This window comes from Mytilus galloprovincialis, chromosome 11, assembly GCF_965363235.1.
Source record: "Mytilus galloprovincialis chromosome 11, xbMytGall1.hap1.1, whole genome shotgun sequence".
NCBI classification, from domain to species: domain Eukaryota; kingdom Metazoa; phylum Mollusca; class Bivalvia; order Mytilida; family Mytilidae; genus Mytilus; species Mytilus galloprovincialis.
In genome coordinates, this window is record NC_134848.1 from 82025746 (window position 1) to 82097834 (window position 72089).

General features: G+C 31.7%; 2 long non-coding RNA genes across 2 annotated transcripts; both read left to right on the plus strand.

Annotated features, from left to right (window-relative positions):
• Positions 1-21404: 21404 nt before the first annotated feature.
• On the plus strand, positions 21405-24483 carry LOC143051436 (uncharacterized). Its single transcript, XR_012970772.1, has 3 exons — positions 21405-21532; positions 22223-22329; positions 23242-24483. It is a non-coding gene; the product is annotated as an uncharacterized LOC143051436 (long non-coding RNA).
• Positions 24484-26026: 1543 nt separating this feature from the next.
• Positions 26027-28617, plus strand: LOC143051437 (uncharacterized). Its single transcript, XR_012970773.1, has 3 exons — positions 26027-26284; positions 26842-26869; positions 28199-28617. It is a non-coding gene; the product is annotated as an uncharacterized LOC143051437 (long non-coding RNA).
• Positions 28618-72089: the final 43472 nt, after the last annotated feature.

A 72089-nucleotide genomic window follows, 5' to 3' on the forward strand; every position in this document is an offset into this window, starting at 1 on the left:
ATATCTTACTAAAAACTATGTCTTACACGTCGAAAAGATAAAACAAATCAAAAAAGGAAGCAAAGATTTATTTTCATTAAGTATGAACATTGTTTTGTGAATAACGCAAATATAACCTACAAGTTGGCCCCTTTAATCAGTAGCTCAACATAGAACAAATAGACAAAGAAGCGAGTACAGCTGAAGGAAAACAACATGTATAATTTATACATGAAGAATAAGTCATAGGATATGCGTATAATGATTGTCGCGTGCGCAAGAACTACTCATATTTTCCGCTCATAGTTTCCGTGAACCCGTGTACATGAGTTTTGTGTTTCAAAATGGATAAAGTGATGAAAGTGTATCATAAAAGCAAAAAAGAAAGAAAGAGAAGAGATGTTGTTAGTGGTGATTGTGTTGTTTCAAACTTTGGATTAATATCAAATGGGTATTCAGAATCTATTCAGAGACAATATTTCAGTGTGGATTACGAAGAGGATATCATCAGGGCAACCAATTATGGCAAGTTTTATATATATATATTATATTTCGAAATGTAGTCCTCTCCTATAGGTTTTTGTTTCTTCTCGGGTTTTATTTTTACTAGGTGAATGAGAAGAAAAAAAAGAATAGCATATACAGACAGGTTCTTTTTTAACCATATCGAATTTCTTTTAAATATATAACTAATGTGAACAAATGAAGAGATAACAACATGCAATCAGCTATATTATTTTGTTGTAATTCTCAAGAGATTGTTATTGTTTACTCAAACGGTACCACCTAAACACCACCACCTTTTTTTACTTTTTATGTTTTTGTTTTCTTTCTGCAAGGTCGTGTCGCTTTTTTTTCGTTTATTTGTGTATTCTAATTTAATATTTAATTTTGTCTCGAGTTTCTTTTTGATCACTGCGAACAAAGTGCGAATCGCACACACGATCGGTTTGTTTGACAGATAATGCAGAAATGTATTCCTTTATTCTGCTTCCCGTTTTCTTGGGCGTTTATAAGCGAAGTGTTGCAAACAACAACAACTTGTTAATAATCGCCGAAACATGAAAATTATAAGAACTGTTATAGACCCTAGTTCATGAAGGAAGTTCTATATTCGCACTTTGTACACATGTTAAGGTTTATGTTTCTCATGGCCCTTGTAGTGCGGCATGATCTATCAAATTTTACAAGCATTACCTTATTGTTTTTTCTGAATTTTAATTGTAGTTGAAAATGATGTTAGGAGGAATAGGAGCAACACCGGAGGTCAATTTTGATAACCTAAAAACGGACCTGGATAAATCTTTTGAAAAAAGAAAGTCATAAAAGCAACAAGACATAGACTTACAATGAGCATACTCAACTTATTGAGTTAGTGCTAAGAGAGACAACCCAAAAACATGAGAAATAGCTGTGATATAACATGTATAAGTGTTGGTAGTGTTAGAAATCAATTTGAACGTGATTTTTTCCCTTTAGAAACCGATTTCATGAGTGACAAAATTATTGTGTTGGAAGGTGATTTTAATAAAATGGATTTTTTTTATGTTAATTTGTTCTTTGGTTGTATTTTTATTTACATGATGGCCAATCATAATTATTAATTGGGCTAATTAATATTATTTTTTTTCAGTGATTGAACAATCATTCACCTATAAGAATCAGTTATGCTACCTTTAGCTGTCCAATTTTGTTTAAGAAGGAGCAGGGCTATTCTTAAAACTATTGGACAGCTGAAGAAAACATAAAGGGTTTTTACACTTAAATAATAGTCCAATCACTGAAATAAAGAACTGGTAAAACAATAGAATGATGTCACACCAATGTTTTAAAATTAAATCAAAAAGAGGGAATATACCTATTGTTAGAAATGTGTAACTGAATTGCAAAATAAGACAATGTCTTGTCACGTGCATCTTACATATGCTTCTGGTAATGATATTCGTCACATTATAATTCTCATGTTATATAAAACCTAGCATTTGCTGATGGAAGGTAACTGAGAATTTCTTAAACATTTAACTTGTTGGTGCTAACCATTGTTGGATCACAAAATCTTAACTACTTTTATATTACGGACAACTACTGAGGTGTAAGACTTATACACATGCTACAATCAACCGATCTCAAAATAAAAACAGACCATCATACACTAACATGTTAAAATGTTTGCTACTTAAAAAGAATCACAACTAAGATGTTTTGTGACACGACATCGTCTAATATTGCAATTGTATTACATAGCTATGACCATAGGTCTAGAAAACACTGTTAACTGGTATATTGGTACTGATTAAATTGTCTGAATACACTGTGTTTGCCTGATATGTCTTATTACAGAATCAAACTCCTCTCCATATAGCCGAAAACATAGCAGTTGCGGAAATTTTAATTTATAATGGAGCTGATGTTAACAGTAAAGATAGCAATGTAAGTATTCTGTTTGTGAAGATATATGTGTAGGTTGAAAGATATATTCATGGGACGGCGACCATAACTAACACCTCATTACATAATTCGTATAGCTTTTCGTCTACAAAAATAATAAGTTCTCAAAGCAAATTGTTCTTACAAACGCATATAGTTGATGTATTTCCCCCGGTAACATGAATTTGTGTTCTCTCAATCGATTTATGACTTTCGAACATTTGTAAACTTATGTTGCTATTATTTATTTTTCTTCTGTTAACTTCAACTTAAACAAATTATTTACAAGTAAAAGTTTTAGTTAAGCTATCATAGATTTATCAACACAGTTTATTCAATTTTGAGGACACTGCACAAGAAATGATATAAGAAGTAAATAAAGACGTAATTCAAAAAAATCAGAGTTGGGCTGATGCATCCTTAGCCTTTACAGTGAAATATGCATATATCTTTAACGCACCTGAAATTGTTTGAATACACAATGTTCGCATCATATATTTGATAACAGAATCAGACTCCTATCCATGTGGCCAACAATTTAGAAGTTGCTGAATTTTTAATTCAAAATGGAGCCGATGTTAACAGCAGAGGTTTTTCCCCCATTTTGTACCAATACAATAATGTACTACACTGAGTTTAAACAATCTATACAGCTTTTCATATTTGATTTTTACATCTGTGCATGCACTATCAAAAATTTATGTTTAAATTATATCTTCGACTAAAAGGGTGATACAGTATTCATTTATCGGATTTTGACAACAAAACCACAGTGAAAAAAACAAATTTTCATATTCTTCGAGCCTTTTTGGATTACTTACAAAACGTGTTGTCAAAAGATGTGTTCTGCTCTGGTTTCATTGGTCTGAACAGTAAAATATTCATGAATCTAAAACGTTTCAAAATGTTGCCTGTATACACTATGTTTACTTGTTTTATTTCATATTAACAGAATCAAACTCCAATCCATGTGGTCAAAACAACAGAAATGGCTGAAATATTAATTCAGAATGGAGCCGATGTTAACATTAGAGATGGAAAAGTGAGTATATATAACGTAGAAGTTGAACTACGTCTAAGTGATAGATTCATGGTACATGGTTAGCTCACCATATTATATAATGGTGCCTAGGACTGAACCTTATGGTAATCATAAACGCTTCCTAAAACTTGTATTTTACCAATTTTGAACTTAATTTTGGGATAAAAGCTGTTAAATCATTAAGTATATGTTTATTCAGTCATGTTTTGATACGTATCAACTGCAGTTAATTAAGTACTGCTAAGACTATACGATTGAGTTTATTTATTATATGATTCGAGCGTCACTGTTTTAGACTAGTGTTAAATATACATACCGTAATTCAGTAATCAAATAGTGGATATTGTATGATTGTAAAGTTTACAATGTCTGCATTGATATCAATAATTAGTAATTCTAAATTAAATATTGTATCTTACACCTATACAAGTCTAGCAGAAATATATTTTTTTTCAATTATACATGTATGATATTTTCTGCAGAGCTAATAACTGTAAATAGATGTATTCATTTGCATAAATGTTTATTTTTATCTAACATTGCTATCCAACAATAATTGCCTTCTTACATGGCTTGTGTCTACGAAAAACAAAACAATATGTAAAGCGTTAGTCCAACAATAGTTTAAAAAATTAAGCTGGAACTGGACTGAATTGAATTATTTCATGTTTTTAATGTCAGGGCCAATTGTAACCGAATAGTCGGTTAGTTTTTGTATATAATTGCTTAAAGGCATATATTACCATAGCCGTATTTTGCACAACTTTTTAGAATTTCGGATCACCAATGCTCTTCAAATTTGTACTTGTTTGGCTTTATAAATATTTCGATTTGATGGTCACTGATGAGTCTTATGAAGACGAAACGCGCGTCTGGCGTACTTAATTATAATCCGTGTACCTTTGATAACTATTACATTCCACTTCATGTTTAACCTTGTTGGACGGTTGTCTCATTGGCTATAGTAAAACATCTCGGTGTGTGTATACTATATAATATGGTTGATGTTTAGACGATTAATATATAATATCTATATATAATATTGTCAATAGTATAACGTAGATGTTACCAATTTTTGGATTGCAAATTAATCATTACTAAATGTTTTAGTTCTAGTAACCTCCTTTCAATGAGACATTGTTTGTGATATTCGCCTTATTTTATTCGTATGACGTTCACTCTTAAAAGTATTCAACAGTTTTTGGTGTCTAGCTACATATAAAACTATATATATATATATAATGTCTAAAAATAGCAACAATCAACATTTAATCTATTTAGGCGAGGATCAGTTTGTGAAAATAAACTGATACAGTTACTGAATTAAAATGTCTAAGAATATAACTTAAACACGCTAATTAATACATTAAACAGTTCTATTAGATGTTTAATAGAAATACGCACTATTTCGCTTAACAAATTGGCTTCATCAGGCGTGTGCATCTCTCAAGGTGAAATCGGATGCATGACAAAAACATATTTGTGTAGCTTAATCTATACAATAGTTGAGAAAAATGGTAACCTATTGATTGATGTTGCATAAAATATGTTTGTAGCTACAACTACATGAAGTTGAAATAAAAGTTTAACACATTTATAGATGTTCGATTAATTGTATGATTTTTTATAAATTAATTTGTATGATTTCGATATAATTATGGTTTTGATTTGCTTTTAAATCTTTTTTCGTCTTTCTCATTGAGTTCATCAGGTTCAAGAGTTCGTAACTGGTGCATCCAAAATATCTCTTTTTGTTGTCTTCCTTGTGTATCCCAATTTAGATTTTTCTCAATGATTTAAAATGTGACGTTTTCAAAATCATGTCCTGCTCTTAAAAGGTGTCTTGTAATTTGGCAGTTCCTTTCTTTTGTATAAAATGACCGATGGTTATTTAGTCGGATGTTAAATGTTATTCATATGTTGTATTTCTTCTTTGTGACTGTGCTGACGAAATGGGTTTCGATGTTGGCGACTTTGCAGCACTTACAATTGCCCCTTCCACATGGTGTATAACCTCCGACCTCCTGTTTAGATACTTTGGATGTTACTAGAGTATCTTTGAGGTTTTTGGGTCTGCGGTAAGCCATAACGGGAGGTGATGGAAAAATATCTTTTGAGGAAGGATCATTTTCAATAAGACGCCAGTGTTTGTGGACAATTGATGAACTATTTGTCAGGTCAGGATGAAAGCTAACAACAAACGGGATTTTATTTGTCTGGGCCGTCCTTTCTTTGTATTTAAGTAGGTTTGTTCGGTCTTTTTCTTTTTCTTTTTTGGTTTAATTTTGATTCCGATGAATAAATCCGTTTTAACCTGATGGCTTAGCTGTACGAAATGCTCCGGGAGCAGTGTTTCGGGTGACAACTCTTCGGAGAGAGAAATTGGTGTTTATCAGTTTTGTTGGTGTGAAGGTGGGTTGTCATGACTCCGTTTTCTAAATTTATGGTGGTGTCGAGAAACGCAATTTTCTCATTTGAAACCTCAGATGTGAACTTTATCGATTGATGAAAGTTGTTACAGAAATCTAGAAATTCTCGTAGACGTTCTGCTGTTTCGTTCCATTTAATGTCGATGTCATCAATATAACGGAGCCAAGACAAATGCGTTTTGTTTCAATGTACCTTTTGACTTTTTTTGGTCTTTTAAAAAAATTGTTTATGCTGTTTTTAGACCCTTCTACAACGAAATTTGTTTTACATGCACACGTATAACAATTGCGGTGTTTATCCAACGCAATCATAGGTTTGAACGTAGTTTTCAATTTAGACCTGTATATATCTATACATTTTACGTCTGAGTTTGAGGTTTACTTTTTTTTAAATAATTTTGTCTCATTTGTTCCTATTTCTTTTTTTTTGGCATGCATGTATCTAAAGTTAATTTTACTTTTAACCCTCGATGTTCAGCTAACAATACATTTATTCATGTTAGTACAAGGTTGTGTATGATAAATGTTTGTTTGAAAAACAATCACATTTTAGAAAACAATCTTTTGAATTAACCAGACAGTGCTTATAAACGCACCAAACAAATAGCGGCTTTCTTTTAACGATAATGATGATGATATAATTTGAAAGTAAAGTATTGGACAATCACTGAATTCATATTTGTAAATCTATAGGGTAAAACACTGTTGGACTCTTTTGAAGAAACCTACAAAAAGACACATTGGTACATGAAAATGACAAAGGTAAGACCACAAGTCTTGTGAAGTAAGTTTGTTTTAACCTATTCACAGTACAAGTGTATATCTAGAACTAGATATATGGCAATTAATACGTTTTGAGTGACAGGCTTTATGGTTAACTATCGCCTTGTTGCACCAGGTACACAAATATAAATCGTTGTGATGATGTGAATGCTGTGGGATATAACAAACACATTGAACGCCTATGCACATAAAAAGGGGGATTCATAAAAACTGACAAATATAAACGGAATAAATCAACAAAGCGAGTAAAAGGCAACTGTCATATTCTCAGCTTTGTACAGATATTTTCCTACGACAATTGTGGGTGAAACATAGTTTAATAACCAGACAAACCTTCTTCGTGTATGCCAGCTGTTTATAGTTCCGTTTTGGGGTTACTGTGATTATAATTAGGATTCATCATCTATAACTTTGAAAACATTCATCACATACAACACAACAGACTAAAATATTCAAATAAACATACGAAGACGCAAGCAAGAATATATTGTAGTTGAGAGAAAATTTTACAAAGACATCAACAAAAACGTTTTTGTAGGTGATTGTAGATTGACAACGACGCAAATGAAAAAAAAGTATTTGTATTTGACAGTGCATAACGAATAAAGTATATATTTTGTTGATAGAGTACAATTAATAAAAATTAGCAAAATTGAAACAACGCATCCGAATCACACATCAGCAAACATGAACCAGACACACCAAAAGTTAAAACCATAATAGCGGTATGCATACATATCGAGTCACTACAAAACTCATTTGACCTAAACAAACATAAAAACATTTACACACAGAAACATGAAAGGGAAACTGTATAGAAAATATAAGAGAACACGACCACTGAGGCAGTTGGAACTTATCTGTGGTCATCTGTGACACATATATTTACCACAACGATCAATCAACGCCCGTAAAACTGCCGATGCTTTTATTGTTACAATAATACTCCTTTGTTCAATATTTGGTCCTTTTAAGCAGCAATTTTTGATAAAGAAAATCAAAATATGAATAAGATATCAACTGGCAGATACACACTCATGCGCTGCCGGCATATTGCTACATAGAAATGAAATATTTAGAATACGAAGGTTGAAATCTTTCAGTTTAGTCTTTCACCGTATGTTCAGTGGTTGTCGTTTGTGGATGTAGTTTATCTTTGATGCTGTAATACACACTAACTCCTTGTTATAATGTTAAGTATAAAGAATGAATATATATATATGTATAAATTAATGTTTCGTTTGTAGGGTGATTCGCCTTTACATCAAGCAGCAAGCTTAGGAGAACAGAGCGTTGTGAAAACTTTCATAGAACTAGGTGCCAATGTGTCTGCTCAAAATAATGAGGTAAGCCGTTCCAAATCTTATTCTGAAATGCATTTTCATTTGTTTGTATGTTTCATTTCGTTGTTGTAATTGCTACTGGTCGAAGAACCGAGTGAAAGTTCGAAAGTGCTTAGATGAATGTATTTGTAATCTCCAATCTATGCACAGCTTCATTTGTGTATCCTTTGCTCGGATATGTGTCATTTTCTATATCGCGTCATAGACATCTCCCATATATGCCCCTTTCAACATGTCCCTCATGCTGACATCAGCATTATCAAAACGTCAGCCGTGAAACAATTATTGTTGCTAGAAACGGCTATCATAATGTTTACACTTTTTTATTGTTTGTTTACATCGGAGCATACAAGTTTTTAGCGAGAAATTGTGTGCTTTGGTGTACATAGTTCAACAAAAGTTAACTTGGAAAAAAAACTTTCTTTAAAGACGGTTGTTTGTATAACAACCATGCGTCTATTTTTTTCTTTTATTGAAATCGTAAAAAATAATCAAAAAAGTAAACCTTTTTGTATCTAGATGAAATCACTTTTTTCATAAACGCCTTTTCTGGTGTTTCGTGAAAAAAGCAACAAAACCTTGAAGGACAAACGGTAAAATATATTCGAGATATCTAGTCTTTTGATTGTGTATTCTTTTCGTAAGTTGAATTTGATGTGTTTCCAAACCTGATGAGTCAAGCTTATAACAGCTGATTTTTATTTTGTTCAGATGTATGTAATATTTTACCACAATGGTCCCGGGTTACTTGAGCGTTAAGCGCTAAAACCCCAATGCAGTATTTGTGTTCTTGTTCAAAGTTGTATTTGTAAAATTATATTTTATAAAGAGGGTTCAAACTTTATTAAACAAAGGACCACACGTCTGAGGTAAAAGACATTTTTGACGAAGGAACATACATTTGAAACTAGAAAAAGGGGAACATATTTGAGCATTTAAAATAATTTAACAATGGTCATATTCCTGACTTGGTACAGAACATGTTTTAAAGAAAAACATGGTGGGTTGAACCTGGTTTTGTGGCATGCCAAACCTCCCGCTTTAATGGCAATGATAAATATAACATTTAAATGACAACATTACATTACAAGACTACAATACAAATAAATAGGAAAACATATTAGATAAAAGAAAAACATGAATAATAGCTAACAAAAGGCACCAGGTTTAAAATTCAATACGCCAGAAGCGCTCCTCGTCAACACAAGACACACCAGTGACGCCCAGATATAAAAGTTCGAAAACCAATATAGGCCATTGACAATTTGGCGGGAAATAATTATCCCTGGACGTTTCATGTATTTATCATTGAGATCTTTTTTCTTTCAAAAACACTGAAAAAATAACAAGCATTTTATAAGATTTTCAAAGAAAATATTTCAAACTATGTTTGATCCAAAAATGGTCGAAAAAGTAGGGGTTACTTGGCACATTTTTTTAATGGCACTACCTGAATAAAACCAGAGGATTCCGATTATCTGACAAAACTTCAAAAAACATGAACGATCTTCCTTAATTTGGTTGATTCGTTAGAATAGAGTGTTCTTTCTTTTTGATACGACCATTTTGTTTCTATAGGGTGACACGCCTCTTCATCATGCAGTCAAAAATGGAGAATTGGCCACTGTGAAAGATTTGATTCGCCTCGGTGCCAATACCACAGCTACAAATAACGAGGTAATACTGTTCAGATAAATGCAAATCAATGTGTATATTCTTTCCTAGAAATGTATATGGTTCAAGATAACACATCCAAACATGACCTCATGTAAAAGTAGACAGAGTTATAAATTCTACATCGACATAAATAATAAGCATTTTAAGTCACGTTCACAATAGGAGAAAGGTATATTTTCTTCCCTAATTTGTGTCTAAGCTATAAAGTTGAGTTTGATCATGTTGATTTAAAAATGAATATACACAATATATTTTTTTTAATGTTTAAACATAATAAAAAAAACGAATAAGGTCGAAATAAGCTTACACATTAGTTAACTCTGTAAGTATAAATTAAAGCTTTATAAAAAAAAACATCTTGTATATCGCTGTTTTACATATGTGGAATAGAGCTTAAGAGTTTATTTGTACGCTTGTTGTTAATCGGTCTATGAAAGATCTCTCTTACTCGATACAATTATATTGCTGCGAGGACAATGGGAGTAGATGGTATAAGACATTTATAAAACGAATTTTTGAAAAAAAATACGTATTCTTTAATAACAATTGCTGTGTACAACAATAGCAAATTAAAACGTATTAAATATTGTCAAATCATGATATTTCACAAAATCAGGTTTCTATTTCAAACACAAACCCAAACGTTGATGTGCATTTTCACGAGCGTATTTCGGCAGATATAAGTTATACGTCTGCATACAAACCTATAGACAGTTTGTGCTCCGTCGAATAGCTTAAGGATGTTCGCTGCTCAGTTTCAAAATAAATAACTTTTCATAAAACTAGTATGTATTGATAGGGAATAAATTGAGGAATCAAAAAAGCAAAAAAAATATAGGGGTCAATGTGCTTGTTTTCGAGATATTAGCCATTGGAATTTTGGCGGGAAAATGTTTTCTCTTGATTTTTCATAGCTTTATTATTGACCAGTTAGAGTTCTCAAATACTATCAAAAAATAAATAATAATATTTTATAAGACTTCAACAAATGACTTATAATTATACATGTAAAATATTAATGAAAAGAAAAATAGGGGTTCATGGCGAAAAATTTTTAAGGCATTCAAATAGATGAAACCAGAGGATTCCGAAAATCTGACAAAAATTCCAAAACATGACAAGCAGACATCCTTAATCCATGGTAAATTTATATATTTACGAAAGTATTGCTATCCAACGAATAATGTAAAATACACAGTACTCAACATCGACTATAGTCACGTATTGGTGAATAACTGTGTAACTTAGAAGACGTTATTACTTGTTATGTTGATCTTACAGGGTTTGACACCCTTAGACTTTGCAAAGAAAAGAGATAAAGAGTATATCAATGCTAACATATACCATGAGGCACTCCACTGTATAAAGGTATATATCATATACCCTCTTATGATTTACTTGTTGATAAACAATCATCATCTTTTATGTTTTTGATAGAAAGGCTTTGCTTATCTGAGGTATCAAAATATAAGAAACATAATAAACTGTTTTGTGTCAACTATGTTTACAATATGCACAGTAACATAACCATATTGTATGATTGTGTTTCCACTTACCAAATCACTGTAGGTGTTCTTAACTTGTGTATGTCTTCAAAACAATTACTCTAGCGAAAGGATATGGTTTGTTAAGGATTAACTTACAATCTGCTATCAAACAATACGGCTACATCATTTTCTACAAAAGACAAGGTTTAATCGCAACGCGTAACACAGTTTGCAATAAATCATTTTATCTGTACGTGATCATTTTTCTTTTCTTATTTCAAGTTTTATATTTCAATGGCATTATCAAAAGACCTCGGCATCAGTATCAAGAAAAAACATTTCCAGCAGATTTTATGAATAAAAGTCCATTTCATTTTCCTAACAAAGTTACTTCCCCTAAGCTTAAACAAACGACAGATATTCCTATACTCAATACATCAAATTTAGAATTAAAACAGGGAATTTATTACAGACAAAAACAATCGAAGGGCAGATAGCAACAAAAGGCTATCAATGTGTTTTTAACAAGACCAGAAAATCCGGTGACCGTTGCCTTCTTTAGTTGGACTCTAAAAAACAAAAATGTGTTATAATTCAGAGGATAAGAGGATATAGACGTAGCTCCGAATTATATAAATGAATCAAAATAAAACTCAGTTCCATGACCAAGTTATTTTCGTATGTTTGCGTTATATGCGTATATAACAATTAAAAAGGTTAAACAATTTATTGAACATAACGAATAGTAAGCAATAGTGATGATTAAATCATAGACTCTATATATTTCTACAATCAAAGACATGAAAGACTATTCTAGTTTGTTTCTTTACGCAAACATTATAACCTTTTTGATAGTAGCTAATCAATTTCGTATATCGATAGCTTATTAGAATACTCATGTGTTGGTTATTTTTTCAGGAACTACATAAAACATCTGTACAAACAGTTGAACAATCTAAAAACAGAAATACAGATACTAGTAGAAAATCCGTTTTGCCTGATACCGGACAGTCAAAGGATCAGCCGGGTACGTATAGTAATAGCAATCTGTCAACATGTTAAACGTTTGACAAATATGTTCTTATTAACTCTGAATCTCAAATGCATGTTACGTACATTTAAAAAATAAAACCAACTATTTGTTTAAACTACGTTAATACTGGCGTTACCAGATAACTTGCATTACATGTATCAAAATATTGAATGCGTGATACTTATTTGAGAACTATATGCGGTGATTATTAGCATTCGTTTATGCATTTAAATTCTTAATCAGTTGAAATTTATAGCTGATTTCACTATATAACGGTATTGGGAATTTTGTCATTAACAGATGCGTGCAAAATTTAAAAAAAAAAACGGGGTTCATTATAACTTAAAGCCATACATACTTTAATAATGATGCGAAAAGAAATGAGGGGTATACATATACATCATAAAATCCGCTTTTGGGTATAAGACAGCAAGCCAACACACAATCTACCAAAACATGATGTGGCAATGTGTTAAATGTTTTATATTAATCGAAACACAAACAGAATATGCTACCTTAACAATCAAAACAGATAGAAACAAATATATGTCAAGTTTAAAGATACTTTCAAAAGGGATGATAATTTATAAAAAAATAAATTATCGATCAATTACTTAATTTCGGATGTAACACGTGTTCTGGTTGGCTTAAAGTGTAATAATACAATGCTAATTCTTTCAAAAAAAACTCAATAACAAATCATTTTATTGAAATCAACCTGTTGAAAACTGATTATATTATCACGTTTATTTTTCATATACCACTGTTGCCTTTATTTATCAAGTTATCTTGAACATAATTATCATACCTGACTTTTGTACATACCGAATTAGACTATTTACCGGATTTGTAATCTCATAAGCAACACAACGGGTGCCACATGTTAAGCAGGATCTACTTACCCTTTCGGAGCACCTGAGATCACCCCTAGTTTATGGTGGGGGTCGTGTTGCTTATTCTTTAATTTTTTTATGTTGTGTCATGTGAATTATTGTTTGCCTGTTTGTTCTTTTCATTTTTAGCCATGGCATTGTCACTTTATTTTCGATTTCAGCGCTTTACTGTATCTCTGGTATCTTTCGGCCCTTTTTTATAATTATGTATGCAATGCATATGTTTGCATTGTGTTGACAATTTGTTTATGACGAGGGATTCAGGGAAGATTAGTTATAAAGCTAGATGTGTTACCTGTGTTTCTATCTATTCGAAATAACATAAAAAAAAATGTGGTGTACACTTTTACGTAACCAACTACGTGGGTTATTTAGTATGCACCACATTTTTTATATCATTTCTTCATTGACAGAATAATAGTACAGTCATTCCGTAAAATTCGTTAGAAGAAACGTGTCAAATATGAAATAATGTATATATGTTGTAAATTCAATTGAAGATGGCATTCATTTTCTAATCGAATGTCAAGAATTCAACCAATACCTACTGTCAACATATATATTGTTTTTTATGATTTATGACGCGTTCTTAATGAAAATATGGAAGAAATATGCGTCAACGTTGCCTTGTTATATTTAAAATATTTTAGTATCATAAAATAGGACGTTAACAATGGAAGCATCTTCATGTTACCATTAGATACAACAGTAGTGTTCCTTTTCTTTTGTTTAATTGTAATTATTATATGTTACAGTACATTTGTTGTACATGCCATTATGAGTCTATGGTTGGTTCAGTAAAACATTTGTTATAGTATTTCTTATGGTCATGATATGAGAAATGCAGTATTTTACACTATTTTATCGCTTTTATTTGTTGTATACCACAGTTCATATGAATGACACAGAACACATTTTCTTATTTTGATATTGTCTTGATTGTTTACTAGATCAGATAAGAGTACATTATGATACTAGACTGTTTTTGGCAGAAAAGTGAAAGAATTAGTTTACAAAATATGTTAAAATATAATACGATCTTAAAATTCATGCCTAATTTTGAATTCATAGAGAGTACCAATATAATCACAACATCTAAATTTCACTCTTTCAAATTTATCACAGGCACCACCATAAAACAGTGATTTAACATGGTTGACCATTTTTACATATCATGGTCACACAGTGTCCTAATCTAATTTTAAGCCATAAAATAATAAAACGCACTTAACATTCTCCTGTAGATTGTTTGTGTGTTTTATTTCTAAAATGACTCTGGCTATATGTTTGATTATTGTTATTGCTTAATTTGTTATCCTTTTTCGATATGTACGTAATGTTCCCATATTTGATAAATATCACAACTCATACAGATAATTGAAAGTAATTTTATTTGTAAATGTATTCATACGTTCAAGACTAAACTGTTGACAGAATAAATTCAACACTTTCAACATTTCTTCAATCAGAATCAATATTTTCATTTAAAAAAAAAAATTTTTTTTATTAATACTATATGATTTGTCGGTCATTGTGAAACAAACAGGTACAAAAACTACTTATTGACCTACATATGTTTGTTATTACTTCATTTCAATTGTGAATATATACTGGAGGTACATACTCATCATGCTAAAATTGATAACGTTAGGAATGGATTATATACATCGGAGATTTCAGCTTGAGTGATTTACCTTATAAACAGGCGAATATTGTTAACGTAAAAATGGCATCAGTATCAGTTTGATTTTATTCAACAGGGTCGTTGCTAATTAGTTGCGTATCTTAACAATATCTTAAATTGACGTGCATTTTCATAAATGAATCTGCTAGAAAATTTTAGGTTGAAATGAATTGCAATACATGAAACAGTTTTCAATATTTGTCAAACTTATTCATCTAGTATCTGTTCAACAGGGTTAATACCTTTTTGGCCAATCAATTTAAATGCAAGTCACTGTTGAGTGGTCGTTGAGAAATGCTTTAAGATATTGTGGCATTGTAAATAATATAAATCTGTCCTTAAAAACAAAAGCTAGGTTTAAATTTCCGTTTAGCAGTAATTGCTGTTCATTCAAATCCAATTTTTCACATTTGATTACAAAACACCGACATTATGTTGTTTCTTCTTAGATGTTATCATGTTTTATTTTAGACAACGCATTGTTACACGTATAGAATCAAATTCATATCTTTTATGAAAAAAATGCATTTACTTTTTCAGAACCTGTTGCCGAATTTCCATGGATAGGTAACCCTAGCGAGTTCAAGGTCATATTATCTAAAGGAATGTATCAGTCTTTTGACAACAGGGTGTTTTTGGCAGGTGCCTGCAACTGTGGAAAAAGCACTTTAGCTAGCGTTCTAATTGGTGATGACATACCCCAAACTTGGAAATCTACAGATGGTTTAGTTGTGTATTTTGGTAGAAACGGTATTCACTTGAAGACTGAGGAAATGGTTCCTTTAAAAGATGGTATATTACATATTTTTGTAAACAATGGCATTCACAAATAGCTTAACTAAAAGTGCAATAAATAAAAAAAAAAAAAAAAAACGATGTCTACTCTATTCAAAAATCATAACTAAAAAAGACAATCATACTATTTAAAACTTAAAAAACTATTCTTCAATCCAGCAGCTTTTTGTACTTCGTCAGAAAAAGTTCACCATCAATGATTTTGAGTATTTTCTAATGTCAAAACTCTATCCCGTATATAGATGAAAAGCAAGCTTAATAATGTTATTTTAACATTTCATGTTTGTCAATGCCGTTCCTTTTTTTAAATCTATGAAGCATGTGATAGGAGTTCTGGCCACTTTGATTGAATCTTCATTACCAGTGTTTTCATTGTATTTCTACTGTATACTGTGTGTATTGATGTGCTTTTGTTTGTTTTACATTGGCTAGAAGAATAGGGGAAGAGTTGAGATCTCACAAAACATAAATACCAATTGAATCCGTGATTAAAATTTTATGCTATTCATCTTTGTAAACAGAATATTAGTTTAGAGAAAAAAAATTGTCATAAAAATTTAATCTGGGAATACTATGTAGTGAAAATTGTTAAATGTCAGTTATTCGTATAAAGGGACAAGTGATTACAGAATTTAAATCAATAAATGTACAGAATATTAAACGATTGCGAAAAAGAATTGATGTTATCTTCATTGTGGTCATATTTTTTTTTCTCAATATGATTGAATCTCAGCCATATATAATACCGTATAATACCCCTAGCATGGCTATGCTGTACTATTATCGCCTGTTAGTTATATATTTATACAATATGATACCTCTATCATATCTGTACTTCGCCCTTACTTATTGTCTGGCATATATAATACCATAGGATACATATAACATGTCTATACTGCACCCTTATGTTTTTTCAATCATATATTATACTTTATGATACCTCTATCATATCTATACTAAAAGACTTTTATTCAGTTTGTGAGTTAATCGCCCCGGTTTATACATCAATAACCTCTAGAAAAAATGTGTTTAATCCCTATAATTCTTCAGCCAAACATTTGTGATATTTAATAAACAGTTTTGTTGTTGATGGCTACTAAATATATTTACCATCAAAAGCACAATGGCAAGTCGTAACTTAGGAGTACACCGCCATCTTGACTTTCTTAAAAACCATAAATGTCCGATAAATACAACGGCATCTTAAATGAAATAACACCTACCTCAAAAAATTTATTTTAATTAAATGTTATCCGAATTTGAAGCGTACACGTAACGAAATAATCTTTCTATTGAAAATTTCTATTTGTTGACGTCGTGTTTTGCCATGACGTAAATTCGCCAAATCTTTCATGAAATTTCGCGGAATTTTATTAAATTTTCATTTTTATAAATTTTCAAATCTTTAGTACATTTAATGTATTTCATTGTTTGTTATATTTGCACTAGAATAGTCACAACTGTTATGCAATTGTTTTTAAATCTACAGTTGATGAAAATCCCCGGATCACTGCAAGCTTGTGTATCGCGCATGAATAGATTAAAAAAGTAGTTTTGAAAACATGGTTTATCGAAGTGTAGACTTAGAGAAAAATTATAATTGACCAATCCAATTCAAGAATTTACAGATATGCAAATCATATAAGAATTATTATGCTATAATCTACTGTCAGCCATATCTGTTATCGTATGATACCTCTATCATATTTTTATTGCACCCTTATCTCCTTTCAGTTCTAAAGAAAAACATATACTACCTCTAACCTAAAATTGAGAATGGAAATGAGGAATGTGTCAAACAGACAACAACCTGATCATAGATCAGACAACAGCCGAAATCAACCAATATCTATTCTGCAATCAAATCGACTTTTACAGTATACCCTTATCTACTTTTATTCATGTATGAATCATGTGAAATAAAATATACCCGTATCTCGTCTCATTCATATACAAGAATATAATGTTCATCTAGAATGTCTAGGATATACCATTCTGTTCTATCATTCATATATAGCGTCACTTTGTTCCCATATCATGTTCCCTTATCTCCTTTCATTTATAGACAGTATCTTAATATAGACAGTTTTCTCGTATATGCTTTCATTAATATTAATTACTGTAAGGTTTTCTCTATAGTATACGACTATCTCTTGTCATTCATAAATGATACCATAAGATCTAAAGAATACCATTACACCTGTCATTCATATATACTATGTTAAGTACCTCTATATAATACCCTTATATGCTTCAGTGCTTCTAACTTCCTCCCTTATTACTATCAAAGAACTGGTTATTAACTTTTGTAATAAAGCCTATGAAAATAATGGTATTAATCATTTTTGGAGTGTTAAAAATTCTTTAGAGGTTTTAGATAAAATACAAGCTTTCAATGGTCCTTACAATTCTGTTGACAGTTATGATTTTTCTACTCTGTGCACTACACTTCCACACAATCTTATAAAGAAAAAGTTTTTGTATTTGATAAAATGGTCTTTCGAAAAATCTCATTGTAATTTTATTTGCTGTAACTGGTTTAAGGCCTTTTTCTGTACCGAAAAAGGAAAGTATGCTAGATACACTTACTGGAAATGTGAGGATATGATCGAAGCTTTAAACTTTCTGCTAGATAACATTTATAGATATAGGAAGATGTGGTGTGAGTTCCAATGAGACAACTATCCATCCAAGTAACAATTTAAAAAGTAAACCATTATAGGTTAAAGTACGGTCTTCAACACGGAGCCTTGACTCACACCGAACAACAAGATATAAAGGGCCCCAAAATTACTAGTGTAAAACCATTCAAACGGGAAAACCAACGGTCTAATCTATATAAACAAAACGATGTACGTTTCGGCGATAAAGTGTATCGTCAGGTAGTAGGTATTCCTATGGACACCAACTGTGCCCCTTTAATAGCAGATTTATTTCTATATTGCTATGAAACGCAGTTTATGACCAAACTCAGTAAAGACCCATCATTGTTATATTTGGTTGATACATTCAAAAATACCTACCGTTATCTGGATATTTTTTCATTGAATAATCCAGAGTTCTCTAAATATACTTCAGAAATTCACCCAAACGAACTTACTTTTAACTAAATCTAACATTAACAGCAGCAGTTATCCTTTTCTAGATTTAGACATTTCAATTTCAAACGGGAAACTTCACACTAAAATTTATGACAAAAGAGACGATTTTTCATTTCCTATTGTTAATTTTCCTTTTTAAGACGGCGATGTGCCTTTGGCTCCATCATACGGTGTTTATATATCGCAACTCGTTCGGTTTGCCCGTGTGAGTTCTGATGTCATAGATTTTAACGAACGTAATCAATGCATCACTGGTAAATTGTTGTGTCAGGGATTTCGATACCATAAATTACTTAAAACTTTTACTAAATTCTTTCATAGATACAAAGATTTGATTAGTAAATTTGGCTATACCTGTAGAAAGCTTATTAAAAATGGTATTTCACATCCTAAATGTTATGGTAATATTGTACTTAAAGCGAGGAAATCATTATGTGATCCTTGTTAACTCATCGAACCTTTAAACACACTTATAAGTAAGGGTTATCGTACCAATATTGTAATTAGATCTCTGAATAAAGTTCACATTGGCATAATAATGATTTTGTCATTAGCAAATAAAAACATAACTGAATTTCATTATCTTTTGAGGCGAGATGTATAGAGACACAGACACATTAATTTTTATTTATATAGAAGTCGCTCTTCACTATCCTACTACCTGTCGATACATTTATTTTTGGCATTGCACAAGTCATGTCTTCTTTGACTATTAATGACGTTAAAATACTAAATCCCTGGGATGTGTTTTATTTGATTTTAGTCTCTGATGCATGATTTTTTATTATTAATTGGTTTTGGCTTTTAACTAGCTGTCAGTGGTCGGTAACTGCGAGTACTCTCAAATCGTATTTTCTTGTTAATTCGACCTGTTGATACTGTTTATAATGCTTTTTTGTTATTTTTTTATTTATATGGATCTTGTCTGTACACTAGCATGACTAGCTTTGATTATTTGTAATATCTTCAATTTTTCACTTATTCTTACAACATTTGTATAAACTTCAAGATTATAATTATTTTTTTAAAACCGTTTTTTTTTCTTAAGTGAATATTGATTGGTTAAATATTTCTCAGTCATGTCCTGCTATGGCTTTGTTTGAATTTGTTTGTTAGCTTTTTGATCATGAATGTTTGTCTTTAATATTTAATTAACTGTGCATTTGTATTCAGATATCGCAGATCAAATTTATTCGTTCATTGTGTAATCATACGTTTTTCGATTGAGTTAAGTCTGCCAATTGATATTTTATCGTGTGTTTTTCTATGTTGTGATGTTATGCCATTGTTTCAGAAAAAGAGAGTAGGTTTGGATCCATTAAATGCATTGTGATTCTTCGTTACATTTGTTGTTTTTATAGTGATATTAACATGATAACACAATATTGACTGCTGTACCCCTATTTTTGACATTTTTACTCTTTAAGTATGTTTGTTTTGTTCATACATCGTTGACAATGTAATGGAATTTGATGCGACTGTCATACAAGTGAGAGGTTTAGCTAGCTATAAACCCAGGTTCAATCCACCATTTTCTACATTAGAAAATGCCTGTACCAAGTCAGGAATATGACAGTTGTTATCCATTCGTTTGATGTGTTTGTACTTTTGATTTTGCCTTTTGATTTTGGATTTTCCTTTTTGAATTTTCCTCGGAGTTCGGTATTTTTGTGTTTTTACTTTTTAAAACGTTTAATCCCGCTGCAAATGTTTGCACCTGTCCCAAGTCAGGAATCTGATGTACAGTAGTTGTCGTTTGTTTATGTAATATATACGTGTTTCTCGTTTTGTTTATATAGATTAGACCGTTGGTTTTCTCGTTTGAATGGTTTTACACTAGTAATTTTGGGGCCCTTTATAGCTTGTTGTTCGGTGTGAGCCAAGACTCAATGTTGAAGGCCGTACTTTAACTTATAATGGTTTACTTTTTAAATTGTTATTTGGATGGAGAGTTGTCTCATTGGCACTCACACCACATCTTCCTATATCTATTGCATTCAAATATATATAACTGTTATAGTATACGCTTTTTTCCATTCATTCCCATATAATATCATCAGGTATCTATATGGTATATCCTTATAACTTGTCTATCATATATAATAAGATACTTCTAAATAAAGAGGAAATTGTATCATACATTGCTGATTCCAAATCATAGATATCAATAAATGTGTAATTGAGAACAACCTTCTTTGGAAAAAATCACATAACTATATCCGAAAATAGCTTAAATTTACAACTACAGACACATTTTTCAGATTCGTTTCTCTGAAATGCTTTGTTTTATATGTAAAACACATTAATTATTTTCTGATATAGGTTCAGGGGGTCATGCTGTTTTTTCAAGAATTTTACGTGGGCAACCAAATGTTCTACAGACCAAAAGTCAATCGTCAGTTAAAACGTCTAAATCTGTGGTACGAAATTTTGTTAAAAAAATCAAACAGGCGGTGAGAAGAATCAGATCGGAAGCGGTCAAGGAGGTAGAAATAGAAACCCTGCAAGTTCCTGACAAGTCAGTCACTCATTCGGTCACTTCAGGTCCAGCAAAAGTGACAAAACAAATTGTTCATACTGTCGAAGAATGTAGAGTGGTTGAACATGATGATCAACCAGATGTTTCCAAATTAGACCATTATACGGTTCGAGACGACATCTTAGAAGAAGTAAGAAAAGGTCAATACATTATCGAGATTGCCCCTTCTGATCTAGTAGACTTCGGTGGACAACGGTCATATGATATGACCCATCAATTATTTATTCAACATCGAGGTTCGTTCATCATTATGTTTAATGGAAGATATGATCTGAAGACACCACTAATGGAATACCCCCAAGGTGATGTCACCTCGGAATGTGAGTACTGTCTTAGTAAACAATGAACACTTGTAAAGGGAACAAAACAAATCATTTCATATACATATCACTTACATGTCTGACAACTGTAAAATATAAATTGATGCACAAGTATTAAGCTGACGATGCGGTTTGAACTTTGCTCATTGTTAAAGGCCGTACGGTGACCTATAATTGTTAAATTCTGTGCGATGTGATCACTTGTGGAGATTTTTCTAATTGGCAATTGTATCACATGTTCTTTCTTATATATATAAAGCTTTCTATACGGTTCGATTTTTTTCTAATTGTTGAAAGCCGTACGTGATAGTTCACATCCTTATTCAAGCTGTCGCATTGTTATTCATGCAACATTTCCTGGTTAACATCTAAACCGAAATTTGGTGATATATGTAGGGAATACAATTTACTATGTGAGGTCCTAATGTAAAACGATAGCTTATGATATATCTAATATAGATGAACATGCTCTACTATGATTATCTACTAGTACTAGCTAGTATTACGAGAAATAAAACCGTTGCATTTCTGTTTCCTTCCATAAACCACCAATAAACTATACTGTTCAAGAATGAGTAAAAAACGATGTCAAAATGATTGTATAAATAACACAGAGATCACGCATTAGCATGCATTCGTCTGCTTTTTGTTTTCTATATAAAATATATTGTTTACAAATGTCTTTTACAGCATTGATAATACATTGGATCAACTCAATTCTAACATACTGTCCAGAAGGTGGTGATATAATGCCAATGGTTCTCTTTGCAGCAACACACAGTGATTTCTTCACTTCAGTATGTCAGTTTATTATTCTGGTTATCTCTTCTTTTATTTTCATATTCAACTTTCTATTAGAAATATGCATTATCTCAGCGCTAACCTGATGATAAAATATACAAAAGGGACAAACACCCCCAATGACAAAAATAACAGACAACGTTATGGCTAAAAACGTAAACAACCAATGGGAAAAGACAAGTACACAAAACACAACAAAGACACTAAAGACTAAATAAGTCGACAAGCTGTATTATATATATACCAAATACTTTAAATCAATTGGAAATTAAAAATAAAAGTAAGCGATAAACTGTATTTGCCAATCTAATTGCAAAACAGTACAATCAATCATTAAAGCAGTTCAAGTGTGCATGTTATATTCTGCTATTCTAATGATTACATTCCCAATTATTATTTTTCTCATCAAAATTGTATGTTGAACCATTTGACAGTTGAATGTTTGCTCGACTTTTTGGATATATTTGTGCGATAATTATCACGTAGATGTACCTCTAGTCGTAACCGCAAACGCGACCTTTTTTCGTCAGTTATAACTGAATTAGAAATTTCACAATCGTCAACAATACAAGCCATAAGACAGGTACCAATCATATGATGTATGCATAGTTAATTGGTTCATCATATGTTTTAATTAAGGTTATTGGGGCTTATTTGATTGTTGTTTAAGTTTAATAGCTGTAACGGAAAATACAAAATACGTATCTTACAAAAAAATATATATATATAGCTATGGTACTTTTGATTGATGTTTGACAGTTGACCCTATTATATATTCAACTTTTGTAAATTCAGTTGGTATTTTTGGTCATAGAGATATTTTATTGAAGCGTATAATAATTGAAAGAAATAATAGTATTATGATATTCATCATGAGTGAGGGTTCCTTTTTCTTTTATTGTGTTAAGGAAGAAGCTCGAATACGGAAAATATATTTTACAAGAGAAATTGCTAACCTGTTCCGAGAGCACGAACAAAGAAAACACATGTTCTTCGATACAGTATACTTCATCAATGGTACCAATATCAATGATCCAGAGATCAAGGCTTTGACTCAGCAACTGGTCCAATTTGCAATGCAACAATCGACATGGGGACAAAACAAACCAATGGCATGGGTGCCATTAGAATTACAAATAGATAATATGAGATCCCAGAATATCAATATCATTACTAGAAATCAACTCGAGTACATTAATCGGCTAAATGAAGATCTGGCTCTAACAGAAGGGCAACTAGAAGATTTCCTTCGGAACCAGCATACAATTGGTAAAGTGATGTACTACAAACAACCTTGCCTGGAAGGGTTTGTTATCATACATACACCAGCACTGGTCAACATTATGAGGTCATTCATCACGGATGAGATGTTCTGGCCAGACAATGCAGAACTCAAAGATATTCTTCAGAACCTAATTATTACCGGGATTATATACAAGAGTAATCTATGGAAACTTTGGAGACAAGACAGCTTCAATCAGTATTTGCCGACCGATGAACTGAAAGCTTTTGTTACAAAGCTACTTATCCACCTAGATATCCTAATCCAGCCGAAAGGCTACAACTTGGCCTCTGGAGATGAGAGATTCCTCGTTCCATGCATGGTGAACAAAAGTCCTCCCTCTGACTTCTTCTCACGTGGAACCAGCGATTCTAACACAATCGTATTAACATACGATCTAGCAATAACATCTATTCCATCTGCACTTGCTTTTAAGGTTATCGGTGCTGCATCAAATAACTGGCTTTTGAAAGAGGAAGATGATAAACAATGTCTCTTTCACAAAGCTGCGATATTTATGGTGGATGACGACAATGAAATAAGAATGTGTCTAGAAGACAATCGCGTAATGGTAAAACTGGTAAATCGAAAATCGTTACAGTTCCTTTCACCTGACATAGCTGCAAGCGTACAAGAATGTCTAACTAAGACACTTGAGTCGTCAATAGCCTTCTACTATAGAAGTAGTGGAAAACAGATCAATCAAAAGGAAGTTTCAAATAAGATCACGATTGCAGTAGGAGTTGTATGTAACAACTCAGTATGTCTTCTTAATCTTAACGACGCTTCACATGGTGTCGAATGGACATGCACAGCTGGCAATGGGATTCATAAGAAGAAATATCCAATGTACTGGTTCTTTGATCGGGTAAGTTATCAACACAAATCGACATCATTAGAGAATATGCCTACCAACAATTGCAACTATTCAGAGTACAGGTATCTATACTGTGTGTCCCTATCTATTAAAAGAAAATCGAGTAATTTGTCTTTTGTGCTTGACCATTGAGATGTCTCGTTTGTTTTTTTTCTAATTAACGTATCATAGATATTAATAAAAAAATACATATCTTTTCCTGTCAAGTGTAGGTTGTTCTGTTTTAGGGTTTTATGTAGAAAACATTTTGTTGCAAGGGGATGAACATCATTCTCTCTGTTAAGGTTAATGTAGTTGAGTATTTTGTTGTCGGCTTTTGTTGTGAACATTATTATGTTCAGGATTATGAAGTTAACATGTTTGTTTTGGGTTTTTATTGTGCACGTTATTATGGTAATATTCATCAAAGGTACAAGCCTTATAATTAAATACGCTAGACGAGCGTGACGCTCAGATCAATATAATTATAAAGCCAAACACCAAACAAGTTATACCAAAACGGCTACGGTAATCTATGCATTGAATACGAAAGTCCTTAGTATTTCGACATATTCATACTTTTGCAAACGGTAATTAAATAGAAATGACCATATAAATGAAGTTTAGGTCAACACCGAAGTGCTGACTACTGTGTTAGTGTAAGGTGTGTCTAGTTAAAATGTTTGAGGTGATATTGTGGATTACTGTAGTACGTTATTATGTTGAGGATTATTTAGTTAACATGTTTGTTTGGGGCTTTTGTTGACGTACGAATTAAATATAACAACATCTTAAAGGAAGAAGACATATGACTACAAATAAGATCTGAATGTGTTGCCCGTGAAATGATCATATTCCGATTTGTCTACTTTATGCCTGCTATATATCTTTTTTTCACATATATCTTTTACAGAAACAAAAAGAATGTCACCAAAGGTGTACAGGTGAGTAGTGGCATTATGTTCTTTTTTGAATATATCGAATACAAGTAGATAAAGTTTTTTTTCGCAATTTCGTTCAATTGGTGGTTTAAGTTTGGGAAAATATCAACACCTGTTATCAAAATATGTACAGTGTGTCAAACAGTCGAACAGTTGATAACAAAGTAAATCCACAAAAAAACTTAATTATAAAAGGAAAGACCCTAATCAAATTGCAAACTCAAAAGCTCAAACACAAGTACTTTGTTGGCTCTATAACTGCTTTGATCTGAGTTTCACTGATGAGTCTTATGTAGATGAAACGAACGTCTGGCGTCTCAAATTATAATCCTGGTACCTTGATCTGTCATATTCTGGTTTCAAAGCTAATTAATCCGATCAAATTTCATATTGACAACGATGCATGAACAAAACAAACAGATACAATGGGTAAAAATGTAAATACATAGAGGTACAGCAGTTAAGATTGTGTTTTCATCTTAATCACCTTAAAAACAAACTAATGTAACAACGAAGCACATAAAGGCATACATCAAATTTAACATCCTCGTATTGCTTTTTGATAACATAACATGTCAATGTTTATTATAGGTCTAGGCACAACAGATTTGAAAACAATTCCAAGCAACATGCATCTCATTAGATTAGCTTCAAAGTTTGAAATTTCTTTATTTGGTGAATTCATTATTCACCTTGGATTGGAAACACAGGAATATCGCAATATACAACACCAGTATGAGGCTAATGGAGTGCATAGCGTTATGTTCATGGCAATGGTAAAATGTATGAAAGCTAAACTGAAACGCCCATCGTTGAAACCCATTAGAGATGCTCTGATAGCAGTTGACTTGAATCATCATTTCCTATGCCAGGTAATGTATTATATATAAACGCTCCAACCAAGTGATTATATATGTATCATGTCTTCGTTGACATAAACAAATATGTTTTTTCCATTTGTAGTGACCTGTTTGACAACACTTAAACAATTGAGTAAAAGAAAACACTTATTTGCGTCCCCTTTGTTCTATCACATATACACAAGAGATGTATGGTCTGATTGTTGATAACAATTACAGAATTCAACAATGCAATATGTAAATTCAAAGTATACATGTGATTCATACAAAGTTTAACATTCACGGTTTTAGATATCTTTTGTTTGACATTGCGCAATATCATGTTTTTATGAGTGTTATTGAGAGTTTGACAAGAAACCCATAGATAATGAATATCTTCTGATCTATATCTAAGGTACAAAAACATGATTGCGTACATGTTCCTATATGATCGTGAACTTTCTTTCGGTAACATCTAGTACTCTTATCAATTTACTGTTTGTATAATATTGTGTTAATACGTAATGCATTTGTATTTCTTTTTCATAACTCAGATGATATGTTTTACATAGTATTAACATTTATTGTAGATATTTAGGGAAGACACTAGCCTGAATGGTATGTTTGTTGTAGAATGATAGTCATGTTTGATTATTAAGTCAGTGTCCACATATAAAAAAAGAAGATGTGGTATGATTGCCAATGAGACAACTATCCACAAAAGACCAAAATGACACATACATTAACAATTATAGGTCACCGTACGGCCTTCAACAATGAGCAGAGCCCATACCGCATATAGTCAGCTATAAAAGGCCCCGGTAAGATAATGTAAAACAATTATGCCTGTTTTCTATAGTAACATTTATTCTACCCTGTTTGACGTTTTTGTAAGCCTATCAGATACTTTCTAGCATTTTTTTAGTATGTGTACAGCACAATGTTAAAATACAGACTACTTTACTTATACCAATGAAAATCACAGAATTGATGCTTTTATAAAGATACTAGTTCTAGATTAAAAGTCATTTTATTCCAGGTGCTCAAAACAACGTTTAGTTATTTGAATTCTTAGAAATCTATTAGATAAAATATGATAACGAAAAAGTATTGATGATGCATGTTCAAGGTGAATTAACATAAATATGACTGCATGTGTAGAACAACTTTGAACGTATGATCAATACATTCACAGATTAATCCTCCGTCCAGTCTACTGAATCTTATTTACGATTACGGAATGTATAAATTGAATGAAGGATACATGTAGCTATTAAGAAAAAATCAGGAAATATTCATTTTGTGTCGTAAACGTTTTCATTATTTTCTGTTTTTATTAGATTTGTCGGTAAGCTTAACACACTGAAGATTTTAAGTTAGTTGCATGTTTGATACATTGCTGTATTATTCTTCAGAAATAACAAAATGTGGCTTTTTGTTAGAATTTGATTGTCTTCTTTGAAAAAATCCATATAAACATTTCTGTTTGTGTGACGCACGTGTATAATACGTTTGTGGTGTCCTGTTGTTCTGTCGTTAATACATGGGAGGTGTCTGTTCTCATTCTAAGTATTACATGTTATGAAGTTTTCATTTTAGCGTAATTGTTAACATTGCATATAAGCAGAAGGTTTTGGCACGCCATAAAACCAGGTTCAATCCACAAATATGTTTTTCTTAAAAATTTTGAACCAAATCAGGAATATGGCAGTTAATGTCAAAAAGTCCGTTTCTTTGTATGTTTGAGTTTGTTTTTGTAACAGTTCAGTGTTTCCGTTGTTCTGTTGATTCCTCTTATAGTTGGTGTGTGTCCCTCGGTTATGATGAATGACTACTGAACAGAGTATACTATATACTTTTATTTGTATGTTAGAATTTAAAAAAAATCACAAAAATTAAATGAACAACAACATATCAAAGGAAAAGCATGTTTTGGTTTACTTTTAGATGTGTCTGAAAGCCGTCTGCAAAACCCTGTAGACGATGATGTTTTGACAGAGCTCCCAAAACATATTGGCAATTGTGTAATACACCTTGGAATAGAGTTAGGACTTACTGTAGAAGATATAGAAGCATCCATGTATAATTACCCAAAAGATATGTACAGCCAAATTGCATCCGTATTAAGCATATGGAAAACTTCAAGTAAAACTCCGACAGTTTTTGCTCTTATGAAGGCACTGCAGCATGTGAAATCTGGTGGGCTATCTTTTATATGTCAAAGGTACAACGTATGTGCTCAGGACTAAGTCATTACCAGACTAACTGGAGTTACAAAGACCTATATTCTGTCATGTTTGTAATACTAATATGAATAGTACAAAATATATTATATTTTCAAGTTAAGCTTATATTTCATCATTGAACAATCTGGGCTTGTGAATTCGCTTCAATTAGGTTTCGACCATGTAGCCCATCGCATGTTTAAGTATGTTTGCATCAGTATTTTTTAAATGTTTTGGAATATTGACTGCTAAGGATAGGAGTTTATAAAAAAAACTTTATTTTCAGTTTGTAGAATCATTGCTAGACACCTTACTTGTATACTATTTATTATCTTTCATTATAAATGCTTTAATAGATAGTTGTAACTTTCTTTTCAATATAAGAATCATCATTTTCTAAATAGTAAATCAAATTCACCCACATCATGCAGTTTAAGTGATACATACTGTGTCTACGTTTGTTTTGAAAACAAAAACAACATTAAGATTAATATCTAAAAATACCCCCCCCCCCCCCCCCCTTTAAAACATTTGTACCGTTTGGCAATGAGCCTTTACACACTCTCGCCGTTTGTATACAACCGAAACTTATCAATGTAGGTGTTAGATCTAAAATTCAGTGGTGGATCCAGAATTGTTCATAAGGAGGAGGGGGCACTGACTGCATGAGAGGGGACCTGATCCATTCGTTCTTAATTGATTCCATATAAAATCAAATATTATTTTTTTCCATTGATCGGAGGCGAGCACCTACAAAACCCTCTAAATCCGCCTCTGAAATCAACACGTGTATTACTATTATTGTTATTGATCAAATGCAGATTTGTACAGATAGATACTCATGCTTGTTCTTGTTCAACTCTAATAGGTACGACTTTTGTTTTAATTTGTGTTTTCTTTTTGTTAGTTCCGTGTCCATGAATTTAAAACATGTAAGGTAAATTTCACTAAGATACGAAAACAACAAACAAAGCCCATAAAAGCAAATCTAAATATAAGTTTGTAAAAAAAAAAGGCAGCTTAATGTGGCACATATCAAACAATGAAATAAGAGAGAACAACATCTGTAATTAATATGTTGGTCTTATTATATGGTTACCTATAGCTGTATGCTGTAGATTGGCATAGAACAGCTATTTGCATATTTTGTTTTCATTCGTTTGCACTGATATAAAAAAAAAGAACATGGAGTATGATTTCCAATGATACAACTATGTTGATATGTTCATTTCCTTATATGTTAACAAGTAATTTTTATTCATAGCATCACAATACATTTGCTTATTTGGTTGCCTTACTTATCTAATGCGATTTATTTGAATGATGTCCAGTGGTTTTTTTTATACTTTGATGTTTTATTAGTTTTATAATGTTTTGCTTTTGCTTAGGCTTAGTTATACTGTTTCTGAAAATAAAAGATTGCATACAATCATACGATGCTGTGTTTTATTCTTTTTTGTTTAATGGACCTTTTATACCAATTGGACAAATTTATCTTATGATTAATATTTGGATTTATCTAATGAAAGCTACAGTTTACAGTTTTGTTTGCAACTTAAACTTAAAAGATGTTTAAAAAATTATTCGGAATCTCAGGAAAACTACCAAACATAATTGTTTATGAGATTTTGAACAATTGATACCAAATAAATTACAGTAGACCTTAATATCGTTTAAGACAGAGAGGTTACACTTTTAAAACGTACGTAATCGTTTATCTTCTTTAGTCTAAAATAATTTAGAAACTGTATTGTCTAGTCCAAAAAGACGATCTTTCGTGGTATTTTGACACATTGTGTAAACGGGGAAATCTGATAAGATATATCTTGATTCTTATTTAGATAAATGTATGACTGTTGTGGATATTCGAATATCACAATTCAAAAATAATTCAGAAATTAATTATTGCGTACACAATACATATATGAAGATGTGGTGTGAGTGCTAATGAGACAACCCTCCACCCAAATAACAATTTATAAAAGTAAACCATTATAGGTCAATGTACGGCCTTCAACACGGAGCCTTGGCTCACACCGAACAAAAAGGTGTAAAGGGCCCCAAAATTACTAGTGTGAAACCATTTTAAAAAACGGGAAAACTAACGGTCTAATCTATATAAAAAAATGCAAAACAATAAACGCGTATAATTTACATAATCAAACGACAACTACGATACTGTACATCAAATTCCTGCCTGTGGACAGGTGCAAATATTTGCCAAATACGCCAATTTCTAGAATAATAAGTAAACTGCAAGAACTTTCAAAGCTGTGTGTGTTCGTACCGACTAACAAAGCAGCCAACAATGTGGTGGTTGTATGCCATAAATACTCCATGGACGTTCTTTAGAATGACTCTTTAGATTCACCCACATTCAAGTTAGTGCGCTGCACAAAAAGTCATACAGTAAACAAACATATCATAACCACAATTCTAAACAAGGCTTTTACTATGTGTTGAATGACAAACCTATAAAAACCACCAATAAAATATCGTTTCAATTCGGCCTCTAGTAAGTTTTTCACGACTTAACTTACAGTGCTTTTAACTGAATCATTAATCATTATCAAATAACTTGTCTTTGATTTTTTTAGATAAATGCCGAGTTTCTGGTGGTCTATTTGATTCTGTGGACAGTTTTGACTGTTCTTCTCTTAACTCTACACTTATACACAATCGTATCAAACACAAGTTTTTCCTTCTAATGAAAGGGTCGTTTGGTTAATATAGATGCAAATATGTTTACTGCAATTCATTTAAAGCATTTTCTCTAATAGTCAAACACATTGCAAAAACAAACAAATTTCGTGGAATTGGAATAATAACGTTTGTTTAAATAACTAATAAAGAATCAGCAAAAATATATCGGCGTGTTATGCCTTAAAATGAAATACAAATTTGCTAATAACTGTTGTGTAAATTAGATAGCAACAAAGGTTATATATGATATCTTTTTACGGTTGTCATATTCCTGAATTGGTACAGTCAGTTCCATATGTAGAAAATGGTGGATAAAATCTTGTTTTATAGTGCTTAACCTCTTATTTGTTTGACATCGCATCAAATTGCATATATTTACAACGATTCTTGAACAAAACGGACATAATAGTTAAAATCATCAAAATATGGGTATAGCCGTCAACACTGTGTCATAATCTCAAAACAAACATATATATGTTAGACTCAGATCGACGTCCGGCCTCTAATAGACGTTTGTTCCTCAAATCCACGGCCGTTTCTCAAATCGACGTGTAAATCTGACGTAACATTCTCAAATCGACGTCCAATATTTTGATACTCTAATCGACGTCCAATGTGACGGCATTTTTTTCTTCTTCAAAACTACGCCCGATTGAGTGTAGTCGTCTTTAATCGATGTAAAAGATCAATAATTGATAAATTACTAGACTTAATTGTTTACACGTATACATGTACATGTTGTGTAGGGTTGAAACATATATACATACTTTCACTATAGATTTGTTTAACCCAAAATAGATTTCATGCATATTATTAAAGTTTATCTTGATAAAAAAATAATCGAATCTATCTACATAGAAGTGTGTTATTCTTATTCATGTTAATAAATAGCATGCATGTAAGTAGGTGTAAAGGAGAAAGCAACCTAACGACAAAAAACAAACAAAAAACAAAAAAACAAACAAACGAAGTCTAGAGGGCAATTTTCAATCTTCAACAAAAGACCAAAAAAAGAAGTACAGCCAATCGTTATAAGTGTATTATAATTTGGACTCTTGATATTTTGCAACAAACTGAGTTTTACACCTTTAGAGAAACATATACGCATGACATTGACATCATGTTTTATGTTGTGTTGTTACACAACTGTTCTAGGTTGAGTGATCACACACATGTTTAACCCCGTCATATTATTTATGTGCATACAGTCTGGTGGTTGTTGTGTTCAATGTCTGTTATATTGGTTTTCGGATTTTTTTTTTATAAATAAGACCGTTTATTTTCTAATTTAAATTGTTTACATTATTCATGTCATACCACATCTCCCTATTTTCAGGTAATCTCTAAAATTAAAACAAATATGATATCACAACCTGTTTACATATTTAGTCTAGTATGTTATAAACATTAGAAAAAAACATGTATGTCCTATTTGTCACACATAAGTTGTTTAAAGGTCTAAACATTTCGGATACCGTCGGTTCTGGTCAATTTTGTATTATTTTTTTAAAACGAACGTTGATTAGAGAAGCTAGAAATTGGACGTCGGTCAGATAAAATCAAATTGGACACCGATTTGGAAAGATACAATGTAATTCATTGTGACGTCAGATTTGGACGTCAAGTTGAGGAACGGACGTCGATAAGAGACTGGACGTCGATCTGAGTCTTACATATTTAACAAAGAAGAACAAGAAGCATCAAACAACTTTAACAACCACAGTCATTGCTTACTTATATATATATTTTAAATCAAGCCATTATGGATTGAATATTTGAATGTCTGTGACTGCATTTACATTAAATTTTAGTGTAGATTTGCGTGTTTAAAGTCAGAAAATGTAAATGTCACACAGGAAGAAATAAAACATTATTTTGTCGTTCAAATTATTTTCAAAGTTATAATTCAACATAGGGAATGGTGGTATATTGTGTTAAAAATTAAAATTCATCCCCAATTCTTTGACCATTAGAATGTTGGCACTAAATTAATCAGTACACTCTGCGTGTAGACTGCCTGAGTCAGAATCCTCTTCAAAACTTGAATAACTGAAACACAGCTATTTTTTTTATATTTATGCTTAGTATATTATGGTCTGTTGTTATACTTTTAGCTGGGGTGTAGACTTTATGTGTTCCAGGCTGAAATGGAGTGCGTCCAACACCGGATACAGTGGATAATCTAACATCCCGTCCATCTGCCCACTGATTGTGTTTGGATTTTCCTTGCCTCTGAACCGATTGATTTCAATAATTTCATTTTTTTCTTTTTCTCATGTTTATTTTATTCACATCTACAATGTTTTCAAGTACTTTATTGGCGCTTTGTTGTAGACTGGATGCTGCTGGTACCTGCATATTACCACTCATAATGATTTTGCGCATTCTGGATCAAGCTATTGGTGTCTGCCTCAGGCCTACATGTACAGCTGTATCTAGTTTTGAATGTTTTCTGCATGTTTTTCCTGATCTAACTGTCTAAAAGGCTATACTTATCGAATATATAGCTGCATCTCGCACAAATCAAAGTTTGACGAGAAGAGAGTCATCTTTTTTTTTTTGTTTCTCTAAATCACAGGACAATTTACCTTTTTTTTTTTAACTATTGTTAACTTCATTTGGTAATTTCTCTTAAGAACCTCAACCAATTTCTTCAAAACTTGGTGATTCTTCCTAATATAAGGTCAGTGTTAAACAGGTACTTTTATGTCATGATTTGAGTCAATTTTATTCTTTCTATAGGTTACAAGATCGTAATTATTTGTTTTCCATTTAACCAGCAAATTTTTTACCCCAAGATGGTTCTCAGAAAAAAAACAATTTGAAGCTCCTGATTGGATGATGCAAGTAGGAATTATTTTTTATTTGAAAGCTTATCCATTTAGGTTTGAAAATTGGTGAAATTGCAATTCATAATTTACAATGTGAAGAAGATAGATTTCGTTTATTAACTGAGCTTAGCAAACCTTCTCTTTATCCTGAATCTGGACATACAGGTTACAGAACAGCAAACTTTGAAAAGGACTTGACTGATCAGAATGGTTCAGAGCAAAGTAATCAAGTAACTATAACACCAAAGAAAGAACTGATGTGTGAGTATACTCCAAGCTATTAACAACTAATAAAACAAATAAAACAAAATGAAAACAAAAAGCTTTTTTTATTCATTTCAGAATGGAATACTGTTACTAATATTCATCTTATTGTCTTTGATTTCATCCCTTGTCGGGCCAGAAATGATGCTGTTCAAAGTTTAAATGTAATTGTTCTGAGCACAACAGTACGTGAATTTTTCAATTGTGTTTTTCAATCACATTTAATATTGTCTGTTTTTTCGTATTGCATACTAAACCGACAGAGCTTTTTCTGATATTATCAGAACTTTATGGCATTCAAGAAAAATGGTACTGTATAATACACTTATACAATATGAAAAAAAACAATAATAATTTGTATTCGTTCGTAAAAAATTGACATCTAAATATCTATTGTTTAATTTAATAGTTGAGTTATTGTATCATATACGGTATCATATCTAAGAAGTTGGACTCTGGGATAACTATCGCGAGAAATAATTAATGACGTCTACTAAGAGTTGCAAAACGTAACAGTTCGATAGTAAAAAAATAATCTTACAGTACTAATTTTCAAATCTGTTCGAAACATTGCTGAAATCAACCTATATGATATGATTTAAATTTTATAAATTTCAGGTATGAAAAAATGCAGTTCTTCATATAATTATATTTATAAGAGACACAACTGTTTAAACATTAATTGATCGGCATTATTTTTTAATTCGTCCAAGACTTTGCTAATATAAATATATGAAACAAGTTTCATCAAATTATGGCAAGAATTGAACATTTGTGAAAGCTTTCAATGCAATGTCTAATATAACTAATGTTCCAAGGGGCATAACTCCCTGTAAAACACATTATCGGCACTGATTTTCTAACTAACCCAGACTGTTACTAAAAAACTATGATATTAGATTCATAAAAAAATCCGGCATGTATTGTAAAGGCACAGACGGACGGACGGAATGACGGAAGGACGGACACTTGATGTTTCAATTGACCCCGCAATGTGTTACGCAGGGTACCGAAATATATAAATGTACGATGTCCTGTTTAAGCCCACCACATTTGGTCAAAAGGCTTTTTTCCTCTTCAGTCAATTAGTTAATTGTGTTACTTTAATTTTTCCCAATCGCCTTCAAACAAACTATGAATATTAAGGTGCAACAAAGATGTATTAATTTGGATCTAAACCATGACCAATATTTAGACTCATAACTGAACCATGACAATCGCTTAACCAAGCCATACCAATTTGGATATTTTGGTTATCCTGCATTTCATTTACAATGTATCTGTTCAGTTGAAAAGAACTGAGGCAATCGTTTTGTAAAGAAACATAAATTATCCGTGACCAACTAAACCAAATGATGACAACATCACTGTACTAAACGCTCCTCGATATGACGACCTTAATACCCGTGATATTGGAATGTCCTGAGTGTGTATTTAATGAGCCCCATTCTGGCTAAATAACATTCAAAGATTGAACAGAAACTTTCAGCAGGTCATTCTTTTCTTCACGTGGTTGTATATTCTGATGCAAGGAATGAAGCCGCTGGTGCTTATTCGATAGATATTAACTCTTATATTTTTCATCAAATTTGGAAATTACAAGAGTCCTTACAGAGTTGTACAAGGAGAACACTTCAAGCTTGTAATTTATAATATTTATAATGTATTTCATTTCACTAATTGCTGTATCAAAAATATTTATGATGGATTACTTATAATGAAAAATAAGTAAAGAAGTCAGCTTAGTATGAGTTTAAATAATGAATGTATTAAGATTGTAACACTGTATTTTCACGACTTTGCTAAAGTTCGCTGATCTCGAGTTTGTTGTTTATGGAAGAGGAAAATGGTGTCTCTTCTCTCAGAATTATTGTATAAATGTAAGCGGAATACTGTAAGTAACGGTAAAACTTAATTGTTTAACATTTTTTTTTTAATTAATTTAAAGTCTCAACATAGTGAGACAAATAAGTAAAGGACAAAATACTCACAAAGCACACAAACTAATAATTTAACAGTTTAGACAATATAATATAATTGTAAAAGGGTGATTATATAACTAACATATAAATGAAATGAAAGAAAATATGCAGCAAAACAAGATCAACAGTCGGCAAAATTTCTACAGAAAAACAACTTATCGAGCGGACCCCAATGGCTGAGGAATCGAGCGGACCCCAATGGCTGCGCCCATGAACAAAAGTTGTAGCAGTTCATTTCGAGATATTTTAGATATTACGGAGATGTAGAGTCTTTAAAAGTGGTACAGATGATTTCGTTTCAATTAATTGACATAACTATATACAACAATATAATGTCTCGTCAATATTAGGCAATATTAGCCCATATCCATGCACCGCTGGCGCAGATGAGCTGGGCACAACGAAGCCGTTACGAGTAATGAAGTAATTTTTAACTTTTCTATATTATTACAATAAACAAAGACAAAATATATATACAGTCACTGGCATCACCTAGGGTTTTCTTTAAACACACAACCAGAGTGGTATTATAACGATACAATTCTCAATAAAAAAGAAAACTACACCATACACGTACGTGCTGAGTGTACTGTAGTGCAGTACGAGTAGTCAGATAAAACTATAAAATTGTACTTTTATAATCCAACATGGCATCACAAGAACAATTTGATGATTTGAAGACCCTTATTATGGGAATAGATAAGAAAGGTACTGTCTTTTCTACACAGCTGAATAAAGTTGAACGTAACTTGACAAGTATGATAAACGAGGTGAAGGCTGATGTAAATGTGCTCAATGTTAAGTACGAAACCTCCCATAAAGAGCTGAACACTCTTCGTAATGATTTCACAGAGCTCGAAAGAGGTGTTCAAGGTATGGATGCACAGATTCAATTCATAGAGAATGATAAACTTGAAAAACAAAAAATGGAGTTACAAAAGCAAATTGATGACCTTTAAGAGCAAGCTGTTTTACTAGAAAAACATGATAGAAAGTATAACATACTGATATACGGTATAAATGACACCAAAAAAGATGAGAATGTGTATGCTATAACAAGAAAACTCTTCAGTGAAGACATGCATATTGATGAAAGAAAAGCTAATGCTATACCCATCGCAAATGCACATGGAAAGGGCCAAAGCCTATCATTGTTCGTTTCCTGCATTTTGGGGATAAGCAACTCATCATGTCCAACGCGCACAACTTAAAAGGGAAAAAAATACGCATACTTGATGATCTGCCAATTTCAATGAAGGAGGAGAGATTTTTACTTTCGCATAATGCATACAAAATAAGAAAAAGGGACAAATTACAAACAAGAATTCGAGCAAAGGGGGCCCACATGACATTACGAGACTCGTAAAGATAGTTCAGAAGAATGGTTTACATGGGGATAATTATTGTACTGCAGTTTTATATACTTGTATATCGAGGGTTCAGAGCAAAAAAGTTCTATCTGTATTTTTCATCATTTTTCAGTTTTATATGCAGAAATAAGTGAAATTATACTATTTATCATCTGTAAAAATATTGTAGTTATATAGTAAATAATAAGATTGAAAAAATAATATGTTCAAAGGTTTTATCTACAAATGTCAAGTTTGATTTGTGCAAAAAGGTTTTATCTACATTGACATAAATGCAAAAAGGTTCTATCTGCCAGATAGTACCATTTTGCTCTACAAATAATACAGATAATTAAGATAAACATACTGTGATATTTTATGACATGAGATTATATTTCATGTCACTGCTTGTGTTTTATTTTGATAATCTTATCTGTGGAATGTGAACCAGTTTCAGCATCTACACACATAATTACGCCAGTAAACACATGTTAGAAGACAAAAGAATAAATATAATTCACAAGTAAGTTTGATTCTCAGCATTATATCAAAGTTATATGAATATGTATAAATATGTATACATTTTCAATTTAATAATATATATGTAAAATATAATATGCATATGATATTTCATTGATTAATATTATAATAATTAACGGGAATAATATTGTAATAGGTAATGAGGGTCTTCATGGGGTAGTCTATTTTTAATAACCTAAATTCATTTATGTTACTGTAAAGATTACACATTGAAGATTTCAGTATTATGAAAAACAGACTAAAAGCTTACAAGTATCTAAAATGTATAATTTATTAAGAGGGTCTTTAGAAAAACATGGGTATATAACTATAATAACATTGATCATAAATTGGAAAGGCAATGATATCTAAAAAGCTTTTATGATGAATATATTGAAGCAGTAGATGCTTGCTATCAGCATCCTATTTATGATGGAATCATTATCCCGCACTTACAAGATTGCTATTTAGCATTTGAAAACAAAGCATACAGATATTTTCGTCTAAATCATAACATTTTTATTTACAAATAAATACAATTAAACATGGATATAACTTCTAAGTTGCATAACATGTATGAGATAAATATTGATTTGAAATTTTTAAATTATTTCAGATGGATTCTAACATAGATTGGTCAGACTGGTCAGATACAGATCTGAAAACAATTTCAGAGACCATTGATCAAGAAACAGTAGAAATAGAAACTCCACCAACAACTGAAAACAGCACTGACATACATGACACGATTGTAATATCGATGTCCACTACTTCAGCAGCTGATACTGCAGTCTGTAACAAGAAGAAACCATCAACAGTCTGTGATACATCATCCGAGGAGTCGGATCCAGACGACAGTATACCTTTGATTAATGTAACAAAAAATAAGCAGCGACTAGAGAAACAAGCTTATAACGCCATTCTGAAAATACGTAAACAAAGTTTGTCTACTGGTTCAAATTTAAAGAATAAGAAACAGAGAACAAAAGACGACCCAGATGATAATATTCTATTGATTAAAGTTACAAAAACCATTTCCATGAAGTTGAAAAATAATGCAGTTAAACGATTGTCAACAGGTTCAAATTTATTAAGATCAAGCCAGTTGAAGAAAAAGGGAAGTTTGACCAACGAAAACAGCCATATCAATTCTCATAGTAAAATTAATTACTCGTTTAGAGAGAGAAAAGAGAATACACAACGATGTCTTGAATATACAGATATAACTGATGATTCAGGAGATGATGATACATATAAGCCAACTAAGGAAGATATATACTCTTCTTCCTCTATTTCTGATGCCGAGTCTATTCAGAACATAAAAATAATTAGGAAACAAAGAAAAAGGAATTACCGTTATAAAGACTGGAAAAGAAAAGGTAAAACATTAAAGCATATTCAGTCAAAGAAACGGAAGATTGTACCTGTGGTGAAGAATAAAAAGAACAGATCTGGACCTTGGACATTACAGGACAAACAGCCAATTACAAGTAATAGTCAATCTCCTAGGGTTTCAAGTGTTATCAAAAGAAGCAGAAAAATAGAGGAAAACAGACGAGTGGTGGTGCAATATCATACTATCAGACTGAACAATCTTTTGTTAAGTAACAACTTGAAGAGGGTACCAATAGCAGCTGATGGGAATTGCTTCTTGAAAGCAGTTTTACATGGATTACAAGAAGATAATTCTGAATTAAATATTGAAAAGATGCGGAAAGATTTAGTTGAACACCTTCAACATGCGAGAGCACATTACAACATTTTTTTAAGTTTTGATGAACAATTATCAGAAGAAGAGAAGACAAAACGTTATGATGACAATCTGCATGATCTCAGTAATAATGGCCACTGGAATTTAGCAGATATGATGCCTTTAGCATTATCAAACATCTACAGACACCCAATACGTGTCAATTCAAGTAAAGTTTCAAATTCTGTGTATGAGATTTTGCCAGATCTTGGCGAGTCAAGTACATCAACAGATTTTATTTAAGTACCACTTTTCTCAATAACTGGCCAGGAAGGAGCATTATGATGCAGTTGAAATGATGGAAACACCAAATTCAACAGCAAATGAAAACTTAAATAAAACACCAACAAGAGAAAACATAAGTTCATCAGTTTCCAAGAGAAGAAGTATTATCACTCCTAGAAAAAGGGCAAACTATAGAAGTCCTGTAAAGAAGCAACTTTTCCGAAAGATGAAAAGCAATCCACAAGCCTTGAAAAAAATTTAAAAAAAGCGTAACAGAGTACATGGTTTACCTTACATTGGTAGAACAGGGAAACAGCAAGTTCAAAAGACCGTAAAGTATCGTGATTGTTCTAAATGCAAATTTCGTTGCTCCAATCAAATTTCAAAAGAAGCTGTGTATAAAATATTTTCGACTTACTACCAAATGGGTTCCTATGAAAAACAACGGGCTTTTCTTTGTCAACATGTAGACCAAGAAAAGACAAAAAGAACTACAACAAATAGGAAAGAGAACTCAAATTCCTATCATCTTACAGTTAATGAAAAAAGGGAAAGAATCTGCAAAACCTTCTTTCTCGGAGCTTTAGACATCAGCCACAAAACTGTACAGTATGCATTGAAAAAGAAACAACATGGAGTATTTGTCGGTGTAGATAATCGTGGAAAAACTCCATATGTAAACAAAGCTCCAGAGATTGACAGACATTATATAAGGGAACATATCAAGTCCTTCCCAACTATACTATTCTAAGATAAAAACTGGTTACTATATATATAAAATGTCATATATAATATATAATACTATTGAGTATATAAATTAACTAAGAATATAAGAAGATATAAATTTAATAATGAATTCTAGAAAACATTATATATATTTCATTGAAACAAGAATGTGTATTGTGTAGATTTCTATTTATAGGTTTTAGATTAATAGTTCATGTAGGAAGTATAGAAAGAAAAAAAAGTTGTTGCTTTTTTATTTGGCTTACATTTTATTTTAAATTTTGCTTCTTTATTTTTGCTCTATTTTGTTTGACTAGTTTTATTTGATACATTAGCTTTTTTCTTAGCTTTTATTGTTATATTGAATAAATGCATGCATGCTTTAGCTTACATATAGCTATTATATGTTATAATTTGATTTTTTTTGTTTTTTTGCTTCTTTCGTTCCGCATTTTGTGTTCAGTTGTTTACATATTACAGAAAATGCATGCTTTAGTCTGTTTCAATGCGTATGCATTTATAAGATCATCTTAAGAAGTGTGTATTTAAAGATTTGGAGGATGTGCGGGGTGCTTTTTTATATGTTAAGACTCTACATTTCTTAAAAATAAACATTAAGATTGAAATAAAACATGTACATTTTGTACCTTCAATACTCAAAAGGGGATAGAAATTTATACCTTAAGGTGAGCTTTAAAAATGAATATTTAGTTTTTGATCTCAATTATAGTTAATTAACAAATTGTGTATGCTTATTGAAATCCAAAGAGGAAAAGTGACACCTCACATGTTGTAGTGATGTGATATAAACATATAAGACAAACTTGACCAGATCAGATAGGGAAGCATAGAAACAATGGACATTTTATGGTTTTGAGGTGCTTCTTGTGTGATCTCTTCTCTTTTGTCTAAACAATTATGTTTAAACCTAATTTATTAATTGTAAGTTTGTAAGAAATCGTGTTTAAATATTGAGATGTAGTACATATTATTATGTAGATCAGTACAAAACTTAGTCTGGCCTAATTTTGATCCAAAACAAATTGAGTTATCTCCCCTAGAACACAGATAAAGCTACAGGTGTAATACCACCAAATCATGGTACGTCACATCCGGTTGTATACGAAAGTAGGTCTAAAAAAATATTCCCTTGAATTTGACCGTAGTAGGTAATTAATCCTACATTTTATTGCAGTAAAACTATTTCTGTATCATAAACATACGTCTTGGGAAGTTCAAAACACCATTATTTTTTATTTGTGATTTCTATAGAAAATGTTGTAATCTTAAGGTTACATGGTGACTAAACTTTGTACACAGATAGAATAAGGGGAGAAATTTGATTGGTTAACTTCCAATGATAGTTATTTTCTTATATGCAATGAAATGTTATGTGAAACTTTTTCTATAGAACTGGACAGGATGAAACTTTACTCATGCCAAGTATTTCTTTATTTGAAACAAAGATAAATTCTGCACAATTTTTTGAAAAGTGCAAAATTAACAAAGACTGATAGGGGAAAATCAATGGTGGTATTACACCTAATATGGGAAGCTGTACATGCACCTGTGGCCTTGTGAGTAATCTCATGTGTTAAAATTTCTTGCTATTTAAGTGAAATAATACAAAAAATGAAATATTCTGAGTGGATCGAGTCTCCAAAACACATTTTATGAGAAAATTGTCTTGAAATAGGACTGTACCATGAATATTCAGTTGACAGAACAAGCCATACTAAGTGCATATATTTATTTTTTTGGAGGGGATGGGCTTTTTCTCCTTATTTCTTATATTTTGTTGTGATATAACATTTTCCAATGAATATATAGTTATAAGTAGATGAAATTATTTTTAATGTTGTAATGACAAATTATTCACTAAAAGAGAAGCTTTTTATGTCCCTTTTTGGAACACGGCTTAAATTTAATTTTTACGTAAGGACTTATTGAAACCTCCATGGAGACAGTAAACTTTTAACTGGATTGTTCATTCTGCTAAAATACTTCATTAATTCATTTCTTATAACATTTCTACCATAAATGAGTTAAAGTTACCCCAATATTTTTATTTATTGGCCTGAAAAGTTGAAATTTTGAGGAAATGAGAGGTATAAATTGACCCAAAGAGACCTTACAAAGAAGACAAAGAGGTTTATTAGTGGTATTTTATCTTCCTAAAATCATCTTGTGTATCATTTTCAACTGTTTGTAGTCAGATACGATAGATATTTGATCATTTATTGGTCCACACTCTATTCTATCTTGATGCGGCTTGGTTTGGATTTGTCGAAGAAATTTTGCTTGAATCGCTGTAGATATCGTCTTTCAATATACTAGATTTTTCTCAAACTATTGATCCGATTATGACAAAACTTGACAGATATGCTTGAAATAACCAGTATTACAAAGGGAAAAAGTCACATTCGGTTTTTGAATTTTCCTCGGAGTTCGGTATTTTTGTGTTTTTACTTTTTATTGAACAAAAAGGTCTTCTTTATGTGTAATACCACCAAATCATGGTACGTCACATCCGGTTGCATACAAAAGTAGGTCTAAAAAAATATTCCCTTGAATTTGACCGTAGTAGGTAATTAATCCTAAATTTTATTGCAGTAAAACTATTTCTGTATCATAAACCTACGTCTTGGGAATTTCAAAACACCATTATTTTTTATTTGTGATTTCTATAGAAAATGTTGTAATCTTAAGGTTACATGGTGACTAAACCTTGTACACAGATAGAATAAGGGGAGAAATTTGATTGGTTAACTTCCAATGATGTTTATTTTCTTATATGCAATGAAATGTTATGTGAAACTTTTTCTGTAGAACTGGACAGGATGAAACTTTACTCATGCCAAGTATTTCTTTATTTGAAACAAAGATAAATTCTGCACAATTTTTTGAAAAGTGCAAAATTAACAAAGACTAATAGGGGAAAATCAATGGTGGTATTACACCTAATATGGGAAGCTGTACATGCACCTGTGGCCTTGTGAGTAATCTCATGTGTTAACATTTCTTGCTATTTAAGTGAAATAATACAAAAAATGAAATATTCTGAGTGGATTGAGTCTCCAAAACACATTTTATGAGAAAATTGTCTTGAAATAGGACTGTATCATGAATATTCATTCGACAGAACAAGCCATACTAAGTGCATATATTTATTTTTTTGGAGGGGATGGGCTTTTTCTCCTTGTTTCTTATATTTTGTTGTGATATAACATTTTCCAATGAATATATAGTTATAAGTAGATGAAATTATTTTTAATGTTGTAATGCCAAGTTATTCACTAAAAGAGAAGCTTTTTATGTCCCTTTTTGGAACACGGCTTAAATTTAATTTTTACGTAAGGACTTATTGAAACCTCCATGGAGACAGTAAACTTTTAACTGGATTGTTCATTCTGCTAAAATACTTCATTTACTCATTTCTTATAACATTTCTACCATAAATCAGTTAAAGTTACCCCAATATTTTTATTTATTGGCCTGAAAAGTTGAAATTTTGAGGAAATGAGAGGTATAAATTGACCCAAAGAGACCTTACAAAGAAGATAAAGAGGTTTATTAGTGGTATTTTATCTTACTAAAATCATCTTGTGTATCATTTTCAACTGTTTGTAGTCAGATAAGATAGATATTTGATCATTTATTGGTCCACACTCTATTCTATCTTGATGCGGCTTGGTTTGGATTTGTCGAAGAAATTTTGCTCGAATCGCTGTAGATATCGTCTTTCAATATACTAGATTTTTCTCAAACTATTGATCCGATTATGACAAAACTTGACAGAAATGCTTGAAATAACCGGTATTACAAAGGGAAAAAGTCACATTCAGTTTATTGAACAAAAAGGTCTTCTTTATGTGTAATACCACCAAATCATGGTACGTCACATCCGGTTGCATACGAAAGTAGGTCTAAAAAAATATTCCCTTGCATTTGACCGTAGTAGGTAATTAATTCTACATTTTATTGCAGTAAAACTATTTCTGTATCATAAACATACGTCTTGGGAATTTCAAAACACCATTTTTTTTTTATTTGTTATAGAAAATGTTGTAATCTTGAGGTTACATGGTGACAAAACCTTGTACACAGATAGAATAAGGGGAGAAATTTGATTGGTTAACTTCCAATGATGGTTATTTTCTTATATGCAATGAAATGTGATGTGAAACTTTTTCTATAGAACTGGATAGGATGAAACTTTACTCATGCCAAGTATTTTTTAATTTGAAACAAAGATACATTCTGCACAATTTTTTTGAAAAGTGCAAAATTAACAAAGACTAATAGGGGAAAATCAAAGGTGGTATTACACCTACATTAAGATTAGAAATATCTTAGTTTCATATTATATATTTTAAATGGGTTTCTTTTTCTTTTTTTTTTGTTTATTTTATGTATATATTTTTTACAAAACATGGATTTCTGGTATTTGGCATATATATGAATATTTTTTTCAGGAAGTGAAATATTATGAAATCAGTCCTGATGTCTCGCATGAACTACTTTTTTCTTTGTTTTTACAAATATCATACTTCGCAGTTGAAGAACAAATATTATGATGGAAGGAAAATACATTAAAATAATGTCCTATAACTGTCAAGGACTTCGCATGAAGGAAAAACGGGGAGATATTTTTGATTATCTTAATTCAAAAGACTTAAATATATATTGTCTCCAGGATACACACTTTATAGAACAAGATGAAGTTTTGATAACAAACCAATGGAAAGGCCATTGTGTTTTCAATTCATTTGCTTCAAACAAAAGAGGAGTTGCTATACTTTTTAAAAATAATTTTGACTATAAAATACACAAAGTTAAAAAAGATGGAGATGGCAATCTGGTGGGATTGGATCTTAATATCGAAGACAAAAGATTTACTCTGATAAATGTTAATGGTCCGAATATTGATACTCCCTGCTTCTATGACAAATTAACAGAAGCTATAGAAATCAGCTCTGTATTATTTGTGGGGACTTTAATCTTGTTCAACATTTCAACCTTGATACCCATAACTATATAAATATAACCAATCCAAGATCTAGAGAGAAAATTTTAGAAATTAAAGAATATAAGAATATTGTTGACCCATTCAGAGAAATATACCCTGATGTTAAAAGGTTTACATGGAGAAGGAAAACCCCCTTTAAACAATCTAGATTAGATTTCTTTTTGATTTCTGAAAGCCTTATAGATGACATTTGTGAAGTAAACATTGGTAATAGCTACAGGTCAGATCATTCACCAGTGATTTTAACTTTAAAAATAAATGAATTTATAAAAGGCAGAGGCCTCTGGAAATTTAATAACTCTCTGCTTCAAGATCCTGAATATGTAAAACTAATAAAACATCAAATTACTAACACAGTCGAGCAATATAAAATTTCAGTGCATAGAGGGGATGCTTTACATTGTATTGATAATTTAGAAATTGATTTTTCAATTAATGATCAATTATTGCCGGAGACCCTTCTTCTTGAGATTAGAGGTAAGACTATTTCTTATTCAACATTTATAAAAAGAGAACGGACAAAACAGGAAATCAAACTGACTGAGGAGATACAAAATTTAGAAAATGAGGTAAGTATAGAGGACACTCTTGATGAAATAGAAGCCAAAAAATGTCAACTTAGAATTTTGAGACAGAACAAGGTTAAAAGGTCAATATGTTAGGTCAAGAACCCAATGGATTAAAGAAGGAGAGAGGCCAAAACATTTCTTTTGTAATTGAGAAACACAAAACTTTGTCAATAAAACTATTAAAAAACTAGTTACTGAGGAAAATACTGTAGTAGAAAATCAAAAAGAAATCTTAAAACAATCAAACATATTTTATGAGAAACTTTACAAAAGACAGGAATGTCTTAAAAAAGTAAACCTATCAAGGGAATTACCATCTTTGACATATGAATTAAATGATATTGAAAAAGAATCATTAGAAGGTAACATTTCCTTTGCTGAATTAACACAAGCTTTGGAAAGGATGAAAAATAATAAAAGTCCTAGGTCAGATGGTTTTACTGCAGAATTTTTCAAAGTATTTTGGATAGACATTGGAAAGTTTGTTTTGAGGTCAATAAATTATTCTTATCAGATAGGGGAAATGTCTGTCACACAGAGGCAGGGAGTTATCACATGTATTCCTAAAGAAGCAAAACAGTTCTTAAAAAATTGACGTCCAATTACACTTTTGAATTCAACATACAAACTAGCTTCTATTTGTATTGCTGAGAGGATAAAGTCAGTTCTAAACAGAATTATTGATTCTTATCAAACAGGCTTTATCCCGGGTATATTTTTTTTGGGAGAACTGTAGACTTATATATGATATTTTACAATTTACAGAAGAAAATGATATCCCTGGTATATTATTACTCATTGATTTTGAGAAGGCCTTTGACTCTATATCATGGGCCTTTCTTTTTGAAACATTGAAGTATTTAATTTTGGAGACTCTATTATGAACTGGATAAAAACATTTTATAATGATATTACATCTACTGTCACCCAGAACTGCTGTCTGTCAGACTTTTTCGGTGTGTAGAGAGGCTGTAGACAGGGTGATCCTTTATCTCCTGTGCTGAAATATTAGGCATTTTGGTAAGAGGTAGTGATGAGATAAAGGGTATTACGATAGACGATTCAGAGTATATCTTGTCTCAATATGCAGACGACACATCACTGATTTTAGATGGGCCGCCTTCCTCGCTGGATGCATCTCTCCGTATATTACAGTTCTATGCTGAGATATCAGGACTGAAAATTAACTTAGACAAAACAAACGTTATGTGGATAGGTAGTAAAAAACATAGTCAAGACAAAATATGTGTAAAGTGGGGACTGAAATGGGGTTTCAGTACCTTCAAATTATTGGGTATCACCTTCTGTGTTGATTTAGATAGAATGTTAAATCTTAATTATGCTCCTCGAATACAAGAAATAAAAAAAATCCTACAAAAATGGTCAAAACAGTCACTCACCCCATTTGGTAAAATAACAATTATAAAGTCATTAATTCTATCAAAATTTAATCATCTGTTCCTGTCTGTCCCAGGACCAGATGATAATATGCTAAGTCAACTTAAAAGTAAAATTTATTCATTCATTTGGGAAGATAAGCCTGACAAGATCAAGCGGGACCTTCTATGTCAGGAATACTTCCGAGGGGGCCTAAAAATTATTAATTTGAGAAATTTTATACAAGGTTTAAAACTAACTTGGGTTAGAAGATTATTAAAGTCAAAATCTAAGTGGATTCAATTATTTACCTCCACCCAAAATATAAGTTTTACAGAGTTGGCTTATTTTGGAATTACTAAAAAATCAAAAAACAAATTTTGGGATGAAGTTTTTCATGCCTGGAAAACTATGTCAAAACTCAGACATCCATTTTATTTTGAGGAAGTCATTTCTACATCTATATGGCATAACGAACATATCAAAATTGATAATGTCAGCGTTTACTATAAAAATTGGGCAAACCATGGGGAATGGACTGTAAATGACCTGTTAGATGAACATGGAAATATATTAACATATCAAAATTTTGAAATAATGTATAATTTTAAACCCGTTTCTTCAGTTTTATGGACTTATATTAGCACTAAAAAAGTGGCTACAAGATATTGGAATCAACACTGAAAGAAAAAAAAACATCAGGCTATTATACCTTTTAATATTAATATTTTCTTCAAGTCCGAAAAGGGCTCAAAGGACATGTTTACTATTTTAAATCAAGGAATCTTACCTACAGATTTTGTAGCAGAAAGAAAATGGGAAGTTATTCTTAACAAAGTTGTAAAAAATTGGAAAAAAATACACTTGTGAGTTACCAACATGACCAAGATTTCAAACAACACTAGGTTATGTTGGTTCCAATATAGAATTATTCATTATATTTTAGGGACAAATGCTTAACGTTTTAAAATGAAGCTTGTTAGTTGTAATTTGTGTACATTTTGCAAGGAAGAGCCTGAAACTATAGAACATTTACTTTGGGGTTGTCATATTGTAGCCGACATTTGGCACAATCTAAATTCATGGATTTTCGATAAGGTTCTTGTCGAAATTCCACTTAATTTAAAAATTGTCATTTTTGGCCTCTATGAGAATTGTAAATTGAACTTTATTAAAAATAAAGTTATCTTACTGACGAAGTACTTTATTTACAGATGTAAGATGCAAGATATAAAACCTAATATAAAAGGTCTTCAAAACTACATAAAAGAAAACTTGATTTTAGAGAAACATATTTCTTCAAAATACTTAAGTGTGGAAGAATACAACTTGTACTGGAACCCCTGGGCTAATGTCATTAATTAAATTTAACATGTATGTATATGAACATTTGAAATTATCTGTATACTGTTATACCATACCATATGTATGCTCATATATATTTCCTGCACTACTATTACTTTATTAATGATAATGTTATTACTATACTTAATCCATAGATTTCTAAGTGTTAGTTCATAGAATGCTTATAATGCTTTTTTCTATTTCATTTGCTGGCTGATTATGCCACAATATAAATATATATGTTAATACTTGTAGATTCATGAAGAAAAATAATAAATTATAAAAAAAAAGAAAAACAACTATTTGTCATCTAATAAAATATATGCTAAGAAAAATCAGTGCGAACAGACCTTCTAGGGTTAACAATAAGTAGAGCAAACGGGTCCTAAGGCGAACGAAAATCTGGGTAAATGAGCCTGTATTCGTATTGGACATATAACAGAATCTTTGGTTAAATCTAGAAAAATGGATTCATAATTTGTTCCGAAAGTCGTAAAATCGTAAGTAGAAAATCACTTATGTTCTATATTATTTACACAACACAACTTTTGTTTTTACTAATTTAACTTAACGGTTTGTACAAATATTTCCGTTTGTGAAGTATAAGTGTTTCCTGTGTAGTAACGTGACTTCGTGAGAAAAATAATGGCCGACTAAATTATAGGCGTTATTAAATTGGATAGTGAAGCAAACTACGGTAGTTATGTTTATTCATTTCTTTTCGCATAATATATTTTTGTTTGATATACTGATTGTCTTCAAGCATGTTTACATGAAAATCTATGCTAATAACATTGATAACACCTTCATTGTACCATTTCTAGCATATTATGTTGGTTTAAAGTGTTCATTTCGTTGTGGTGGTATATTTTTCATGCGTAAATGTTTTAAGATAATGTATCTGTCTTCGTTCAGGTGTACATGAAACATTTGTTTACGCATTTAAGTTCGGTTATATGTCTTGTTCTGTTACTATAGTATCTGTTCACTATATAATCGTATTCTCAACAACTTTTAAATCCCATTTCCTTATAGGTTCCTATAATAGACATTATTTTTTTAGATTAAAGAAAACAAACAGGTCCATCGAATGACTCAAAAAAATCGAAGTAGTATACTAGTTACGCCGATACTAGTAACAGTTGTTTTGCATGTAATATACTTCCATTGTTAATGTATCTCCAGGTAGGACAACAAATTATAAAAGCATACGTGATATGTTATATCATATATTGCATATTTGCCGATTAAAGATCTTCTATCAAAGACTGCATGATTGACGGTGTAAGATATTGATTGAATGGTATCAACTTCAATTTAAAAAAAGTGGTTATTCATTTCAGTAAAAAGATCCTGTATACAATGTAGACATGTTTAGTATCAATATGAACGCAAGTTTAACCCCGATACATTTCATGTTTGCCTACTCAAAGCCAGCTGAAGCCTTTAATTCAGTGTGTGTTTGTGTGTGTCATATTTGATTTTCGTTTATTGTTTTGTTTTTTATTCTGGCCTTCAGTTTTCCCACTATCACTGCTTTTTCATTTGTAATTGCGGGGAATTTTATAGCTAACTATGTGGTATTGGTTTTTCACATTTGCACTTTGGTAGAAAGTTTTGTTGTCATTGATAAGCATACAACATATTATTATTGTTACAGTAGGACAACCGGATGTGCCTTTTAGGCCAAAATGTGATTCGGCGGCGCTCAGTAGTCCTACGCCGAAAATTGGACTATTTTGCGTCGGCCGACGTCAACTGGAAAATGGCGCGCTTTTGTGTATTTTGTTTTATTCGTTTGCGGTACTTTTACCGACGATAAATACTGTCGTTTGTAAGCCTATTTTTATGAGAAAATATATAAGTTTACATATTATTATTTTCATTTTTGAACATTGAAATATAGGGAAATCTTATTTTTTTGTATCTGAACATAGAATTTCGGGTTTTGATTTTCGGCACTGTATCATCAAATGGCTATGTAAAAAATGGGAACAAAAAAATACCTATCCTTTGATTTGCTAGAAATTTTTACATCCTATTCGCGTGCGCTTTTGGCATCGAAATTCGTAAGAAACACGGGTGTCCAAGTCAGGGCAAAAAATTGTTCCCATTTAAATGTAGGGGTCTTCATTTTTTATAGGTTTCTCCTTGCATAGTCGCTAGATTTGGAAATTGGAAAGTTTTCTGTTTTTAAAGTAAATATTCATTCAAATGTCATGAAGAGGTGAATCGTTAGGTATGAAATCCATTTAAAAATAATGATATGTGTCACCTAATTTGTAAAATAATAGATATTTTTCGAACTGGAAGAAGGCGCCGTCTTCGTCTATTTTTCTATTACGTCTATTGAAATGCTATAATCATGAGGTGTTTCTAAAAAACCTCCGCTTCAATTTTTGTAATACTTTCATATAATAATCTTTGGTACAAAATGCATGTGTTATGAAAAAATTAGGCACTTCTATCGAGTAGAAATGGAGAACGGTCATCTTTATTATGTATGGCCCCATTATGGGGGCGTGGTCCTCCCTCGACCTTGTTTCTGAAGTACACGATCGTAAATCATCTCTCTTAAATAATTATCCACTAAATATTATTGAAACATAACAAATATATTTTAAAATATCAATAAATTTAATCTGATTGTGATTTTTGTATGTAGAATTGCCGGAATCGACCTCAACCGAAGTTGAATCAGTGTCTAGATGAACGTTGTCAATTTCCGGCGCCGAAAACGTCAACGTGAAATGTCATTAAAAGTTCGATTCTTTTCTTCTTAGTAGCAATTTTGTTCATCTTAATGTCAAGGAAGTCATGCAATATGTTACCAACGTTTTACCAAAGCAGGCCAAACTTAATACACTAGAGTTTTAGGTCTACATCATCATGGGACTGATTTGTTGACATCGTACTTACAACTAAGTTGATCATCATTCATTTCGATAATATTGTTACCGCTAGTTTTAAATGAACATTCCATCTGATTACTTCATAGAAAAGCTAACAACATTTCTCTCGTTAATATATTTATCTTTATGTGTTTTGTTTGGTTTCCTTTTCTTAAAAAAAGGGGGAGGGGCGTTGACAAGGGGTGTGCTCTTTTTTTTTTTGTCAACGGCATGTGTCATTTTTAGGGACTCGTGGTTCTCCATCTCTGCAGTTGCAGTTCAGGTTCAAACTCAACATTACCGTTAACACTTAGTTAAATTCAATGTGCATTTTCTATAGGCATTTATAACATGACTATAAAAGTATTATATCTATGGCTATGCATAGGAGACCAGGGGTGACCATTTGCTGTTCTGAGGCAGCAACCATTTAATTTTCGGGGGGGGGGGGCTATGGATTTTTTTGGAACATGGTTTGTTTTCAGTTTTTGGAGATAAATAATTTGTTTTTGAATCTGAGAAAAAAATGTTTGTTTCACCCTCAGCTGCCACTATATGTAATGCTAAATTTGAAAGAAAAAAAATGTTTTCGACTTGTCGCCAAAAAAATAGATGGTCTTTCCCCAAAGGCGAAAAAGAAAGTTTGTCCAGAAAAAAAGAATCCATAGCTCCCTCCCCGAATAAATCAAATGGTTGCTGCCTAAGAAGGTGATGGGAATTTGAAGGGAATCCTTGCCCATTCACAATAGTACTTGCTCGTCTTGTTCTTTTTTAATTTGTTATCTTGTTTAATGTAAATTATTTGAATTAAGTACATGTATCATATGTAAAAGTTTGACTATTTTGTGCATAAACTGCATACACCATTATTTTGGAGATAATAGGATTTTTTTTCTGGATTGTCTTATTTATTTGCATTCATTCAATGCTTCACATGCCTTTATATCTTAATATAAGTATATTTTCACTATTGGAGTATTGCATACAGATGCAGAATATTCTTTTTTTTGTCAGTCTTGTGTCATGTTCTTATGGGTCTCTTATACATGTAGCTTACAAAATGTTTTTTGGTTCTAATAAATGTTGGAGGCTGTCAGAGATCTTTATTAACCTTTTTCGACATTTGATATCTGGGGGAAAGTTGTGTCATTCAATGGCAATCATATCCCAACGTCTTATTTTCATAATAGAACTGTAATCAAGCCTTAAGCAGGCAAACTGAAAAGGAACACTACTGCACTACACTGTAGTACCTCTAATAAACAACTACATGTACTTAAAAAAAAACAATTCCATATAAAAAAAATCCATGAAATATTTCCAAATTTCAATGTAGCTAGCAATAAAGGATATTTTTTTCGTACGTTGCACATGTATTTTTTCCTTTCAGTGACTAAGGCTATTTTGTACGGTTGTCTTTTTCCTAACTGGTGATAGGATATACATGTAGGTACAATGTATGCAGTGTTTATACTGGTCCCCACCCTATAATTGAAAGGAATAAACTAATTAAATTCTTTCTCTGAAACTGAACAACATGGCAAAAGTGAGTTAAATCAATATTTTATAAGCATAATAGTGGTTCTGCTTATGTTTTCTGTTGGGTTGTCTCTTTGACATTTTCCCCATTTCCATTCTCAATTTTATAGATTATTTAATTTGTGATAAATATCAAAAAGTGAGCTAATTTTATATAATTTAGCCTTGTGATACAATTTCTTGAAAAAGTATCAAAGCAGCAAAATTGAGTTCTACAACATATGGGTCAATATCGAATATACCAGGGAAAATGTCCAATTATTCTGGAATGGCAAAACTTGAATTCGCTAAAATGTAAGTGGGCTTTCTTTAAAATACACTCATGCAAAATAAGGTCTGTAAGTGGGAAACGCTTGGGGTCAGATCATATGGGGAAGATATATTTGGTTGTCAGAACTTAAAGAAGTATAAAATATCAATTATGTAACTGTGGTTTTGCTTTGTAAAAAAATTTCATGGAAACAATGAGTCAAATATCTGAATTTTTTAATAAATATTGTTACATCTCACTTATGCAAATTTTAATGTTGATGAGTTTCAAATATTTAAAAATCCTCTTGTTACTACACTTTGAGCCCATAATCTGTTTTAAGTTTCATTTATTCAATCCTGCATTAGTTCAAAATGTCTGCTAATAATCACTTGAACCACCTGGATTACCATTTTGGTCATGAATCTATGTCTCATAACAAATTTCATATAAATTGCGGATTCTAGTTATCAATATTTCTATCTCCAGAGAAATTTTTCTTCTAACAGGATGTGATGTGTACTGAAATGAGAAAACATTTTGTTATTAAATTAAGTTTGTTAATTCAGTTAAAACTTAATGAAGAATGGTAATTATAATAATAATACATGTGTATTTGTATTTCATTGTGTTATTTCCATCTATGACCCCAATACCATCTGCACATTCAATGTGACAAGTCATTCTCTTATCTAAAAACAATGTTTGGATTTATTAAAACACTTAATTTGCATGGATATGATGCACATCATGTAAGAGTTAATTCCCTTATATTGTTCTTTTATCATAAATTAAATTTAAATGACTGTTCCCTTCATTCTTGAAATTAGGTTTTAAATCAAAATGAAACTACAAATGTATCTTAGATTCTTGACATTTATACAGCTTGGATAACAGAATGAAAAATCGTTAAAGTATTAAAAGTACTTGGCTTTAAAGTCTGTGTGTGATTCTTTGACCTATATATCTTTATACAACTTTCATGTTTGACTGTAATAGTTTGCATACCATGTCTATTATGTTTTTGTTTCATATTTGTGGGATTGAAATCATAGTGCATTGTAAATAACCTACTGTTTTTCCCTAAACAGACACTTTTGAATTACTTACAATTTGTTAAGGCATTTTAATGTAATCTAGTCCTATTTATTTTTTTCTATTTTCAAAATCATTCTGCTTTCAACATTACTGGTCGTTGACATTCCATTTGTTTACTGTTTTTTTCTTGTTGTATTTATATCATACATTTACATGAAAAATGTCCTCAGTCTGTTTTAAATTTTTGATGCATGGTGAATATTTTTCTCCATCCTGTAAATATAAAGCAAATGAACATGCAATTACTATTATTAAAATCAATTAAATATTAAATTATTCAAATCAAAATTATTAAACTTTGCTTTGTTATTATCAGCACATATACCAAATGATAATAAATGTATGCCTCCAGCATTTTTGCTCAATACATATAAAAGTGTAAAGAAAATATTTCAAAGTCTTGATTTTTTTTTAGGTTAAACATCTTAACATGGAGCAAATTTATTTTTAAAATTAACTTTTAGTTATCATTTTTATATTAAATTATATTATCTGATTATAATAATAGTGTAAATAAATTTCATAATATTTACAATGCCAGCTAAAATTTTATACATGTACATTTTGGGGGCATTCACAACCCAGTTTTTCTCAATTTAAATCCTGGAACCACCATTGTCATGACTGTATCGACATGTTTTATTTGAAAAAAAAATGGTTCAGATATAGGGAATCTCAGAAGCATGACTTGAGTCCCCTGCCCCCTTTAGGTCAGTTATGTTAATGCATGTGTAACCTCTTAAATGGGTGATTGGTTAATTTCAATGTGTAAATTTCTTTAAGAATTTCAGAGATATATTTTATATCATGGGAAAGAAGAGCTTGGATAGAGAACCCCCATTGTTAGTACAAATAATTATGACGCCTTGCAGTAGGAATGTGTTCCAGAACAAAATAAAAACAGCCTTGTCAGACGTCATAATTATTTGGACTACCCCATTGGCATTGTCAGAAACAAGTGCCCTTTTAGTTTGTATTTATGTTCATAAAAGATTTCATACTTAATACTTAGACCAGGTATAAAATAGCCAACAGTTAAAGTGAATTTGTCTTAGAACATGGAATTTGGGTTGAATTTGAGACGTTCAGCAAGATACATGTAGCCTCAGTACCAAACACCCCCCTTTTCAGAGAACATACATTTGGCATAACACATGCTCATCCGTGCTTTAAAATTTGAACCATTTTGTTCCTGATTTGCAGTTACGGGTTAACAATGTTCTATTATCTTCGCACAAAGTGATAGGTTACCTATTTCTAGGGAGATCGTGAAGAACACTTTACCATTTTGAAAACGATTGTTGACTAATTCTGTTGGTATAATATTTCCGGAGACAAGGGCGGATACCCATGACCGAAATCCGAATGTAATACACCTTTGATTGGTGTAAATAGTGGATTTAATATATGAAAAGGAAATGATGAAAACTGGGATTTCAATTTTCATGTGTTCATATATGATTTTACACTTTTTTGCCGTTTAAATCATTTGATGGGATACGACCTCTTTGAAAGAAAAAATGACTGATATATCTCATAATAAACCTTTACCTTTGCTGTTGTGTGGCATACAGTTTAAGCATCCAAGAATGTCTTAAATGCAACTTTCCAGCGTGGAATGCCAAATCCAACGTCAAATAATGGCCGCCATTACGTGTTGACAACGTCGACTAGTGAACATTAGACCGTTGGTTTTCCCGTTTGAATGGTTTTACACTAGTAATTTTGGGGCCCTTTATAGCTTGTTGTTCGGTGTGAGCTAAGGCTCCGTGTTGAAGGCCGTACTTTAACCTATAATGGTTTACTTTTTAAATTGTTATTTGTATGGAGAGTTGTCTCATTGGCACTCACACCACATCTTCCTATATCTACGTATCACTGAGCGCCGAAATCCTTACTCAGACGCTTCCGGTTGTCCTACTGTTATGGTGTACAAAGGTTGTATCTATCACATTGATGATAATTATAAATGTATATTGAAAGACTTTCTCCGTTTTTTATCTTTTACTACATTTTTTTATTTCTTTGTTATTACATTGAACAATGAAAGTCTATTTTGTATTCAACACATTTTTGTGAAGTTGGTACAATGCATGTTTATACCTTAATAGATCTGAAAAGTCCATTTAAGTTGAAACCACTTTTCAGTGCAAATTTAAATTAGGATAACTTCAAAATAGTAGCAATTGTTTACATTTGTTTCATCTTTATACCATGTCAACTTTGAATTGACTATGCAATTTCATTTTTTTTCAATATGCTGTAATAACAGATTCGGACATTAAGAAAATTACACTGAGCAATCAAAAATAAACTGAAAAAGGATGAAAACAAGAACGGCAAACAGATTTACAACAGTTCACAAGACACAACATAGAACATTTTAAAATGACTAAAAAGCACAAACAAATTATGACATATCAGTTGCAAAACGAGTTTGTATTTACTACAATTGCAACATATTTCCGTCTTTTGTAAAACATATATATTCAATAACGGTGAAACAACTCGTGATGGCGCCCCTAAAATAAATCGATTCAACACATTTTTGTGAATGTCAGTACAATCCATGTTGTAACGCACAGTTCATGTCCAAACACACATGACTGTTATTTTGATTTGCACTTCGAATTTCATGCATTTCCCTTGTCCCATTTTGTATAAAAGACGGACAAAAGATACCAGAGGGGCAGTCAAACTCAAAAATCGAAAATAAACTGACAATGTCAAGGGTAAAAATGAAAAGGACAAACAGACAAACAATAGTACACATGACACAACATAGAAAACTAAAGAATAAACGACACAAACCCCACCAAAACTAGGCGTCAAGCAAACCGCACTTGATTTATACTGCTTACGGAAATAAATTTTCTCGATTCATTTTGCAGGTACCTGATTGTCCAATCGATGACAACTGGTCTACATTCATTGCACGCAAACAAATTAATTCTGATGTCATAGTACAAAACGTTTATCGATTAAGTTTCAAAAGTATATGAATTAGAGAAGATTTTTGAAGGAACGGATTTGTATTTCGATAAGAATTTTGTTCATAAAAAGAATAAGCATTTTTATAAAAAAAAAAATAAAGAGAGGGGGAAGAGGGAGGGGTTTGGGGCTAGATTGTTATTTATGGACAATGGATGATGTACAAATATAAATTGCTTGTCGTATCATGAGAACTGTGAAATTTGAAGCTTTGACTAGTTAATTTGTTCAGTTTTCTATTTCAGTTTTGTAATGGTATAGAATGATACGGTTATAAATGTGGACGTCTGAAATAGTTAATAAAAATAAGGTGAATTTCGAAAAGTCAACCCAAACGATCCTATACATGTGTCTAGAGGGGGGTGTACTTCATTACTTAATTGATATGGATGTCACTGTTTTCTTACCTCACCCTGTTTTTACTTTTTAAGATATATATACCTTTCCATATATTGCGTAGGAAACAAAGTTACCTTTCCCCATAGTGATTTGGTTTCATGTGGTTTTATGTAAAAGAGGAATACTTAGGTGCCAAAAGAGAAACATTGGTTAATAAAGATACAGTGGGATCACCAAAGAACTTATGGTAACTATATTGTCCTTATCATATATATCTGATATTTTTTCATAACTTCTTATTTATTTTAAGCTAAAAAAAAAGGTGAACTATTCCAAACGCATGTCCTAACACCTTGTACATAGAAGTGCCCCCCCCCCCCCCATATCCATCCCCAACCCCTATCTGAAACATAACTACTGTAATTGAAATATATCGACATTTGAAAAGACCCTTTTATGCATGTGTCTTTATCCATCTTTTTTATATATCAATATTGCTTTTCCCCTTACCTTTTCCCCTTAACATTTACTTTGGAGTTAGTTACTTTTTACAATTTGCATCTCACATTGCCTTTCTATTGCAAAATATTTTAAATGAAATCTTGTAAAATAGAAAACAAATTGCAGTTGCCATGGGCACCGATGTGTTGCTAGCGAGAAACAACAGTGAATTTGGCAAACATGTGCATTTAATTATGTTATATTTAAATAGTGTACAAGTGTTACGTTCACTACATGCAAATTAAACAGGTTTAATTTCAAATATAGATACATTAAAGCTGTTTAATAATCATACTTTGATGAGTTTAACTCCGCCATTATATTGGTTGCTAGGCAACAGAATAAACACTACAGCTCCTAGTCCTTTAGTCGGGATCACTACTGTCATATGTGAGAAATCTGAGAAGGGTTCGATAACCGGTGTGATATAGTTTGCGAATTAACGTTTTGTGAAACGGATTAAGAAGCACGTTATTTACAATAATTTATCAAATATTGAAAATAAATGTATTAAAAATGTGATAAACATGATAAATGTTAATTATCTCATCTCAGTACTTTGTTTCTGACGTGATGTTGGTTAGGTTTTGCATGAATCAAATGAATATTCGGCCTCTTTAGAATATTTGTTTGTATGTTGTGCTGTTAAACAATGTTTCACATTCTGTATCCTTCCTTGTCAGGTCACAGGCATGTAATTTTAGGGTTTTCGTCTATTGCTATATATCATGCTATTTTTTTTCTCGTTGTCTATAAAGAACGCAGGCCTAATGTTTTGTAGAGTGAATTGTTTAACATGGTGTTACTGCTGGGCAGTGTTACTGGTCGTTGAAGGCATTACGTTGACCTATATTGTCTACGTCAGTTAAACTCTGATAGATTATTGACAACTTTACCACATCTTCTTGTGTTCATTTACGTGTAATCAATATAAAATGTCATTCCTCTGACACATCACGATAACGTTTAATTTAATAACAAAGTATTAGCTCCTGAATGATAGAAAATAAAATTGTTCTCTATTCAAACATTTTAAACCGTTAAATAAGAAACATGATTCAGTTAAATGGTAGTAGTGGCACCGAACACAAAAATACTTCTTGTAGAAAAAAACCACATACATCGATTAACATGATTTAATCAACCTGAGGTAAAAATTTTAGAAGATTTTTTTTATATTTTTGACATCGCCATGGCTTAAAAAGAAAAAAAAGACTGTTACATAAGTAATACAAGTACACTAGATGCAAACCAAAAGACTAAGACAAGTAGCCATTTTCAACTAGTCGTTTCAAAAACAACAATCAACTATCACATCGTGTGTCTAAACAAACATTTCAAGGTGTTTATAAACACTGACCTAGATTTTCAACCGTGTATATATACGCATAACAAGTGTAACAGTTAATTCTATGAAACATGTATTCCATTCAGTGTTTACGTTACTGCAACGTGCAGTGTCGCAGAACAATCAGTGTATCTAGAGGTACCAATACAACAATCAGTAGGCCAAATAATTTGATTGTCATTATTTATTACCTTTTTTATTGAATTCATTATGTTTTGCCTGATTGAGTTAAATCATAAAAAATGATTTAATTTTACCTTTTTTTTGTTAGTAATATTTCGATTTGCTATGGATTTCTTTTTTAACAGTATTTTTTTTTTCTATCAAACGTCCGGATACGACATTTTGTATGTATCAAAGTTGATTGTCAGAAACTGGCCACAAACTAAAAGAACTGACATTTGTTCCAACAAGTGATGTTAAATGTGTCCATATTCATGCATTACGTTTTTCATTTATAATCAGACACGTAATTTATCTTTTCTATCTTAAAATTGATTTCAATTTTTGTATCATACATTTTTTTTTATTTTTTTTTATTTTTCATTTCAGGTCCAGCGGATGTATGATAAGCATGAGCTATTCGGAATGGGTAACATTTAGTAATCTACAATCTGTTTTAAAAGAGGGACGAAAGACACCAAAGGGACAGTCAAACTCGTAAATCTAAAACAAACTGACAACGCCATGGCTAAAAATGAAAAAGACAAACAGAAAAACAATAGTACACATGACACAACATATAAAACTAAAGAATAAACAACACGAACCCCACCAAAAACTAGGGGTGATCTCAGGTGCTCCGGAAGGGTAAGCAGATCCTGCTCCACATGCGGCACCCGTCGTGTTGCTTATGTGATTACAAATCCGGTAAATAGTCTAATTCGGTAGGTCAAATTCATGAAAGGGGATTGTAGTTACGACGTAAGTAACATGTCTTTTAAACTGCTGAACATATAGTTAATTTTGAAATAATATAATGTCATACATCGATTGATTTGTCTGTAATGTTCAATAATTAGTTTGGACCTACAATTGTTCATTTTATAAGGCAGGTGATGTTATGAATTATCAATATACTGAACATTTGTAGGATAAAAGCAATGAACTTCAAGATTTCTATAGCTCATAATAAATGTGTTAACACATTGATTTAATATGTTTATTCTTATTGGAATTATAATAAAGTTACAATTCCCGTTTTTTTTTTAATAAATACCTGTATTTCGATATTGTAAGGTAAATATGCAAAGTTATGGGTATATTATATTGATTGAAATAAGTATTAAATTCCAAAACTTATCTGTCTCAGAATATTGTGCCAATATGGCATATTTTAAAAGTTTCACCCCTTACCAGCTGTGAAAAATCAATCAGATTGATGGATAGATTGAATAATATTCTCCACAGTAGTTCCGTGAAATTTATTGATCTATTACACACTGAAGCGTCTCATAAGTATTTTCAAACTTTTTATATCCATCTTTACAACAAATCATTCCAAGAACTCTTCTGTCCTTAAATGAATTTGTCACCATCAACGAGCACCATCATGACATCTTGTGCACTTAATTTAAGAAATCACATCAACTACAAAAGGAAAAAGGAGTATGTCCAGTAAGACCCCTTGTTATGCCCCAACATATTTCAGTTATACAAAAGTAGAATACATCTGTTACATACATATGAGCTGTTTTACAGTACAATGCACATGTATCGGATGCTAGTATCAGTAAGCTAGTCCTGCTAAATTACTGAAATGTTCACAATTTTAGCATTTGAGTTCATTTTTAAACGGTTTCCGTCTGATGGAGTGGCCACATTTGTGTTTATTCTTAGGGGCAATATTTTTTAATCACTAAAGACATTTTGAATAAATCTTGCACACATGGTCTCAGATTTTGATGAAACTTTATTATTATATTTAGTATCACTAAATCATCAGCTTATCTGGCATGATTATATGGATGTCACGTGTGGTTGCTTTTGTTACCTTAATGGCTGTTTCTGACCACTCAAAATCTCCGGTTAATGCAAAATATTGACATTTGCAGACTTAAATATTTATAGTTTAGACAATTAATATACATTTTCCAGATACATTATGAGATTTGTTGGATGACGCGTGTGGTTGACATTGTTAACTTTATGGCAGATTGGACAGTGACCGTCAAAATAGACGCGACAGATTAAATAAAACGCATATGAGATAGTAAATGAAGTCCCCTTTTTTTTAATTAAAAAAGGTACATTAAGATACTTCTTCATAGGACCACATAATGCTTTATAACAGTTAGCTTATTATGTTTAGCTTCTGATGAACTGTCCTAGATACTAAAAGTTGCTGAGCTATAACTCTGAGTAAATAAACCTTAACCTATTTGTTGAACCAAGAAATGTAGGTGAAGTTTACCCTTTGTTGTCTAGATGTCAAATCTTACCACAAAGGAACAGTATGGAATTTTACATGACCAAAAAACACAAAAGCTAAAGAGTCGTATGACTTACTCGGATATAAAACTTTTTCAAGTTGGTGATATTTAAAATGTAGACCATAGTGACCAAACTATTCTTAGATGCTTGCATAATCATTTTTCATATATTGATTGATCTGAAAACATATATAAAAATGTGTTATATTCGTCATACTTTAAATGTTTCGCAGTTGCTAAAAATAAGCAACACTCTGCTACAGAGAAGGGTAGAATAAATGTATAAATTAGTATCACCTGAACTTTAAGTTATGTCGAAAACCAATCCAACGAACATTCAACTAATTTGCAGTGGCATAACTCAGAAAACTTTAACTTTAATGTGAAACTTTAACGAGAGACGAGTGTCGCTTACCTTACTATTACCCAGGTTTTGTACATGTATGACCAGTGTTATGTGAATACAGAAAACAGGAAGTTGGAACTAAAGACAACTAAAAAGGGGAGGCACACTGCAAGTTACAATGTTAAAGCCACGTACCAAATATCCAATCATTCCATGCAGCAGAAGCTGAGAAATTGGAAATGGAAAAGTGTGACGTCAGCATCCACCATTTCAACTTAAGTGATCCCGATATGTTGCTTTTTAATATGTGAACCCTCAAAAGTTCGTGTAACTAAATGTCAATAGTTTAGTGATCCCTATCTTTAACATATATCTTATGTTTTCATAATCTGCAGCACGATAGTTATGGCTGTCTAATGTTCAGTCTTGTTGAACAAGTTCCAATCTACTGGCCTGTTAATAAGTCGTCCTTCAAATCTAGGTGACCTGACCTTATGTAAGCAGCTGTATTGGCAAACATTTTAGTACCAGTTATTTTGCCAACTTTTCGATCAAATAGTCTTTCTGCTTTTGATTTATTACGGTTTTCTTCTTTATTTCAAAGCCAATCCACAACACCAAAATCTATCTTTAAAATTTTTTAAACAGTAATATCTGGGCCACACAAAGATGCATTTGCTAATAACTTAACATATTTGATTTTGCTTTTGTCAATGGTTCTTTTTCTTACGAATATTTGAATTGTCCCAGCAAGATGTGCTGATCTAGTGTTTCTTTATTTTTAAATTCACAGATGTAGATCTCCATAGAACACATCAAACTGTGTTTGTGTTTGCTGTTGTTGGTACTGGATCTACACAAACAAATATAAAAGCTATTTATTTCTCTAATTTTTGTACTATTTTCACATTTCCTGACTGGTGTGAGAAAAATATTGTTCTCAGCTCGGCAAATGATTAGTCGAAATTTGATTATAACGTCAAAATGTTTTGTTTTCTTCTCAATTTTCCTATTGTGACGTCACGAAAAAGGCGACCTTGTCTGATGACGTCGTATATAAAGAACACTAGTTTCTGACAATCTTTGAAAAAGATTGAGTAAAGTCATCAGAGAAACAGATTCTGACACTATAACTCGTGTATTACGATATTTCTCCACTCTCGACAGTTGAATTTAATTATTTAAAATGGTCGGCAAAAAGCCTCGCGCTTTAAATTTAACTGTCTCGAGTGGAGAAATATCGTAATACACTTATTGCAGTGTTGGAATCCATATATTATAGTATTAATGTATGGACTTTTTTATATTGGCTCTGTAACATATCCGGTGTATTTATAATGGCCAAGGATGGTTGTAATGGAACTGAGGCAACGCCGAGGGCCATTACAACTGTCCGAGGCCATTATCAATATCCAGGGCATGTTACAGGGCCAATATGAAAAAAAATCCATATATTGATACTTTTATTAACCAACCTGAGAACAGGATATCTAATGTCAATATATATGTTCCTGAACCAACTAAGGCAACTTCATTCAAGAACGGTCTTCGAATCTCAGATCAAAAATTATACAGCTATCCACAAACTACAACAGGACCAATACAGAAAAGCCAGTTTTATAACATTTTTATTAAATGGTTTAAATTCTTCGATTAAAAAAGAGTAAGAAACTTACCGTGAAGAAGATACAGAAATTTCATAGCTGAACTTCAACTTGACTTTTCGCATTCACGATGGAATTTTGGTCAACATTGTGACTGTCAGATTTAATTTCTGATTTCTCATCCAAGTACTTAATTTTATGCTATCACAATTTATTTCATTTAGCAAATATAAAGTAGCTGTGAAGAATAAATCAGAGAGTTTAACTATTCTTTAAGTCTGCATTCTGAGGATTGAACAACAGTGATAATAATCGAAAGTCGTACTCTAAAAAGGCTGTAAAATATTTCCGTTTCAAGTCGTTACAAAACAATGAACATCATTTAAACTTGTTTTTATGTTATTAGGTTTAAAAAAATAAAAAATGTCACACTTATTTAAAGAATTAATAGACATTTTGATTTAATCGATGTCCCGTTTTATCTGTTTTTATTAACCAACTTACTACAATATGTATAGAAATGCCCATGCTTTATAAAAGGAAAATTTCGACATCTGGTCATTATGAACGGAGAAATTGCTGCAGCCAGTCATTACGAGATCTCAGTCATGCATTACGAAATCTCAGTCATGCATTACGAAATCACACCCGTGCATTACGAAATCACAGTCATGCATTATGAACAGATGAAACGGGACATCGATTGAATCAAAATGTCGTTTTATTTCTTTAAATAAGTGTGACATTTTTTTATTCTTTTTTAAACTTAATATCATAAAAACAAGTTAAAATGATGTTCATTGACATTGTTTTGTAACGACTTAAAACGGAAATATTTCACAGCCTTTTTCGAGTACGACTTCCGATTATTATCACTGTTTCATTTCCGTTGTTCAATCCTCAGAATGCAGACTTTAAATAGTTAAACTGTCTGATTTATTCTTCCCAGCTACTTTTTATTTGCTAGATGAAATGATATTAAATAGCATAAAATTAAGTACTTGGATGAGAAATCAGAATTTACATCTGACAGTCACAATGACAATGTTGACTAAAATTCCATGCGAAAAGACAAGTTGAAGTTCAGCTATGAAATTCCTGTATCTTCTTCACGGTAAGTTTCTTACTCTTTGTTTAATCGAAGAATTAAAACCATTTTTAAAAAAGAAATGTTATGAAACGGGCTTTTCTGTACTGGTCCTGTTGTAGTGTGTGGATAGCTGTATAATTTTGTATCCGAGACTCGAAGACTGTTCTTGAATGAAGTTGCCTTTATAGTTGGTTAATAAAAGTATCAATATATGGACTTTTTCATATTGGCCCTGTAACATGCCCTTGATATTAATAATGGCCTCGGACAGTTGTAATGGCCCTCGGCGTTGCCTCAGGGCCATTACAACCATCCTTGGCCATTATTAACACCTCGGGCATGTTACAGGGCCAATATGAAAAAGTCCATACATTAATACTATAATAATGCATGACTGCGATTTCGTAATGCACGGGTGTGACTTCGTAATGCATGACTGAGATTTGGTAATGACTGGCTGTAGCAATTTCTCCGTTCATAATGACCAGAAGTCAAAATTTTCCTTTTATAAAGCATGGGCATTTCTATACATATTGAAAGAAGATAAATACATATATATCATAGAATAGAATAGCAGCCTCGTTATATTATCTACTCAATAAACGAGTAAATCAAGTAAATCATTTCCTGTTAAGACATTATCAATTTTGACGTAAAAGAAGTAGACAATGCAGTTTTCACTTTCATTACTGATTAACACAGTTTAAATTACTTCTATACAATTTGATGAATCAAATTTGGATTAAGTGTTATACATATCATAACAATATGTTTGAATATACTTTTTTACTGCTTTTGGTGTTTTGAAAAATGATGTGTAAACCCCTGTTCATAAACATGTGATGATAAATAGACTGATTTGTTACAGTACTAACAAAAAGGATAGATGGACAAAAAGTGTAACTGAACTTCAAAGTAAATGTAGTAAATATCTTGATATACTTTCCTTTTTTCCCAACCGATCAAAATCAATATAAGATGTTTAAAAAATTGTCAATGCTCAAAAGATTTGATTTTGAAAATTTAATGGTGAAAAGAACTTTTGAAACGATTTAGGGAGTCAGTGGAAACTCCATATGAAATGGGAAGTGTTTAACAACACTAAACAGAATGGGAAGGTTCCTGGAAATTGTTCTTCACATCACAAGGCATTGAAGGCATGCAAACATAAGGGTTAACAGACTCTTTAAAAGCCCTGCCAGAATTATAAGTATTCTGAAAAAGAGTTAATGTCATAGTGAAGGAGTATTGAACTTTAAAAAGGGGTTCATTCTAGTCAGAATGTGTTAATTTAACGCAGCATGATAATATTTGTTTCAAAGTTGATTATTTGTCATTTCTTTTTTTTCAAGGCAGTCCAGATTACTTTGTATTCTCACAATTTTGAATCAAACTATTTCACTTCATTGATTAACAAATTGCTGATTATATATACTAATCTGAATCAGCAGGAATAAACATAGCTTCAATCCTGGCCATATGTGTGTGCATCCTCACACTGACAAGGCTGTCATAAGCTTTTGAAGAGGTGTGGCAGAAAAATCAATGGGATGACTCAGAAATGCCTTGTGTCCCTTTTTCATCTCCTTTTTAATTCTCAGCGCATATTTGTATATGTGTATTGCATATTGTTACTGTTAGTTCGTCTATGAAACTACATTGCAGCAAAGAACATTCAGACAATACGCATATGTGTTGCAGAATCGGATGATGTCTAACTTGCAAACAAATGCTTTGTATCTGCTACAATGTAAATGTTGACGAATCAGAACAACCATTTCACAAACGAATGAACGGCCATTTTAGCGACTACCAATATAATTCAGACCACTATATCGGTCGACAATAAAGATCCCCTTGTCACAGTAAAGCAGATCTCAATCGACCATTACAGTCATTGATCACAACACTTCTTGGTTTAGGAAGGAGATACTCACTGGGGAAGGATTTTGAATAAGAACATTAAACACTTTGGTACGAAATAGAATAAATGAGAAGATGTAGTTCGAATTCGTGCATTGATTAACATTTGGGTTATATAATTCATTACTAGACTCTCTGGTTTTTTTTTATTTCTTAACCTTACTCAACTCTAAACATTTGTGTAATTATATACAGATACATTGATTGGTTCTATTCATTTTGGAAAAGAGCGTTGGTGGTGGAGTGGTTTAGGGCGTCTGGTTTAGTGTCAGGCAATTTGGTGCTACGATATCTCATCATATATATGAAAATCAAGTCTAAATTGAAAACAACGTCAAAAACTAGGATTGTGATTGCGCTGAATAAAATCGAAATGTTTATACTGTAAAAAAAAATTGCGTTGTAGAAATACCAAAGAAGTGAGAAAGTATATTTTAACAAAACACATTTGACTAACAGGTTGAACAACTGATGTTATTAAACCCTGTTGACTGCCGTTGACGATTGCCAAATAAATTGATCACAAGATTTAACAAATGGCTCTTTATATCAATGTAATACCAAACAATAAAACAAACTTGCAGCAAAAATGTTGAACCATAAACATGAGGTGTTATTTGTTTTAAAACCATATACGCATTTTGACAATCTCAACAGAACTTGGCAGGCCATATAATTTTTTTTCATTTTTAGGATAGACTCCTGAATTTCAAAGATTCAAATTGGGATGAAGAGACTATATAAACCTAAGGGAAAATGAATTACATGTTAATAATCATCAAATACATCACTTTTAAAAGATTGATAACAGTAATTATATATTTATCAATCTCATCATATGCTTGTAGGATCTTTTCTGTGCAGCAGAAGAAGCTGATGTTGTTACAGTAAAGAATTGTCTGGCAAGTGGTATCTCAGCAACTTGTAAAAATGACTTTGTAAGTTAATGCGAAACATTTTTCATGGAATGATACATTTTGGCATTCAGCATGTATTTGGTGTTTTGAAAATAATTGTGTGAGTGCTTTTAAAGAATTCAATCGTCTTACAATTAAAACAATCAATATAAATCTAATAGAAAGTTACCAGTTTCCTGCTTTTGTATTCTCTTTATTTTGGTAAATGATAGCGTTGTATCAAATATTTCAAAAAAACAAATGAATTAATACTGCCCAATTTCCTCTGTATTTTGATTAAAATCGTCTTTTCCAATATAGCATACCAAGCTCAACTGAACAATATTATCAAAACTGAAATTTTGTAATTTCCACCGATGTGAAGTACGTTGACAATTTATTTATCACTCAATTCATACACATCCATGGAAAAAAGGACAGGATTATGGAAAAGACATTAAAGACATATTGGACGTCATATGATATGTAAAATTTTCAACAGCAACCTTCTTGCAAGAAAATAGCAATGGTACATGCACGTTCTGGTATTTAATCACATAGGGAATATGTCTTGTTTACGCTGGCGCTACTTAAATAGATCTTTAAGAGTACATACAATCTAACTCTCTTTCATCTTTTAACAGTATTAAAACATTTTACTTTTCTACTCTTTACACAAGTATTCCACATTCCAAACTAAAAGACAAATTGAAAGAGTTGGTATTACTTTGCTTCATAAAAAAATGGCCAACGTAGATACAAGTATCTTGTCTTAGGGAGGGATAAACCCTACTTTGAAACGAATCACTCTGATTCAAACAACACTGATATTATCAAGATGCTTGATTTCTTGATTGACAAGATATTTGTTACGTTCGGAGGACGTGTTTTTCAACAGACTGTCGGCATCCCAATGGGAACAAACTGTGACACTATACTTGCCGACTTGTTTCTTTATTGTTATTAGGCTGGCTTCATGCAGGAACTTCTTAAGAAGAAAGATAAGAACGTAGCAATATCCTTTAACTCTACTTTCCGCTATATATATGTTCTTTCGCTAAAGAATTTAAAATTTGGGAACGCATCTATCCCATCAAACTAGAGATAAAGGATACTACAGATACAGTTAAGTCGGCTTCATATCTTGACTTACATCTAGAAATTGACAATGCGGGTCGGTTGAAAACAAAACTTTAACACAAAAGAGATGATTTCAGCTTTCCAATTGTGAACTTTCCATTTCTAAGTAGCAACATTCCAGCAGCACCTGCATACGGGGTATATATCTCCTAATTGATACGATATTCCCGTGCTTGCATTTCCTATCATGTTTTCTTGATAGAATCTTGCTGCTCACAAGGAAGCTATTATACCAAGAGTTCCAACTGGTGAAGTTGAAATCATCCCTTCGTAAATTTTACGGACGGATCAAATGGTTCACCGTTATGGAATAACCGTTTCACAAATGATATGGAATATGTTCCTTACGTCGTAACTACAATCCCCTTCCCTTTCATGAATGTGACCTACCGAATTAGACTATTTACTGGATTTGATAACACATAAGCAACACGACGGGTGCCACATGCGGAGCAGGATCCGCCTACCCTTCCGGAGCACCTGAGATCACCCCTAGTTTTTGGTTGGGTTCGTGTTGTTTATTCTTTAGTTTTCTATGTTGTGTCATGTGTTCTATTGCTTTTCTGTTTGTCTTTTTCATTTTTAGCCATGGCGTTTTATGAGTTTGACTGTTCCTTTGGTATATTTCGTCCCTCTTTAAATACAATGGAGTTCCATTAAAAATCGAATGGTTAAATCATTTCTTTTGTCTTGGGTATGTGTCCACTGTTTTTAAACATCGATAAACAAGAGCAACATAAACTTTTTTTTGGAATTTGAAATATTATATTACCTCAGTTACTTTTAGTTATATTTACTTGCTATTGGAAATGACTAAAACGACACCCTAGCTTCAAAATATCTGTTCCTGGATATCAAAGTAATAGCAACATGTTTGCTGGGTCATCCCCGGTATTTAAATGGATATAACGATGATCGAAATTTATGTTTGTCACTGACGTTAATTATTCCTTGAGGGTCGAGGGTATAACATTTAAATAGCAGTTTTTCCTTATTATTTGTATATTGAAACCTCTTAATGTATGGATTAAAATGAATAAAAACAAACATGGGTTAGTGACCATCTAAGTAACTTACCGACTGCTAAAAAAATATGGTTTTACCTAAACATTTATACACATTTTACAACGACACATAAGGAAAGTTGCACCTATCTTATATGATTCCGTAAAATTTAAGAGAACAGAAGGACAGATGTTCATTATACTTTATGTTGTTCTAATTGGAAGAAACGTATTAAAGTTAAAGTCCCCCAACAAACATGGTTTTAAGATGTATACCACTAATGAGAGAAAACTTGGTAAAAGAAATGTAAGGTCATATGGTCAAATCACTGTCATTAAGACGGAAACCGTCTAAAGTTTAAAAAAAATGCTAAAATTGAGAAGATTTCAGTTATTTGTCAAGACTTAATGATGCTAGTACCCGATATATGTGCATTGCATAGTCAAAAACAACTAAAATTTGTGTAGCAGAAGCATTCTACGTTCCAGTAAATAGCTAAAAGATTACATTTTAAATTTTTTTAAATCTGCTATATTTTGGGGCTAAAAAAACTAAACCTACACATTTGGTAGTTTAAATTTAGTTAGTAAATGAGCAAAATAAACACTAAGCGTAATATATAAAAAGGGACCATACAATATACTTGAAATGTACCATTTACCAAAGTTAGTGTTCTTTTCGACATTCCAGAATACAGTCTGCTAGGAAGTAACACAGTATATCATTGTTTGATATGAATCTTTAGACTTTAAGAAAAATACTGTTTACAGATTTAACATTGCTTTAACTATTCAAATCAGTTTCCCTCAGTATTAGTTTGTACCCCGATTTTGTTTTTTGTCCATGGATTTTCGAGTTTTGAACAGCGGTATATATACACGGCATCTCAACATTGATTTGTTTTAATTATATGTATTGAATTAAATATATCTAACTTAACCTGCTACTTCATAAAGCTACCAATAGGATTTTAATGTAACTGACACGTCTGGATGTTGTATTTAACCGTTTACATTTTAACTATTAGTCCGGTTAATAAAGTTCATTACACTGATCATCAATTTTGATTTATTCTAAACACATTTAAACTACGAGAAGGCTAATCGCATGTTAACGGCTGCCTACAACATCTAACTGAAATGAATGTCCACTAAGGTATATGTACCATCATTTTAATTTCTATGTATGACTTTGAAAATAGCCAAACACTGTAGGTATATTGACGCTGCTTAAATTATTTAATACACTAATTTGCTTTTTATACAGAGTCGAAAAACTCCGCTTCATCTGACAACCAACAAGGAAGTTGCTGCAATTTTAATTCAGAATGGAGCCGATGTCAATAGTAAAGACTTTTGGGTGAGTAGGTTTGTGTTATAAATTGAGATAATAAGTTCATGTGATGACGAACATCAATGTATAATTTGAAATCCTGATTCCACACCAGTCAACCGGGAAAATTATTCTCTCCTGTGTCTGCTGTTGTGTTGATATCGGAAAATAAAGCACTTGGTTTGTTTCAAATTAACGATGTGTTATTAAAAATAATCAT